Source organism: Alligator mississippiensis, chromosome 1 (genome assembly GCF_030867095.1).
Source record: "Alligator mississippiensis isolate rAllMis1 chromosome 1, rAllMis1, whole genome shotgun sequence".
Lineage (NCBI taxonomy): Eukaryota > Metazoa > Chordata > Crocodylia > Alligatoridae > Alligator > Alligator mississippiensis.
The window spans coordinates 336,269,349-336,330,296 of NC_081824.1; the positions used below are offsets into that span (position 1 = coordinate 336,269,349).

The 60,948-nt window shown below is 43.7% G+C and overlaps 1 protein-coding gene across 1 annotated transcript; it reads right to left on the bottom strand.

The window, feature by feature from the left end:
- Positions 1 to 42,099: 42,099 nt before the first annotated feature.
- ASMT (acetylserotonin O-methyltransferase) lies at positions 42,100 to 60,580 on the bottom strand. The gene is made up of 8 exons (XM_006269055.3): positions 60,509 to 60,580; positions 58,837 to 59,011; positions 54,788 to 54,917; positions 53,591 to 53,659; positions 51,314 to 51,432; positions 47,251 to 47,391; positions 43,412 to 43,534; positions 42,100 to 42,724 (listed from the first exon to the last, which is right to left on the bottom strand). Exons 1-8 carry the CDS (start codon positions 60,578 to 60,580, stop codon positions 42,513 to 42,515), a joined length of 1,041 nt encoding a protein of 346 aa, XP_006269117.1. The 3' UTR covers positions 42,100 to 42,512.
- Positions 60,581 to 60,948: the final 368 nt, after the last annotated feature.

The following is a 60,948-nucleotide window of genomic DNA, read 5'->3' on the forward strand; positions in this document are numbered from 1 at the left end:
AGTGCTCTTTCTTCCTTCCTTCCAGTTGATCTGGAGGATTTTCTGAAGACACCATTGATGTTAACATTCCAAGGCCTTCAGGTCTTTCCAATATGTTGTCCAAGTTTTACACCCATGCAACAGGGTAGGAATGACAACAGCCTGGTAGATTAGAAGTTTGATTTAGGTCCTGATGTCATGATCATTGAAGGTGAAATTTCATAGACATCCAAAGGCAGCAGTGGCAGGTTCTATCTGGTGTTGAATATCATTGTCCATGTATATTTTTTGGGAAAGGTGGCTACCCAGGTAGGGAAAATGCTCAACTTTCTCCAAGGATTGCCCTTTAATTGTAATATATGGGTGATCAGCTGATTGTTCTGGAGAGAGGTGACAAAGTATCTTGGTTTTTGTAAAGTTCACAGTGAGTCCAAGAATTTCATATGCTTCAGAGAAGTTTCATAGTTGGTAGGGTCGAAAGGGACCTGAGCAGATCATCAAGTCCGACCCCCTGCCATGGCAGGAAAGAGCACTGGGGTCAAACAACCCCAGCCAGATGTTCGTCCAGCCTTTTTTTAAAGACTCCCAGGGTAGGAGCCAGGACCACTTCTTTTGGAAGTTGGTTCCAGGTCCTAGCCGCCCTGACAGTGAAATAGCGTCTCCTAATGTCTAGCTTGAATCTACCCTCCACTAGCTTGTGCCCGTTATTTCTTGTAACTCCCAGGAGTGCTTGGGGGAACAGGGACTCTCCCAATGCCTGTTGGTCCCCCTTGACTAGTTTGTAGACTGACACTAGATCCCCTCTCAGCCTTCTCTTTTGGAGGCTGAATAGGTTCAGGTCCCTCAGCCTCTCCTCGTAGGGCCTGCCCTGCTGACCTCTGATCATGTGGGTGGTCCTCCTTTGGACTCTCTCCATATTGGCCACATCCCTCCTGAAGTGCGGCGCCCAGAACTGGACGCAGTACTCCAACTGCGGCCTGTCCAGTGTCTCATAGAGGGGGAGGATCACCTCCTTGGACCTGCTTGAGATGCATCTGTGGATGCACGACAAGGTATGGTTGGCCTTCCTGACCATGTCCCCACTTTGTCGGCCCATGTTCATTGTGGCATCAATGATGACTGCAAGATCCTTTTCTGTCTCAACACTGGCGAGAAGGGAGTTCCCCAGCCTGTAGGTATGCTGCTGGTTCTTCCTCCCTAGGTGCATTACTCTGCGCTTGTCAGTGTTGAACCCCATCCTGTTCTCATCAGCCCACCCCTATAACCCGTCTAGATCCGCTTGCAGCCTGTTCCTTCCTACTAGCGTACCCACTTCCCCCCACATCTTAGTGTCATCTGTGAACTTGAACAGGGTGCTTTCTACCCCCTCACCCAAGTCACTGATGAAGCTGTTGAATAGTGCAGGCCCAAGGACTGAGCCCTGGGCAACCCTACTGCCCATATGCCTCCAGGTTGAATAAGACCTGTCCACCACCACCGTCTGGGTGCGGCCCTCCAGCCAGTTAGTGACCCATCTGACCGTGTAGGCATCAACACTACTGTCTCCTAGTTTCTTGCTGAGCATGGGGTGAGAGACCATGTCGAAGGCCTTCCTGAAGTCCAGAAAGACTATATCCACTGCGACACCTGCATCCAAGGACTTGTGATCAAGAGTGACCTGGAACTCTTCCACTGAGTGAACACAAACAACACAATCATCAGCATATATAAGATCAGTAATAGAGGTACTAGTTTTCTTGGATTTGGAACATAGGTGGTTAATGTTAGAGATTCCTGTCCATGCAATACTGGGTGTTGACTCCAGATGGAAGACTTTCAGCAATAAGTGGTGGAATAGCAGTGATACAAATGGGAAAGAGTGTTGATACAAGCACACTTCCTAGCTTGATTCTAGTTCTACGAATGAAGGGGTCCATTTCCAAGACATTGCTTAGGACAGTTGCTGTCATGTCATCATAAAGGAGTCTGATAATGGTAACAAATTTGGGCAGGCATCCAAAACTCATTAGCATCTTCCCTATAGCCTCTCTCTTGATTGAATCAAAGGCCTTAGGTCAATGAATGCCATGTAAACATCTTGGTGTTACTTTCAGTACTTCCACCAAACCTGTCAGTGGGCTGCTTACAGACATGGAAAAATAAAACCAGTGCTTTACTTTCAGTTCAGTGTGCCCCTGCATGCCCAACGCATGCCCAAAAAAAGGAATCACATCGGTTTGACCCAGCTTGCCCAGCATCTGTATAGTCTTACACTTCAGTGGGGCTTTTTGGTGCTATAATCTAATAGCTGATTCAATCAACTATTAGATAAATGCACCAAAATCCCACTGAAGTGTGCAAGCTATACAGATGCTGAGGAGCCAGGTCACTGATGCAATGTCTCTTCTGGTAAAGCAATGTTTTGGTTTTTTTCCCATGACTGTCAGCACCCAAAGATCATATCCACTGTACCTCTGAGTGTTCTGTAAACATATTGTGATTTGGGTAGAATCTCAGTGAGGAAACTGAGTCTATCAAGAAGAACGTGGACAAAGACCTCCCTAACTATGGACAGAAGACCAATAGCACTATAATTCCTTCAATCTGATCCAACTCCCTCCTTGAATATGGTAATAATTCTAGCATTCTTCTACCATAAATCTTTCTACCATAAGCCACTTCCTGCAAATGGCTCTCTCAGGATTTTTTTTTCCTACTTCACTTCTGTTTCATTCCACACCCATGGAAATTAAAAGTCAACAAATAGTTGTGACACACTCCAGTATATTTTTCTCACTTTTACCAAAGCAATTTAAAAAAAACCCTCGTTTAATCTTTACCCATTTACTCAAAATACTCCCTTAAAAACCTGGTTACAGGAATCTCAAGAGAGGGAAAAAAACCACAAAAACACCTGTCAGAGAAGAATTAGAAGCTCAGAGATATAACTAGTAATTAAATCATTATCAAGATATACACTCAAATGGACATGATTTATGTTTTCTGTTAGCTGTTGAAATGTTCCTAGAGAATAGAGAAGAAAACCCAGGAGTATATAAACTTGGACTGATATGGGCTGCACCTCATTGTAAAAATGATTTACTCATGGCTTTATTCTGCTGCTTTCGCCTGCCAGGAGCCATTTAAAAAAAAATCTCAAAGCTGTTCTCACTGACATTGCTTCAAGTACACACTACATTTGTGGCAGTCCATGAAAATCCAGTACATGGTCTTCCATACTAAATATTGCAATGCCATTTTTAACAACTGGAGTGATACCTAGCTAGAGTCTTGCTAGCAAATAGAGTTATCTTCCAGTATAGCAATATAGTCAGTTTGGACCAGCTTCTCACTTTAAATAGCAGAGAGGAGTATGTGTTCATGAAATATTTCCAGCCTGCTGGCATCAAAAGAAATTGGAAGTCTTGTGGTGGAGCTTGTTCTTTTGAGATTCTCCATTTGATTATCTGAAATAATTTGGTTTGGTTAAAAAAAAATGCTGTTACACAAGAATCAAGACAGGCATGCGGGGGGATAGTTATCCATAACTAAACTGGACTGCTGAGACTGAGCGGTACACAGCTTCTGACTTAAAATCAAAACCTATAAATTGGGTATTTTTAATGAAGTCAGGGTACATGCTTAAGTCCTATCAAGTATTTTGCTGAACCCAGATGAATATAAATCAGGCACTAATATACTTTTCTAAGTTTGCAACCCTTGTGACTGAATAGGTGGCAAAATCAGTGAAAATATATTACAATTTCCCACTTTCCTCAGCTAAAAACTGTAGCTATTAAGGTGTGTCAGTATCTGATTAGGTTATTTAAGCAAAAAGAGACTGCCACTACAGAGAGACACAGTTTTAGCAAACTTCTCCTTAAGAAACCAGTCTTGCGGTACAAGAGACGCACAAAAAAAACCCACACACAAACTACGTAAGGGCAGTTTTACTGGCTCAAAAGTTACCAATTCTAAAATTAAAGTATCAACTAATGCAATTCCACATCCAATTGTTTGAAATGGTTGCAGTAATGAAGCCAGCCCATCACTCAAGTATACACATGCCACAGTCATAGTGATGCCAGTAACTCCCATGTTCTTACCTAAGAATGAGGAAAAGGGAATTTTAAAACATGACCAAAGCAGTTGAAAGGGTTTTTCTATTTTAAATCAAGCTTCTGGGTGGCATCAAATTGTGCAGAAAAGAGGCAATAATTTCAGAGTATTTCAGTACATCATATAAGATCATATATAGTCAGGGACAGATCCAGGTGCACTGGTGCACTTGCATCCACCTTTGATTCCTGCTCCATTCAAAGTTTAAAACCAACTGCCTGGCAGTGGCAGCAGCATTTCTAGTCAGGCAGTGCTGAGGGAGTCAATTGACTTCATGTCACATTGTAATCTACTAGATCCCTTCTAAAGTTTTTATTCCATGGGTGTTCATGACACTCTTCTTTTTAAAGGTCTTGATGTTCCACTAGTCAAGCTAGCATTTCTTCTGCAATTCAGCTGTCTACTAGCTGCTCCTGGTAATGAAGCTCCTATTTTGCAGACTGTTTTTAATTCATTCCAATTAAGTTACATTTAGTTTTTGCTTTTTAAACTAAATAATACAGTCCTAGGCCCTTAGGTGTATCAGTAAAGCATCCAGTTTATTTTTAACTAGAAAAAAAGTATTGTTGTATATGTGATGATGATGCACTTCATCATCTGCACCCCCCTTGTCAAAATTCTAGATTGCCCGTGTATCCAGTTGGGATTTTGTACATTCTCCAAGCTAGAAATTGCTTCAAACATTTCAGAGGTGTTTGACACCCTCAAATACTTTATTTTGCACTAGGATAAAACAGGCATCCTTACATTGCTATAATAGTAGAGGTTTCCCATTTACTTTCAGCCAAAGCAACATTTTATAATTGAGAAGTTAAAACAAAAGTGAGATATCTACTTGATTCTCCTTAGTGTTCCTTCATTCAACACTATTAAAGGACATAACCACAAAAGGATTAAAGTTCCAGTACAGTAGAAGGGAGTGCAGAGAGCAAACTGCTCAAGTCTGATGTTGATAGTTGGATCATTAAAACCAGTTTGCAAGAAGCTGTACATAGATTTCAACATTGGCAGCAGGTCAAATATCATAAAAAGTGAACTTTTACATTGATGCATGCACAGTCAAATTAACCTCATATGGCATGAAAGACTATGATTCTGAGGGATTCAAAAAGAAAGAAACTGAGCTGAGAACAGCAGTTGCCACTGACTTCAAATGTGCAAAGAACTCCTAAGGAGCCTTGTGATGATTGAACTCAGTGACAATTTGTCCAGCAAGTTCAATTAGAGAAAAAAAACCTGTATAGACACCACATGCAAAATAGAATGCCAGGGTGACAAAAAGCTGACCAGACAAGTTCTCCCACAGCAGAGCTTGGTAGCTCCAAACCCTGCATAATGTCATTTTAGTTAGGTATAAGTTAGGTAACAACATATTAGATTTGATTACTTCCTTTCTAAAAGGAGTTTCACAATAATATCCGTGTGCACATTCGTATCACATAATCAACAACAAAGATTTATTCTACAGTTTATCAGTATTAGTTCATAGAAAATAGCAATATCACAACTATTTTGACCTTGTGGGGAAAAAAACTAGCCAGTCCACAGCCTTCATTCAAATGTTCCCTGTTATATAATTTTTGTGCTTCACACATGAATCAATTATATATTTTTTGCATATCAATGATTCTCCCTTAAGGCTTAATCTTGCAGGGTCTCAGTGGAAGTTTTGCTAGAAAAAGGAATGTGTATTTCAACAAACTACCCATCCTAGCCTTTAAACAAGTACCAGACCTTGCTAACCTCATGACCAGAAGCAAACTCCCTATGACCCAAAACATACCGAATGGATCCAGACCATTTCAAGACAAGAAATGCAAAACCTGCCAACACATCTCCACCACCCCCACAATAACTACAGAACCAAAAACATTCCTGGATCTTACACCTGCACCCACAGAAATGTAATATATCTCATTCAGTGCACTAAATGCCCTGATTAAAAATATGCAGGAGAAACCAAAAAATAACTGTGCACCAGAATGAACACACACCAAAAATCTATCAAAGACAAGAATACCCAGCTACCTGTGGGGGCACATTTCTCACAGGACAATCACTCTCTCTCCAATCTCTCAGTTCTAATCCTCAAAGGGAACTTACAAAACACCTTCTGTAGACAAGCTTATGAACTGCACTTCATAAATCTACTGGATATAAAAATCATGGACTCAGTATAGACATTGGTTTTGTTACACCTCAGCTCTGTATTCTTGGGCAACCCTGGCACAGGATGCAGTCTGTCTGACTCACAAAGGACTCCCCCCCCCCCCCATAAACGAAATTGATTAAGATGCAGTGAGAGACGCACCTAAAACTCTCCAGATAAGGGTGATAAGAGTGAAACAACTGCCCTCGGTCTCATTTGCATCTGAGATGGAACCAGATGACCATTCATTTACATGAGAGATGGAAAACAGAAAGCCTCAAGCAGAGACTGCAGTGAATTCTGGGACCAGAGAAGGAGGAGAGCGCTGCATGATGGGGAATCTGTGCTTCCAATGTTAATTAACCCATGTTCACACACACCCAGCTCAGCATTTATCAGACCAGTTCTAATCTGGATTTGCTAAGGACTTTCCCCCCACCCCCTCCCCCAGACACACACACACAGCTCTAAGTTTAATAGGCATCTCGGGCCGTACATTCCCCGGTCCCACTATGGGAGGCCTATTTAAACTTGATTGACTAAAACTCGGTTGCCGGGTTAGGGAATGCTGAGGCAAGAGACCGAGTCTGAGGGGGTACGGGCAACATTTGAACAATGGTTAAGGGTTCATCACAGCATCCAGCCTGCTGGAGCCCTAATCCCAGGTGTTGTCGTATCTTTCCCGAGACGACTGGTGGGAGTCCTCTCCACAAAAGGTTATGAGCACCCCAATAATTGCTTTAAGTCTGTTAAAAGACTATAGTAAAATCTGGAAAAGTCATGCTAAGCTGAGGCTTGTGCACAACAAGTAAAAATCCAAAATCCTGATGCTGCAAGCTATCTATTGTTCCTGAAGAAACCATGAGATATCCCATCAGGATATCTGCCATCCATAGGAATCTCAAGCTGGCTCCCATGTATTTGGGTTACTCCCTAATCTTAAGTGTTTCCTGATTATCAATCAGTTTCCTGAGATGGTCCAAACCAGATAACCCCTTGTCAATAGAAAAGACAATGATTTACACTACTGAGGGTGCTTCAAAGCAGCTGAACTGAGGGTATAAAAATCTGTAAGTGTGTGTGCTGCAAAAGGAAAGAAGAAAGAAAGAAGAAGAAGAAAACTCCTGTGCTGACACCATCCCCTGTCGTTCTTGGGATGCTGGAAGAGCAGATCGTCTCTCTCTTCAAGGACTGTGCTACGGACTGTGCCTGTCAGCTTTGCAGCCTGGGTACCGTGGACTCGGTGAGATTCCCAGCGTTCTCTCTTCTTTCTAGGCATAAACTTCTGAACCTGAACTGTATCAGTTAAGCTTGAGCTAAGTTTCCCCAAATACTTAGTGAAACCAGAATATTATTGTCATTGTTTGTGTTTGTTTTTCTTTTGCATGTCTATTACTACTAGTACTATTATATATTTCATATGCTTAGCAATAAATAACTTTTATAGGCAAACTGGTAGTAATTGGGTATATTTTTCCTTCTCTGCTTCTTTTTCCTCCTGTGCTCTGCAGCAATGCTTCTTTTACCTATGCTAAAGATCCCTGTGAAGCCCAAATTATTGTGGGGTCTGCTCATCAAGAGGCCAAAGATTGGGACGTGCTGAGTTTGAAACACATAAGGGGATCAGCTTGTACAGGCTGATTGACCCAGTTTGACTCAGACGTGCCCTTATGAACTGAATGCTGGCCCATGAGGGTGTCAGCTGGACACCCAGCCGGATTCAGAGGGATTCTGTTTACCTGTGTGCTTGTGTCTGACTGCATTTTATTGTTGCTCTTATGAACTGATTCTTGGCATATGAGGGTGTCAGCCTGTCCATGCTGATCAGCCCGGCCAGGTCAGGCGTGTCACGTTAACTTGTGTGTGTTTGTGTGTATGACTGATTTGGTGACTGGAGCAACCCAGTCCCATTGAGATTGAGTCCTGCAAGATAGCTCCACTGGGGGTGAGGGCTTGCAGAAGGGAGAAATACAGCTCCGTATAGTAACACAAGCAGCACATTGACAGAATCACCAAGACCCTAGAAACTATCCCTAATAAATGAGCACACCCCAAAGTAATGGGCAAATTTGGTAACAGTTTTATGACACAATATAACCTGCCCGACATCTGATTCACCAGGTACCTACCTAACCTGACCCCTTACATTCTTCTGCCCTGCTCCCTTTTCTCCCCTCCCCTACTTTTTTGCCCTTTGTCTCCCTGATTTCCTACTATTTCCTTCTTAATTGAGAGCCTCTTTCTTACCTTGTACATTACCACCATAGTGTTTCCCTTTGGCCTTTTTCCCACGCTTTCTTCCCCCTCCCTCCCCTGCTTTACTTTTTACCTATTTATATTTTCACTACATCCTCTCACATTTTGAACTTGTCGCATTCCTGTTTTCCTGATTTCCAACTATTTCCTTTTTCACTAAATGCCTCTTTTCTACCTTGTATTCTATCACTGTAATGTCTCCCTTCAGCCTTTCCCCCTGCTTTTTACCCCTCCCCTCTCTACTTTACCTCTCTGCTTTACCTTTTGTATTTCTAATTTCTACCTATTTACATAATCATTGACATCTGCCACACTTTTAGCTTCTCTCATTTCTTGGAGTCTTGGAAGAATAGAGACTCCCTATGCCTGAAGAAGAGTGACTGTGCCTGAAAGCTTGCCAAGAACTTTTTTCCAACTATTCGATTGGTCTAATAAAACATATCACATCTACCCAAAGAACCTTGCCTGCCTATTTCAACAAAGTAGTTTTAATAACCCATCTTAAACAGCAACAGGATAATAGGTATCCATCAACTGAAATATGGAGTTTGCTAACAGTCCAGTTCTAAAGCAAGGGAAGTGTGTTAAAACATCTGTTGGAATGTATAAAAATGCTAGAACATGGCAAGACATTTGCAAGGCATGGTGGTGTAGGAATAATAATATAACTGAAGAAGGGAACAAGTTAAGATATCCAAATTCTGTATGCCACTGTCCATTTGATGACAGTGGACAATACATTAATTGGACAAGCTATGGAATGCACAGCTTATCTAGATTTTTGCTTTTTTTACTGTTTTTTCCATTCAGTATGGTTATGGATTTGAAATAAATTCTTGATAAAAGGATCTACTTATCCTTCCTTCAATTTTAGAGTTAGGGCAGGAACTATATGAAGTGATCCCACTACCCTAGTGATTTCTCAGTCTGACTCTGGCAGGATTTAACATTTTCTCTTCCTCTTTGCATCTCTTAGAATTCATATATTATTATCTGGTACTCCTGAGGCTATCTGCATGATCTGGTTGCTTGGAAACCACTTTGTAGTGGGTATCTAGGAGTTACAAAGGCCAGTTTTCTTAACCCCATTTTTATTCTCTCAGCTTCTTTTATACTATGTAACCAGGCTACAAAATAGGAGTAAATTATTTTACTTCCCCTTAATTTTTCTTTAACACTGTATTTAGTAAGCCTGTGCGAAGCAGCTAGTATTCACTTCGGATTCGGTTTTGGCCAGTTCGGGGGACAGAGATTCGATTTGGTGATTCAAATCCCTGTCCCAATTCAATGCAGCTGAATCTAATTAAAAGATTTGGCTGCTGCTGAATCTTTGAATTGGCCAGGCCAGGCCGATCCTCCACCCCTCTCCCAGCCTGGCAATGACTGCCCCAACTCCCAGCACTTGTTTAAAAAAAGCCCCAACTCAGCAGGTGCTGCCAGGCAGAGGATAATCCCTGCTGCCCCCCACTGCCCCATGCTGCATGGGGGCTCTGCACGAGCCCCCTGACACCTCCCTTGCTCTCTCAGCTCCCCCACAGGTGCCCCACCTGGGCCAGCTCCAGCCCTTTAAGAAAAAAGCCCTGAACCCTCCCCCCGACTCACCGTTCCTCCCGGCTGGGGGTGGGGATCCTTGCTGCCCCCCACTGCCCTGTACCACGTGGCAGGCTATGCACAAGCCTCCTCAGCCCTGAGGCCGCACCAGGAGTGGTGAGTGTTGGGGCTGTTCTTGGTTTTTTTTTCTCAAAAGGCCAGAGCTGGCCTGGGCAGGGCACCCATGGGGGGGGGAGGGCTGGGGAAGTGGGGGGGGATCATGCAGAGACCCCCATGCAGTGTTGGGCAGTGGGGGGAAGCAGGGAATCACCTCCCTGCCCAGCAGCACCCGGTGAGCACCGGGGCTTTTTTTAAAGTACTGGGAGCTGGGGTGGGTGGGGTAGCCATGGGGGGGCTGGGGGAGTGGGGGAGGGGCCTAGCAGAGGTACCTCTGTGGTCCCCTCCCCCAGCCCCACCTTCACCGGCCTTTAGTACTTACTTGCTGGGAGTTGGCTGCAGCTCCCTGCTGCAGCCACTGGGGACTGCCCAAATCATCAAAGCTCTCCAAATCTTTTCCAAAGATTCGGAGAGCTTTGAATTGATTCAGACACTTAAATTGGTCCCCTGATTTGATTCAGATTCAGAGACTTGGCCACCAAATCAGGTCAAATCTCCTCCGAATCGAATCACCACCTGAAGCTTTGCACAGCCCTAGTATTTAGCTAGCTAGTTCTCTTCTACTGGCAGAGGTATCATATCCACCATGTGACTTTTTTTTTCTTGCTTGTCACAATAATGGAGGTATTATTATATCCTGTAATGTTGGACTCCCAGTGTATTTTATACATATGACTAGATTGCGCTGTGAAGCCAAATCCTGGAGAAAGGTTGTACAAGGGGATAACCAGTGTGAAGCCATGAAGACATGGTACCTTACCCTGGCAAAAATGCCTTTGATAATAATAGGGGAAACATAGATTAGAATATTCTTTGCATTTTGATGAATGGCATAGTACATACACTTCCATACTCTTTAGCAGTTAAGGAGATAAACCACCATAGCTTGGCTTTAGGGAGGGCAAGGAATGAAACAGCAGCCACTTTGTGTGCAGATGCAAAATGAGGGAGAGAAGTAGACTTCTTGTGCTCTCTCAGAAGGACTAGTCATAAGCAGTAGTTTAGGTGTGCTTTGAACTAGTTGTTGTACTCAGCAGTTATTTCAGAGGATTGAGAGGCTCAAGATGCATCATACTACACCCTAGAAAATTCACCCTTCTAAGGAACTGCCATGTCTTTGGGATTATATCTTTGGAGTAAAAAACCAAACATTTCCTAGAATTTTCATAGAATAGAAGATTCCTAATGTCTGGGTTTGTTTTGTACCCCTCCTCACTCACAGAAAATGTTATAGAAATTCTATCAACCATATAAAGTCTTGGAAGAGCCACTTAAATGTATACAAGCTGATTGCACATTTGGTAGCATAGGGTAAACTTTGTTCTCAAGGGAAATTATTCTTGTAGTGTAGGAGGCATTTCCCATATTAAGAAAATCTGTTGGGGGCATTCAGTTGAAAACTAATGTAACCTGGGTGTCCCCAAAATGAGCCCCCAGCCCTCAGTAGAAGGGGAAGGCCAGCAGGGCACACATGCTGGGAAGTAAACTGCAATCACTCGCAGTTCCCTCCCACCTACCATGTCTCAATAGAGGAGGGAAAGAAAGCAATGTTTTAACCAGGTACAAAATCTAATATAGATATATATAGTGAACTAAAGTGAGTATTTACAGGTTATAAATACATATAACTATTACTATATACATACCCAAATACAAACAGTAAGCATAATCGTCCCAAATGATATAAACAGATAAATACAACAATAAATGACACTCTAAAATACAAGGCATACACTTAATAAACACTCCAAAATGCACAGCGTGTATCAAACAATCAATAACACTCCAAAATATAAGATGCAAGAGTTCTCTAGTGGTTCCCCTCTGGGAGCAGGTTGGGCAATTTCAGGTACATCTGCCCTTCTGTACTTGCCTGCCACAACTTGGATGAAAAAGAAAAGGAGGGAAATCAGTATTCTTTTTGATGTTCAAGATTAATAACTGCCACCCAGATGTTATATGATTAAAGAATTTGGTTTATTCTCTGTATTTTCTTAAGTATTACTGCACCTGTCACCTCACCAATTACTTCATTGGTGAGGAGCGCACAGGTTATGGATACAAAATTTTCCAACACTCCTTCAATTAGTTACTTTACCCGCTTGTTGCCACTAATTACCTCATTAGTGGTACGCGCTCACCATGCCTCTCTATTCTTTATAAGTGCCCTGAGCCGGGGGTGGCCTTGGCCACTCCCACAACTGTCGGTGCCAACACTTAGGGCACTGGAACAGTCCCAATTATCTCAGGGATTGCTGCTTGCTTCCCCCTGCCTGTGTCTCAGCCTGAGACACCTTTGCTCTGGGATTCCCCCTCCCACTGCCAAGCCATGTCGCGGAGCCTTGGCTCTTCTCCAGGCTCACCAGAATAGCTGCAATCTACCTGTAAGGGACCAGTCTTGTGTCTGACCTGCCGTTTTCCGGAGTCCTTCGGTCTCGGCATCCTCTTAGGTCACAGATCCAGCTGCTGGCATCTTCTCCGCCGTGATCCTGATTACTCCTTGTCCATTCTCTGGTGCCCGAAGGCAACAAGTCTTTCCTGCTGCCAGCTTTTAGGCCAGTTTTGGCAAGCTAATCACCCGCTCCCCTTTCAGGTATGTGAGTCCCTCCACCTGGCAGGGTTCATCCTCAGGTCAACCCTACCCGATTTTACCTAAGTAACAGGGCTCCTGCCTGCGCCCCTGCTACACCCTCCTTTAGGGGATCTCTTCCTCCTGCATCTTTATTGAAGCTACCTTCCCTGAGTGTCACTCCCCGGTGGGAGACCCATTTCCCCAGTGACGCATGTGTCCTTAGGAGCTGGGTGGGGCAGTGTTCATAAGCTCCCTGGCCTGACTAATGTTTCTTCAAGGGAGAGCTCAGTTCCAGGCCTCAGAGGGATGCTCACACATCCCAGTGGCTCAATCCTTCTCAGGGGAAATTGTGGGTCTGGGGCACCTTGTGCATACCCAGGGCCATGCCACTCTGAATGCTGCTCCCCACTCTCAGGAACCGCTCCATTCCTGGGGCCCTTGTGTACCCACTGCAGGGAATGGGTCGCACACTGCCAGCCCTGCCATCTCCTGGGCCTTACACCCTGCAATGACTCACCCTGCAGTTGCACTGACTCCTGAGGTTGGAGTCCTGAGTTGCCTCACTGTGGCTCCCAGGGTCCTGATCCCTCATGGACTCTCCATGTAGCATCACCTACACTGCAGCCCGGCCTCATGCCAGGGTTGAAGACCCGAGTCACCTTGCTGTGGCTCCTAGGGTTCCGATCCCTTGCAGACCCTCCGTGCAGCATTGCCTGCACCAGCTACCACTTCCATCCAGCGGCAGAATCTTTTGGGCTCTTCAGAGCAGCCAGATATGCCTGCTGGGCAGCTGTCCCAGCTCTTCTTGGCCCCAGGACCCCTTCCTTCTTCTTTGTCCCTTGCCAACTCAGACTCCCCCTGCATGCTCAGCACGCAGCTGCTTATATCCCCTTCTGGGCTCTACCTCCAGATTGAAAATGAACCAGTTATGGGGGCTGCAACTGCAGTTCCTAATTAAGTCCACTCCTCCCCCCCTTTGAAGTAAAGGGGAAGTGGATTCTCCTCCTGGCTCTTCCCCTGCCTATCTCTGATTGCTGGGTATTGTCCCACCAATCGCATTTGTGGCCTTCTAAGCCTGGAGAGTTGAACGAAGCCCTGCAAGCCTGCCACACTAACATGTATTGACAGTCCTGGGGGAAAGTGTAAAAACACTGGACACATATGCCTAGGTAGGGTCAATACTATAAACTTTCCTCCTTCCTTCCCCACATTTAAATGAGCACCATGAAATATGCCAAAATATTTTCCTGGTAGATATTTTGCACCTTTTTTAAAAAGACAGGATACAACCTGAGACTTCAAGAAGTTCACCTAACAATCCAAGTTTGGAGAATTAGGCTTCTGCACAGATTCTAAAAGCATGCCTGAGGTCTACAGTGCAGCTAAGGAGACACTGCCCCTGCCCAAAGGAATTAATAGCCTGAGGTTCAGACAAGAAGGAGCAAGCAAGAGAGACTGATGGTGAAAATGAAGGCAAGTGTTATACACCTAAATCATAAAATGGCCTTGAGTACATGCAGATGTTACACTTAGACCTAACTAGAGTTAGGTTGATCTAACTGCCAGTCCATATATTCAGGGAGTTTAGATTGAGCATAAAATGGCCAGCCCATTCTTACTTGGTTTACCTAAGAAGGTGCATTATGTGTATCGGGGTAACCTGTGCATGATATAATGTAATATCTGCATATTTGGAGTGCAGCCCCATGTTGAGAAAGCCCAGCTTCTAGCCCTAGCCCTAGCTCCAGGGCTATGATTTTTCTACCTCCTCCCAGTATTTTTAGCCCTCTGACCTCTTTTCACCTTTAGACAGACAAACTCCCTCTAGACCCACCAACCCGTTCCACCCCTCACCCACAGTCCCACCAACCCCCCTGATCCTGCCAAAATCCCTCCCAGACCCACCTCATCCTGCCTTCTCATCCCCACATCCAAACTTATTTATGTTTCCAGTGTGGCTCCTGGTGCATGTATGAACAGGTAGGAACCCAATCTATGATCACACAGTTTATAGTATGTTGCATGATTGTAGACTGGGTCCCACAAATATGTATATGTGTTCCTTATTTTTAATTTTTATTAAGGCTTCAGTGAGCTGGTAAATGAGCATGTATTTGGAATACATATTGGAATACATATTGTCAACTTTTGCTAATCTGAGTGCCTAAAACTTGCTCCCCTTATTTTGTCCCTTTCAATTTTAAAGGCATCCTAAATCCTGTACTCCAGGGTGCCCCATATTGGTGGTAAGATAAGAGCATCTCATTCTTTATCCCCTTCATTCACCTGTAAACACCTGACTGCACAAATGGAACTGCAAGTTGCATACACTGTGTGCACAGAGTCATCCAACACAATCTGTACACTCAGTTTCACAAGAAAAGAAGTACCATGCTAGGTCTGACAAATGGCCAGGCAAATCCAATATCCTTACTCCAACCGTGGCAAACAGGAGAGTATATGTACAGGGCATGTCTAATAATCATCAGTTTGGATTATTTTTCTATACCTGCAGAACACTGCAACTTCAAAAAAAAGTTTATTCCAGCAAGGCAATTAAAAACAGACAAACATTTCTTCACACATATCAACATTTGAGTTCAAAAGCCATACATATTTAGCAATATCTTTAAAATAAGTACCAAGTGATTAAAAGATACATTATTTAAAATCATACAGATACTGCTGTTTTTTTCAGAACATTACTAATGATTATTTTAGAATGTTTGTATGATTACCTATAAAAAAAACCAACTATAGCTACACCCAATGGCAACTGTGTTAACTGCTCCTTTTTGGAAGGAAGCTGCTAACATTTTCTTACCAACAGCAGAACAGCCAAGGTCAAACATACACTTAAGTGATTTCCACAGCTCCTTTTTAATTAAGATGAATTCATTTTTAAATGGTCCCATTGTGTGTTATTTTTCCCTTTAACCAATTGGCTCTTCATTGAAATTTAATCTTTTGATGCACAGGAGTGTTTTTCTGGATTGGTTTATTAATCCAATGGTGTAACAGGGCCAGCACAAAAGAATCTTGGCAAGCCAGAACACTTTCCTGTTTACTGCCAACTTGGACTTCAGGCTTTCATCTCATTATGAGTACTTTATGAACTGAATGCAAAAAGATGTAATTTATTCTCTTGAGCCCCAGAAATAAGAGCTTCAAATAAGGTGTCCCATCTTAGCCAAGTACAGTATTCACTAAGCTGTAGACTTAAAACAGTTCATTGTTTTCTAACAGGCGTTTAAAACAAAAAAATAAATAAATAAATAAAGCAAACAAAGTTTTCCTCTTTGGAAAATTATTCATTTTAATGACAACACTGTTGAGAGTTTCCCTGCTCAAACAAGGTGTGACAGAAAGGACAACACTATCCTTTTGCTGTTCTGCAAAATCTACTATAATTGACAGTAACTTATGGCATCGCAAGTGTATGGAGCCTGGGCAAGTAGGTCTTGTGTGGGCCGGGAGCAGTCCGAGGCCCTTTTTTTGCGCGGCGGGCTGTGGCCAGCAGCCCGGACACACCGGGTCGGGGAAGACAGGCGGCACGCTAGAATTAGGCATGGACGCTTAGTGGTTGATTTAAGATTATTTTACTTACACCAAAGATGGTCGCGGTGCAGGCAGGAAAATTTGCTTGAGTTGCTGTTACAAAACAAAACAAAAACTCGAACCTGCAGAACATAAGGGTACGTCGCAATGGGGTTTCGGCAATGGGAGATGAACAGAAACCTCAGGAGTACATAGCAATGGGGTTTCGGCAACGGGAAGAAAAAAAACTGCAGGACTCGAACCCCGGGTAGAGCTCTAGATTCACTCACACGAAGTTTGCTAGGCTCCGTGGAACTTTGCGCGCAGGGAAGGGTACGTCAAGAGAATCAGGCAGCGACAGGGAGAGGCGAGAGGTTGATCTTGTCTCGGACGGCCAGAGCCGACTCGAGGCGATCTAATAATTACTCGTTCGTTGGGCGGGCTGGTGAATAGAGAGGCCGACAAAGCTTAATGGTTGTAAAACTTTACTTACACCGCTTGTGGTTGCGACGAAAACGGTCCGGTCGTCTGAACAACTACATTAGTTGTTCCAGCTGATAAGGTTCAGGCTAGCTCATCCGTCCACAAATCAAGCTGGCGGGGAAAGGGTACGTCTGGGATTGCGCTCGGTGACGGGGAGAAGAATCGATAGGTGATCAGTCTATTGATCAGCTCAGCCGCAAGTCAGATCTCTTTTAGAAGCACTCTGCAGCGTGCTCAAAGTTCTCCGACTTCGGTGGAAGTCGCGCGAAATTTTAAATGGCTAGCAAGCCAATTACTAGCCGCCACGTAGGAATAATTTAGAACTGGCCAATAGCGGGACACAAATTTGCATTCGAATAGCGGGAACTCTCTTGCACCAGGGTTTTCTGCTGCAACAGAAAACCTTTACTTTGCAAGAGGCTCTCATGTGGCGGGAAAATTCCACCGTGCCGAGGCACCAAAATCACTGGGTTGTGACAGATCAGACCCCTATAGCCTTCTTGAAATACACACTGGGTCCGATAGGCTCCGCAGCACTTAGAGATCTTCACGAGACGTGAAGTTCTCCTCCTCCTGATGGTCGTGGAGTCCTCCAACTTGGGCAGAAACCACTCAAGCCTCTTATACAGCTAGCAAGCCAATCACTAGCCACCACGTAGGAATAATTTAGAACTGACCAATAGTGGGGCACGAATCTGAATACAAATGGCGGGAACTCCTTGCAACGTGCATTTCTGTGTTGCAATGAAGAAATGCACCCTGCAAAGAAAGCTTCAAGTGGCGGGAAATAATTCAGCAGTGCCAAAGCACGCACAAACAAAAATCACACCCTTGGGTTGTGACAGGTCTAACACCAGCTATCACTGAGCTTTGTATCCATAAATATCTGAAGTCTCTTGCAAAATACCCAATGTTATTTTCATTATTATGGATGGAGATACAGGGAAAGTGTATGACTTGTCCAAGGTCACCCAGCAACTGGTGACAGTCAGGAATCAAATGTACATCCCCAAAAGCATAGTGTATTTTCCACAAGGCTGCACTTCCACATCCTTTGAGTCTTATAAAAAGGATTTGTCCATGAAGGTTTTGCTACATTGTGTCCTCCTGGGGAGCACTTACAAGAATCTGTATACATTACCAGCAATAATTCCTAGTTGTCATAACTCTAGAACTGTTTGTTTTCTTGAGGTACACTACCTTGTACATATGCAGTGCATCAAAGGACAGAATAAACTTCCTCCCAGCTTCTGGAAACAGGAATCTGAATCTCTAGACAAGAACTGAGAAATAGGAAAGTAGAAAGGAAGTGGATCTACTACAGGTATCTTTGTGACAAAGTGAATATTTCACTCCATTTTTATGTTTGTTACACATATGATGGGTGGACTAACTTCTCACCTAAAGGAATGCAACAGAATTTCATTTTCCAGTTAGGAGCAGACCTCATTTTTTCAGTGAGCACAGATAAAACAAAGAGTGAAGGAGAGTTTTACAGAACTCTACTCCTTTACAGTATTGCCAACTTTGTTTTTGCTTCTTTATATCATCTGAAAAAAATGAAATGCTCAAATATCCCTTCTTTGGGGGTAATGAGCTTTGTCATAATGCTATCAAATGATATAAAGAAGCAAAAAGTTGACAGACCAGTGAAGGAGTAGAGATCTGCAAAACTCACCCTTGCTCTTGGGCTTAGCTGTGCTCCCTGAAAAACTGATATCTATTTCTAACTGGAAAATGAAGTTCTGTTGTATTCTTCAAGGTGAAAAGTTAATTCACCAATCATACAGACCATGAGCGTGAACACAAACATGATCCCAAAGCAACCACAATTATGGTGACCACTCATCCCTAACTGGGTGGGACAGTCCCAGAATGGGAACCTCAAGCCCTCGTCCAGGCTGTATGACTCTGGGACAGCATTTGTCCTGGATTCGCAGTTTCATGCAAGGATCTGCAGGAAGCAATGGGTTTCCCTTTGTAGGCTGGCAGCATTCCAGTAAGTCTATGGGGAGGAGGGGGCAGAGGGGGAGTGAGGGGGCAAATCAAGGCCCTCATGGTGAGGGAGAGAGTGGGGAAGAGGCTGGGGGTACTTCCCAGCAAGGGTGGTGCATGGGTCCAGGGCATGGACCAGGCTGGAACCATGGGCGGCTCATCTAGGAGGTAAGGAGCATGGGGGGCATGTGCCCCTTCCCCCCCCCCCCCAGATTTATATGCAGGTTGGGGCAGATGCAGGGGTCACTTGCTGGTCACACTGACATGGCAAGATGCCCCCTGCCTGCCTGGCAGCAGTGGGGACAGCGGCAGCATGGAGTTGTGTCAGGGAGGCAGGGGTTCACAGCTGCTGTTAGGCTTCCAGGGGAAAGGGAGCAGGGCAGGGAGCCCTGAACCCACAGAAGGCAGCCCACATCTGTCCCTACTCCATTTGGCTCTGGAGGCTGGTGGGGGGAGGTGGGCATGTGTCCCAACTTTCCCTTTTGAAAAGGTGGTCACCCCTAACCATGATATACAATGTCTGCTTTCTAAACTAGAAAAAAAAATAACTACATGGAAGTGAATTTCAAGGTTCAAAATGAATGTTCTACATGGAACACAGGACTTAAAAAAAAAACTTGCTTGAGCAGCTTGGACTGTAACTATCAGAGGCCACCATTTCATAATTTAATGCTTAGAAAGACCCCTGAACTATAGTGAGGTGTATATTGTGAGCAGAAAGACCAAAAATGAAGGCAAAAGAGGAAAAGGCCATAAAGAAAACAGTAAAATAGAGCAAATGCTTTGAAAAGTGAAGTTGAGTGAAATTAAGGTCTCTGTTTCCTTTTCAGAAGACTATCCACTAGGTAAAATGGAGAATACCCATGAAAAGATGATTGATAAGTGCTTTGAAGAGCAGAAGTGTAAGAGACAGCCAGTTACCATGACTGTATATAGATCTGTGTGAATATCCATTTTCCTCCCAACACAAATTTTATGTGAGTTGGACAAAGCATTTATTTCAAAACAAAACAAACAAATGAAAAAACAATGGTTAGGACATTCACTTGCGATGCAAATAGGTTCAAATTCCCTCCATCCAGTTTAGAGCATGGACTTGGATGTGGGTTTTGAACCTCTCAGGAGACTGCCAAATCACTAAAGTATAGGGTATCCATTGAGGGAGGGGAAGGACCCTTTCTCAATCTCTTCTGTTGAGGCTGTTGCAGTAAATATTTATTGGAATAGGGACTAGAACACAGATATACATCTTTATACTTTGTATAAATAATTAAAATTCATTAAGTCCAAAGATATCCACCCTATAGCCCTTGTTATGAAGCGCTAGTACTAGCAGAGCTGCCTGCCTGTTATTTCTATCTGGGGCTGGGGAAAATAGAATTAGAGGGGGTAGGCAGGAGATGAAGAAATTGCAGTGAATTACGTCAGTGGTGCCTGAACATTAAAAGCAGGTTATGCTAGAGTAAGTTCTCTTTGAATAGTCCAGAAACATCCCATGAGTGCCTGCCCTAGGCAAATGAAAGCCTCCTTGGCATATGGCCCAGACTAGGCCTGAGCAGCAAGAAAGAATCTGCACTGAATTGCCTGGGGAACCTTTCTAAGAGGGATGGGAAATTAAATCCTTAGATAAGCAGTATATACAGTCTAACAAGCAGATCTAGAAAAATGTACCCACAGAATGGATACAGACACCAGCAGAGAATGCACTGAGTTGACACCATACATCAAGTGTTAGTGTTCTGCATTGTGATGCTAATAGAAGACTTAGTAAATCAGCTATAACTTGGATCCTTTGTAAGTACCTAGGCTGGGATTTTCAAAATGGGTTTCGGGGTCGTGCCAATGTAACACTATAGGAACTTAGGGTTTGGGAATTTTTTCCCCTTTTGTGGGGGAGGGGTGGGAGAGGGCATGATCTGTATTAATGAATATGTTTAAGTGTATGGCATAACTCAAGGATAAAGCTGAAGAGTATTAGTATACCCATCAACTGAGATAGAATGGAAAGGAAATAAGGTATTTATCTGCAGCGCCTGGGCCATTCATCCTTTTACCTTCCCCCTTTGCAACAAACAGGCTTTTAATCAACACCTGGATTCCTGTTGCAGCCCTCCTCACCAATGCCAATACACTGGCTACATGCTCAAAAATGACCTCTCTTACAACAGAGTAATTAACCAATACCCATCAATGTGGAGATTTCATGGGGCATTTTTATTGGATCAGGGAAGGCTGCTTGAAATTATGGAAACAGCAGGGAAAGAAATTCCCTCCAATGGCAATAATTGTCTTTATTCCGAGGAGCCTTCTCATGTAAAAAAAAAATCATTTTCTTTATCCTGAATGAACCCAGCAGAATTACTCAGTACTACTCGTGAAGACTGGCATAAATAATTTTAGATAATCATAGAATCGTAGAAAATTAGGATTGGAAGGGACCTCAGGAGGTCATCCAGTCCAACCCTATGCTCAGAGCTGGACCATCCTCAACTAGATAATTCCAGCCAGGGCTTTGTCAAGTCAGGCCTTAAAAACCTCCAAGGATGGAGATTCCACAACCACTCTGGGTAACTTTTTCCCAGAGGCAGATTAAGATTTATTGGGGCCTTGGGCTCCAGCAGAGGGAGAGGCCCCTTCCCCTCTTGGTGCTGCTGCTGCCAAGGGCAGGGAAGGCCTCCATGCCCTATGGGCAGGGGCAGCACTAGGGGGATGATTGGGGGTGCTATAGCCACCCCAAAATTCACCACAGATCCCCCCATAGCCACCTTCTCTGCACTGCCTCTTGTTCACCCCATGCAGGTGAGCCCGCAAATGTACGGTGCTCCCAGCAGGGGTGGTACAAGCCTCTTTCCAGTGTGGGGGCTGGGCAGGTGCTGGGCTTGGAGTGGGGCAGGTTCAGGTTCACAAGGCAGGTGGGCGGTGGCAGTACTAGGAGGGTGGCTACAGGGAGGCTAAGGTGAATTTTTGGGTGGCTATAGTCCCTCCCAAATCCTCAGCCTGGCCAAGCCCAGCCCCAGCCCCAGCCTAGCCTCCACAACCAGGAAGAGGCTCACGCTGCCCCTGCCCATCACGGAGGCTGGGTGGAACGAGCTGGGCTGGGGGAGGGGTGGCTCATGCCTGCCTCTCCTCCCTGTTCCCCACTCCCCCCCCCCCAACATGGCCGGAGCAGAGCAGAGCCAAGCGGGGTGAGGATGCATGTGGGCTGCCCACTGTGGGCTCAAGGCTCTCCACCCTGCTGCCTTTGCCCTGGGGCCCCATATTCCCTGGCCACTCGGCAATGAGAGGAACAACTGCATAGCTCCCAAGGCAAAGGCAATTGGGCAGAGAGTCCTGAGCTCAGTGAGCAGCCCACATCCTCCCTGTGCACAAATGGGGGGCACATACACCCCCATGCCTCCCCTAGGGGGTGTGCACAGAAATGGGGAGCTGCCCCCCACCTCCTCCATGCTCCCTGCACAAGCTGCCTGTAACTCCAACCTGCTCCCCACCTTGGCCTCAGGTCCCACACACTGCCCTGACTGGGCAGGACCCCCAGCCTCAGCCTCTGCCCCTATCCACTCCCTCCCTCACTGTGGTAGCCTTGATCTGCAAAATGTCTCTTTCCTCATACACTTACCTGCTCTGAATCAGTATTCTGCGTTCCTTTCATTGTTAATGTGCATTCCAACTTGCCAAGCCTGTTTTTAAAATCCCAACACCTCTGAACCTTGTCATGTCTAAAGGGCATGCCAGTGAGTCAGTTATATATCTTGCCTATCCAAGTTATCTCTGAGCCACTAAGTAATAAGTCTATGACATATACAGCAAGGCAAATTTCCAACATAAATTAATTCAGAGTAGTTCAGCATTTAGGGGCTGATTTTTATCTACTGAAGTGTCCTAATGGTGCTCTCATTCAAAGGCACATAATCATTGATGTCAATAGAAACAGGATTCTGACCCTCTACATTAGAATGTGAGATAAGGTGCAAGATGCATAGTCAGAAATGCTGTATAGATGCTGCAGCTGCACCTGGCACCATACTACTTCAGGGAAAAGAGCACCTACACATATGAACTACATGTACCAGCACTCCATGGACATGCCCCTGTCAGGGGTTAAAAACCCTGCCCATCTCTGGCTTCTGGTGCTTGTAAATTGGTTCTTTTTTGATATAAAAAGCTCGCTAGGACAGGGATTGTGTGGCACCTGTACTTTTTGGTAGTTGTGATGCTGCGGTCCATTCTAGACTAGATTTTTACTGTTGGTCTTTTAAATAAACTGTTTTTTTTATTAAGGGTACATACAAGCATTACATTTAGATCAATCTAACTGAGGCTGATCCTAACCAAGGTTAGGTTAATCTAAATGACTAGTCATCAGGTGTTCACAGGATTTAAATCACCCCCAAAATGGTGTACTCAATCTAAGTTAGTTCACCTCAGGAGGTAAACTAGAAGGAGGTTAGTTCAATCTAACTTTAGATCAATAAAGTCTTAATCCAATCTACAAAGGCTTAACTAGACCTAGCATATACCTGCACATGTTAACAGCACAGTCTCAGGGCTGGGAAAACCCAGCTGCTCATCCCAGCCCCAGGGCTGTGTTGTTCCTACAGCTACTCCCAACCCTGGCTGGGGTATTTTTAGCCCTCTGATTATGTCTCCCTCCACCAGGGAACCCCTTCCCCTGTGGACCCACTAACGCTTGCTCCTCCAAGACCTGCCAGCCCCCCAACCCCCATACCCACCAGCCTCCCTGCCCCCTCAAGTTACTTAACTTGGGCTGCCCATACCAATTCTAGCAGCAGTAAACCTGCACACACTGCTCCCTGTTTAAATATAGGCAGCTTAAAGTAAGCCACCTAAGCCTAAACCAGGTGTGGCAAATGCTTGTTTTGCATCATAGTTGACCCAACCATACTGGCTAGTCAAAATTCTTTGCAAAAGACTGAATGCTTTCTCTTTATTCATAGAACTCTTTGAGACTTCACAGACATATGAAATGACAGCTCCTTGTCCTGCAGATCTGACAATTAAGTTAGTCTTTACATAGCAAGAATGCCAACAGACAGTTGTAGAGCTGGGAAAGATATGAAAGGACAAGGGTTACAGAAAGATAACAAGATGTGCCTGATGTTCTACACCAATTTTTTATGCTGTTGTTCTAAGATAGTAACGGGAAAGTTTGTTTCAACACGTGCTTAAGGGCACCTTGGTGCAGGGAACGAGGAGACATTATACTTTCCCCCAGAACTCATATCTGGGGTGTTGGTTGTAGCCATGTTAGTCTAAGGACATAGGCAGGCAAGATTCTTTGGGTAGATGTGATATCTTTTATTAGACCAGCTAAATAGTTGGAAAAAAGGTCTTTGCAAGCTTTTGGGTGCAAAATGCCTGAGGAAGGGTGTTTGTGCCTGAGAGCTTGCAAAGGATACAAAATATCATGTCTACCCAAAGAACCTTGCCTGCATAAAGTATTTGGAGCATTCTTCTGATATACTTCCATTTCTTCCAAACTACTTATGAAGTCAACATGATCATTATAGTTTGTGAGAGGGGAGGCAAAAGCCCACCCAACACGTCCCAAACCCCTGCCCGACATGTCCTGATAGTCACCACAGGGATGAAGATAAGCGGTAGCTGGGGAGAGATGCTGACACAGGCTCGGCAGTTCCGGAGCTGGCTGAGCCTGTTAATCAGTGAGCCCTGGGGGCATGGCTTTGGAGAGGTGTGGGCTCATCCCACACCTCTCCAAAGCAGCCGGAGATGCAGCTGGGGAGTGCTGGGTAGACAGGTCAGCTGGCCCCAGGAAGGTCACACTGGGAGAGCTGATGGAGGCTGGGCATAGGGCGGCTGCCTGTCCCCATACCTGCTAGGCAGGAAGGGACAGATGAGTTCCCCCCACAACTGACCAAGTGGGTCCAGGGAGACAGAATCCCAGGAGCCCATCGGCAGATGCTGGACACATTTCAATTAAGTTTTCTCATTTACAGTTAGCCCCAGCCAGGGCAGATTTAGTTGCCTGAGAGCCAGCCTGAAGATGAGGGACTGACACGGGAAAGATTGATGGCCAGGAAGACCCGACCCATGTTGAGGCAGGCAGCATGGATGAGGTGAGATCATCCAGGGGAAGACCTGCAGTGAGCAGCATTTTCCCAGGCCATGGATGTGGTAAGGCTGGGGTAAAGGGGAGGTTGGAGCCCCACGAAGAAAGACCAGGGTTGAGACCCCTTTGGGCCACCTATAGGGAACTGCTTCCCCAACAACAAACATCAAAGATGTCGCAGGTGAATAGGAGCAATGCCCAAACCTTCTAGGTGGCACCAAAGCCCAATCTTACCCTGACATCGCTAGGGGGCAAGGCCCTATAACACCTACCAGCGACATAGTTGAATAAACAAAATTGGCATTTTCCCTGCCTTAAATTCAAATAGACTGAGTCAGACAGGCAACAATGATCGTGGCTTTCAGTCAGCTGCATTTTATTATTTTGTTTTCGAGCAGAGTTGCTGCAGGATAAAACACCTCTCATTGTTTAGATAGCAAGCAAGCATCCAGAACAAATTACACAGATGCAGCAGCTACAGGCAAAGTCACCTTCATGCCTCATAACTTACAGGTAAAGAACACTCATAGTCACAGCAGTTTGGGAAGGGAATATCTGAAATCTCCAGCTACTGCATTTCTTTATTGGGCCAGCTTCCCAGCTGGCAAAAAAAAAGGCTAGCTCCACAGTGGAACAATGAATCATCATTACCCACAGAATTTAAAGATAGAGAGCCATCTAATCTGACCTCATGCATAAGTTAGGCTACAGAAATTCATCCAATAATACTTACACCAAACTCAATAGCCTATGGTTGGACTGGAACATTTGTTTTTAGAAAGATATCAAGCCCTGATTTAAATATATCAAGCACACATCTATCCCTCTCTGTGTTAAACTTGTGAGCACTGGTGAGAAACATGCCAGATACTAGAAACAAGGCAGCAGTTCTGGAGTGAGGCTGTCTCAGGTGTCTTGATTCACATGCTCCTCATGTGCTCACCAGAAGCAATTTGCCTCATTGCTGAGATTTGGCACACACATATAGCAGGAGTGAGTGGGCAGGGCACATGGGCAGAACTAGGTTTTCAAAAAGGGGGGCACAGATATGTATTGTGTTACATGTGATGTGCTACACTACATTTCTCCAGTTAAAAAGAAATTAGAAGCTTTACTAATATGGTAGGTAGCTAGCACTATATTACTCAGGTGAAGATCAAAACATAAATAAATATTACTATTGGAATATTCACTCATTTCCTAGATTATATATTAATTTTAAAAAAAACCACAACCCAGTAGGCAAAATAGTACAAAGATTTTGTGCCATTAGTCATGTAGTCATTATAGTTAAATGTGTGTCTCTTATTCAGATTCATAAAACAAAATCTTGAATGTCTTGACAATGCCTCCAACACTTCACTGGCAGTTAACATTACCACAACTGAGTTAAGGTTTTTAGTTAAACCTAAAAAACACTCTTCAGGCTGTGAAATAGTAATGGCTAACTGACAGAAAAATTGAATATGAAATGATAGTTTCAGTAGTGGAACATCAAGATCATTAAGAAAGATAGAGGGTCATTGACACCTATGGAGTAGAAAGAGATTATCAGGAAGCAGGAGGATGATAATGCATCATAGATACATAGATGTTAGGGTCGGAAGGGACATCAATAGATCATCAAGTCAGACCCCCTGCATGGCAGGAAAGAGTGCTGGGTTTAGATGACCCCAGCTAGATGCCTATCTAACCTCCTCTTACATAGACATTACATAGACATTAGGGCTGGAAGGGACCTCGGAAGATCATCGAGTCCAGCCCCCCGCCCAAAGGGCAGGACGTCAGCTGGGGTCATAGGATCCCAGCAAGATAAGCATCCAGTTTCATCTTGAAGGTGTTCAATGAAGGCGCTTGAACAACCTCCGGTGGCAGGCTGTTCCAGACCTTGGGGGCTCGGACAGTAAAGAAATTCTTCCTTATGTCCAGCCTGAAACGATCTTGTAGTAGTTTGTGACCATTCGTCCTCGTCATCCCTTGGGGCGCTCTGGTGAACAAACGTTCCCCTAGATACTGGTGGTCACCCCTGATAAACTTGTAGGTGGCCATCAGATCACTCCTGAGCCTGCGCTTTTCCAGGCTAAAGAGCCCCAGGGCTCTCAGCCTGTCATCATAGGGTCTGCTTCCCTGACCTCTGATCATGCGCGTGGCTCTTCTCTGGACTCTCTCAAGCTTCTCCACATCCTTTTTGAATTGTGGAGGCCAAAACTGGACGCAATACTCCAGCTGCGGCCTCACTAAGGCCGAGTACAGGGGGAGAATGACGTCCCGGGATTTGCTTGAGAAGCATCTATGGATGCAAGCCAGCGGTTTGGTCGCTTTACTAGCCGCAGCATCGCATTGCAGGCTCATGTTCATCTTGTGGTCAATGATGACCCCCAAGTCTCTTTCTTCCATAGTGCTAACCAACATAGCACTGCCGAGCCTATAAGGATGCTGCGGGTTTTTCTTCCCAAGGTGGAGAACCTTGCATTTATCGGCGTTGAACACCATCAGATTCTCGTCTGCCCACTTGCTGAGCCTGTCCAGGTCAGTCTGGATCACCCGCCTGTCTTCTGGTGTGGATGCTTTGCCCCAAAGTTTGGTGTCATCGGCGAACTTGGCCAGTCCGCTTCTGACTCCAGTGTCCACATCGTTAATGAAGATGTTGAACAGTATGGGTCCAAGGACAGAGCCCTGGGGGACCCCACTGGTCACAGGACACCACGATGAGTGACTTCCATCAATTACTACCCTCTGGGTCTGACCCCAGAGCCAATTTTCCAGCCAGTGGATCGTGGGGGACCCAAGGCAACAATTGGCCAGTTTCTCCAAGAGACGATCATGGGACACCAGATCGAAGGCTTTTTTGAAGTCAAAATATATGACATCAATCTCATCTCCCTTGTCCAGGTGATAGGTCACCTGGTCGTAGAAGGAAATGAGGTTGGTCAAGCAAGACCTACCCGCAACAAACCCGTGCTGGCTATCTCTTAAGATGTTGGCGTCGGCCAGTCCACTAAGGATAGCCTCTTTAATAAACTTTTCTAAGATCTTCCCCAGGATAGAAGTCAGGCTAATGGGCCTATAGTTAGCCGGATCCACTTTCCTCCCTTTCTTGAAGATAGGCACCACATTGGCCTTCTTCCAGTCTTCAGGCACTACACCAGAGCGCCAAGAGTTTTCAAAGATCCGCGCTAGAGGCTGGGCTATGATGCTCGCCAGCTCCTTGAGTACCCTGGGGTGAAGATTGTCAGGGCCGGCTGACTTGAAGGTATCCAGCTTCTCAAGATGTTCCTTCACAAAGTCAGCATTAATGGAGGGCAGGGGATCACCCACACCCGGACTTCCCGGCCCTGTAGCGGGCACAGGCGTCCCATGGGGCTGATGAAAGACCGACGCAAAGTACCTATTTAATAGGTTGGCTTTTTCCTGGGCGTCAGTTGTCAGTTGCCCCATCTGGTTCAGCAGGGGTCCAACGTTGCCCCTGCTTTTCCTCCGGCTCCCCACATATCTGAAAAAGGACTTTTTATTGTCCTTGATGCTCAAAGCTAGCTGGAGTTCAGTTGCAGCCTTGGCTTTCCTGGTCTGCTCCCTACAGGACCGGACCAGTGCAGAATAATCCTCCTTGGAGGTGACTCCCATCCTCCATCCTTTGTAGGCCTTTCTTTTTAGCCTCAGGAGGTCTGCTAGGTCCCTGGAGAGCCAGGGGGGCTGCTGTGCCCTCTTGCTGCCTTTCCTCCGAGATGGAATAGACTTAGTTTGTGCATTGAGGATCGCTCCCTTGAGGAGCAACCACTCTTCTTGAACTCCCCTCTCCCTGCGGTCACAGTCCCTTAGGGCCTCACTGACAAGCCTCCTGAGCTTGTCAAAGTCGGCTTTCCTGAAATCAAGGACTTGCGTGTTGCTGACTGACTTGCCAGCTTTTCGGCGGATGGTGAAAGTGATCAGCTCGTGGTCGCTGTCACCCAGCTTCCCATCGATCACTAGGTCGCCGACTAGGTCCTCCCCAGTAGCCAGCACCAGGTCAAGCAGCGCTTTGCCTCTCATTGGCCCATAGACTTCTTGAGTCAGGTAGACGTCATCCGCGCACGAGAGGAAGCTCTGCGACTGCTCAGATTTTGCTGAGCGATCCTCCCACGAGATGTCTGGGTAATTGAAGTCACCCATGACAACCATGGTCCTGGAGCAAGCTGCCTCAGCCAGTTCCTGGGCAAACTCCTGGTCTAGCTCAGGACTTTGGGTGGGAGGTCTGCAATAGACTCCCACCATTGTGTCCCCTGTGCCGTGTTCCCCACGGATTTTAACCCAGAGGGTCTCCAGCCGTCCACCCTGGTCGCCAATATCAGCTTGCAGGGACGCGTAGCTTTCCTTAACATAGAGAGCTACACCCCCGCCCCTTTTCTCTACACGATCCCTCCTGTACAGGGTATAGCCATCTATCCCTGTGGTCCAGTCATGGGTGGAGTCCCACCAGGTCTCCGTGATCCCTATGACATCGTAATTGTTTGCACTGAGCAGGAGGATGAGCTCCTCCTGCTTATTCCCCAAGCTCCTGGCATTTGTGTACAGGCAGGCAAGTGCCCCCTGGGGGGCTCCTTCCTTGCCCACAGATTTTACCAGGGCTGGGGCTGGGGCGGGCTCCCTTGAGTGCCATGATCCGCTGGGAGACCCCCAGGTTAGGGGAGAGCACCACCTCCCTTGGGAGCCCGTTCCAGACCCTGGCCACTCGAACTGTGAAGAAGTTCTTCCTACTGTCCAATCTAAATCTGCTCTCTGCTAGCTTGTGGCCATTATTTCTTGTAACCCCCAGGGGCGCCTTGGTGAGTAAAGCCTCACCAATTCCCTTCTGTGCCCCCATGATGAACTTATAGGCAGCCACAAGGTCGCCTCTCAACCTTCTCTTGCAGAGGCTGAAGAGGTCCAGGTGCCCTAGTGTCTCCTCATAGGGCTTGGTCTGCAAGCCCTTAACCATACGTGTGGTCCTTCTCTGGACCCTCTCCTGGTTATCCACATCCCTCTTGAAGTGTGGCGCCCAAAATTGCACACAGTATTCCAACTGCGGTCTGACCAGAGCCCGATAGAGGGGAAGTATCACCTCCTTGATTGTGTTCATCATGCATCTGCTGATGCACGATAAAGTGCCATTAGCTTTTCTGTTGGCTTCGTCACACTGCCGGCTCATGTTCATCTTGGAGTCCGCTAGGACTCCAAGATCCCTTTCCGCTTCCGTACCTCCAAGCAGGTCATTTCCTAGGCAGTAGGTATGCTGGACATTTCTCCTCCCTAGGTGCAGCACTTTGCATTTCTCCTTGTTGAATTGCATTCTGTTGTTTTCCACCCATATGTCCAGCCTGTCCAGGTCTGCTTACAGTTGTTCCCTGCCCTCCGGTGTGTCCACTTCCCCCCACAGTTTTGTGTCATCCACAAACTTGGACAGAGTAGACTTCACTCCCTCGTCCAAGTCGCTGATGAAGACATTGAAGAGTATCAGTCCAAGGACCGAGCCCTGTGGGACCCCACTGCCCACACCCTTCCAGGTCGATACCAAAGCATCTACCACGACTCTCTGGGTATGACCCTCCAGCCAATTCGCCACCCACCGGACTGTGTAGTCATCCAAGTCACAGCCTCTTAACTTGTTCACCAGTATGAGGTGGGATTCCGTATCGAAGGCCTTCCTAAAGTCCAAGTAAACGACGTCAACCCCTACTCCTGCATCCAGGTGTTTTGTAACCTGGTCATAAAAAGAGACCATGAAGTCATGATCATGAAGTCAACTGACTCTTTCAGCACTGCCTGAATAGAAATACAGCTGCCTCTCCCAGACAGTTGGTTTTAAAATTTGGGTGGAGCAGGAATCAAAGGGGGATGCAATTGCACCACTGCATTCCCCATCTACCTGCCCCTAGCAGGGCATGTTTCTCAGTGGTACTCCCCAGGCTTCATACAAGCAGTGTAGCCATGCCCCAAGTGACAAAGAATATAGCTCCCTCCCAGGGAGTTTGTTTTCAGTACGGCATCAACCCAACTTTCCAGTTTACATCTGTAGGGCTTTTGAAGGATGCAGTTTATACAGACCATGTTTTGCCTATTTCAGTTAATCTTTGTGGTTTCTAGCTAGAGCTATAAAAAGAGTATGGATGAAATCTTTTTGAGTCCACAGAACAAAAAACTCTCATCCCCCTCTATCCCCACTTCTTCTTATAGCAGGGAAGGTAAAGGAGAAATGTTTCTGACCACAAACATCTAGAGCCAGATCCCCAGAAATGAAGTTTACACACCCTAGTTATTTGCCTTCCAATTTTTTCATCTGTAGCATACACTCCGGTCCCATTTTCAGTTTGTTCACCATAACCATGAAAACTAAAAAGATGCTTTATAGAAAAATCTCTTGCTTTAAAAAAGTGAATTTAAAACACAAATGTGTTTCTTTCCAGGAGCCAGGGCTTTAAGACAGATACCAAATACCAACAGACTTGCAATTAGGTCACAAGATGGGAGCACTTGATCTACATATCAATGGCCCCAGCAGTAAGTGTCAGTATTTGAAGAAACACCACAGTATAGCTGAGAAAACATTTCCATTTAATAACTCCCACCCCAATTCATTTGTTCTCTCAAGAGTACTCCTTTTGGCCTCAGACCAAAGGGGAATTTTTCTTTTAAAATGTCAACCTTTTTTTAAGTTGGCAGGTTATGAAAAAAAAGATCCTGAAGAAATTATCTGAAGAAAAATGTATCACGTTTGGAAGCTTGTTTAAATCTATCCCAACCATGCAGTTGATACAATAAGAGTTATGATCAACAAAAATCCTTGCCTCTTGCATATTTCTTGGACCATCATAGCTATAACATCACTCCAACACTACCAAACAAATATCCTGTAGTTCAAGAGAACTGATGCTTTTGGCCCTCAAAACAACTTAATGTGCTTCTTGATAAAGGAATATTATTCCAACTAGCTGTTGCAAGGAAAAAGGTTTTATATACTAAAAAACTATTATAAATTAACTATTATGAATTTGGGCATGCGCAGCACGTTACTCTAAACCTACTACTGGATATCACTGGCTGTGTCTACATGAGCCGCGGAGTGCACAATTGTTATTGTGCAGTCATTAAATACTTGCTTAACCAAGTACTGACTGCACAGTAACCAGCATTAATATGCAGTACCATCCCTGCACAGTTTTTTTTATCACTACTGCACAGTAGCAACTAGCAACTGTTCAGTAGCTCGTTGCTTCTGCGCCATAGCGCCTCATGTAGATGTGCCCACTGTAAGGCATTTATTGCCCGCATGTAAATACTGACCTAGGCAGCTAAAGAGTTGCTTCAAACAGTCACTGTCAACATAGCTAAAATAGAGGATCATAGGATTATACAGAAATAAGGCAACATTAATGCAGGACAAAATTCCATCCCAGCCAAATGTCAGTATAAAACAGTCTACATTTAACTAGCAAAACAGAAAGGTGGCTAGCAAAGGCTAGCAGCAAAGCTAGTTTTACAAACCAAATTAACTTAAAACTTTGTTAAGCCAATCAAGGCAAAATCTGCAGCGATCTGCAGTGTGTGCAGGGTGGGTACTTACTGTACTCAGTAAAGCAAGCCAGTTCAGTTTGTAATTACAGTGTAGCTCAGAGGCAGAACAACAGGACTGGGACTTGGAAAGCCTATGTTCTGTCCCAATTGTCTCTCTGGCTTGTGGTGAACCTCAGATAGATCATTTTACCTCTGTGCCTTGGGCACCCCATCTGTCAACTGTTGGCAGTGAGAGCAACTTTCTTCTTAAAGTACTTTGAAATTGACTGGTGAAATGCCCTATACAAGTGTAAGGGCAAGTATTAAATCATGTAATACAGCTACAGTATTCAGCTTCAACAGCTAAAACCTCCTACCACACAGCCAAGGATCACCATGGTTTCCACCTGAGGCAAAAGTTACATAATCAAAGGTGGGCGCATCTATACATGTGTATACGCTGCTGTTGTTATTGCGCCAAAAGGTAGTCCTAAACGACAGTGCAGTAATAGCCCATACCGTGTTGTGCTGGCGGCACACGGTTACTTTTAGCTGCTACATTCCCTTAGCAAGGGAACATGTTTCTACTGCGACGTAGCTGCAGAATCATGGTTTGTGCCCACTAATGCTACGTTGCTGTTGCGCATTGCTATGACAACGTAGCACCTTGTGTAGATGTGCCTAGTCAGTGGCAAGGCTCACTCAAAATGCCGTAAGCTGCAACAAGAGAAGCAGCCCATCTAACCCCATGAAAATAACCTTCTTCCACCGAGCAGGACTTAGGGAGCACAAGTACTGCCTTCAACAAGGAAGAAACTAATCAGCTCGAATACCTTCTGCAGGTGCAGGCCAACCTAGTGCCTGCAACAAGAAGTTCCCTTCTGCAAGTCTTATTCTGGTACTCTGGAGACAGATGAGCTAAACATGGGAGGCAAGGGAGAGCTAATGAACATTGTGCACATGGCAACTTAATTGGGTCAGCATCTGTTAAAACAGTTGTGTTTATTGATATATTTTGTAAAATACTGAGAGCAAGTGAAAAATAAAAATGTACACAAATAAATAATGAATCAACCTGGGTCTCTGCACTGCCAATGATAACTTATTATAATAGGAAGAAATTCCCAGTTCACCATACCTTACAGTGCATGAACCAAAAGCTGAAACAACCAGGGCACAGGCAATGTGGACCAGCAGTTAAAGCCAAAGCTCAAGAATAAGCAACCCAGGAAGAATCAGAAACTAAAGTGTAAGAGCCAGAAGGCAAGCCAAAATTAGGCTCAATATTAGACAAGTAGGAAATCAAGCACATTTTCAGGCATAAAAAGCAGGAAGTATTAGGTGCTGCTTTGTATATTGGTCTGCAGGCTTTGGCAATGAATCATATTGCTAAGGGGAATAAATCACCCTCCAGCAGTGCCTCACACCAGACTCAGCTGTGACTGGTGGTGAGGCTCCTTGCAATAAAGTCTGCAATTCCAGCTACAGATATTAATTACGAATCACATGTACACCTAGTCTATTCTAAGGGATTCCTGTGTTTTTGTTGGCATCACTATACACCTTTTTTGTTTTATTCACCTTGTAGAACTTAATCTTTAGGCCCCCCCCCCCACGCCCTCCAGTCCTACCAGCATCCCTGTATGTGTTTTAACTAGACTTCTTGTTGTATGAGAAGTTAAACATTATCTTAAAGTCCTGACTACATTAGGGCCTTAGATTGTAAGCTGTCTTGAGAACTGTTAAAACAATGTGCAGGGATTATATTTGTGAATGCTTAAAAAAAGTGGAGTCCCAGCCTGGCTGTTATCACATGAAAAATGATAAAGAAATACAGACTTCAGAGGTGCTGTTTCACATATGCCAGTTGGCAACAATCACCACCGACAGGATTATGAAATGTTGGTCCACCATGTTCCTTCAATACTTCATGGCCAAAGTTTGCACACAAAATGCCTGTTTGTTCCTGTTGAGCATAGAGAAAAGTGCTATGCCCTTGGTTCTCAAGACTAGTTTTTTATTTCTCCTTAGTACCTGACATGCGTGTGCTTTCCAATATTTTTAGCTGTAATCACCTACAGTTGTTTAGTTCTCAGAAGTTTTATATGCATAACAAAACGAGTAGTACTAAATTATAACAAGAATATACCAATAGCTACACCTAATGGCAAAAGACATAACTACATCTAGGTAAAAGATAATTAACATTTCTTTAACAGGGCAAGAACAATAATGAGTGCATAAAAATCAAAAGCAGAAGCAAAATTTGATTGAGATGAAATAACTTTTTAAGTTCAAGAGTTTCATGCATAATTTAAAGAATAAAATGTTCTATTTTACATTGTAATGTACTAAAATTTATCATTTGGTGCACAGGAATTTTATTCCTTTTTACTGGCTCATCATTTTAACACTAATTGATTTGATTATAATAAAGAGCTATTATAGCAGTCCCTTTAGTGCAATATTTGCCCATATTTCTAATTCCCAATATGCAAGGTTTTACATATGCATGAGGAGAGTAACTCATTTCCCAATAATGTTAGATACCTGCTTATACTTTTCTTAGGTGCTTAGAGGACAAATAATATGCTCATTGGATCATAGGAAAGGAGGGCTGGAAGGGACCTCACAAGGTCATCTAGTCCAACAGGTAGGATCATCCTTGACTAAATCATCCCAGACAAGTGTCTTCCTAATCTGCTTTTGAAAGTTTCCAAGTATGGAGATTCCAGAACTTCCATAGGCAGCCTGTTCTAATGCCTGACCACCCTCATAGTCATGGTTTCCTAATTTGCAACCTAATTTCCCCTGATGTATCTTGAGGCTATTGCTTCTACTCCTGCCCCTATAGCCACACAGAAAAAAACATCTCCATTCTTTGTATAATCACCCTCTTGGCATTATAAGACTGTTATCTAATCCTACCCCCCTCCTCCGCACCTTCCCTTCTCCAGGCTAAATAATCCTAGCTCTTTCAGCCTTTTTTCATAATAATGTTCTATTCCAAATATAAATAAATACATGGTAAGCTATATCGGGAGTGAGTCTTGGTTTCTCAACATGAGAATTAGGCAATAGGGTTATAGTGATCTTTGAATTCTAAAGTGTGGACACATATTCAGACCAACAACAAAACCAGAAAACTATTTTTTCAATTTTTGGTAATGATGTCTATTCATTTGCTTAGGAGTTTGAAATCCCTAGATTCCTAGAGGATATTCTAGAAAACAATAAAATGAGCATGCAACCATCAACAGTTTTTCAAAATGTGGTTTTTATTCTTATGTGGGTGTGTGTGTATAACAAAATTTACCTCTGTATTTGTAGTGTTTAGCAGATTTGCAGTATTTAGCAGCCAAGGGCATTTGTAGATGACACGGGAGTTTAATTCTTCCTAAATTGAAGTGGCAGTTTTTTAAAAACACCGCTTCAATATAGGGCAAAGTAGACCCCCGTACCCTGTACACTCATGTCCTTACCTGCCTCTCCAGTGGTGGGAAGGGGAGGAGGTGAGCTGCTGGTGGGCCAAGCGGTCCCTGAGCTGTGGGGGGGTCCTCTGTAGCAACAGTGAGTCCCCCCCAAACAGTACCCGCCCACAGGCACCCAGCTCAGGAGGTCTCAGGGGACACCACAGCTACAGAGGGAAGCACTGGGTCCCCATGCAGCTCAGGCAGGCAGGCTCCAGGGAAGGAAGAAAAAAGATCAAGCTCACCATATTTTTTTTTTCCTTTAGTGCCTTCCTGGGCTACTGTTGGGCTGCATGCAGAGCCCCTGAGCCGCATGGGACCTGGTGATTCCCTCTGCGGCTGAAAGGTAGCGAACTCCTCAAAGGTGTTTTAGTTTGCTGCTCCCCAAAGTCATTTGAGGTGCAATATGCCGCCAAATTTGCAAACTTGTGCAAACAGCAACGCCATTAAAGCAGTGCAAAAGGGCATTTAATTCACTTTAATGTGTTGTCTACAAATGCCCCAAGACTCTAATTTACGGTCTCTGGTTCCTATGTTATGTATACATTTAAAATGAGGTAATGTTTATATCTTATTATTAGATGTGTATATTTAGAAATATAATTGTGGATATTTCTATCCTATAGCTCTGTCCAGGTAACTGTACTGATATCTATTTTTCATCAAAGGACAAAATAATATATGCTGTCTTCATAGCAAAACTGGATGCATCTTACTGCAGACTCTAGCCTATCCCAGAGTTTCCCTGTTTTCCCTATAAAAACTTTACCAAACACATAGTACTAGCTCTTGTACTTATTTTCACCTGCTTAATAGCATGGAGACACTTACAATAAGCACCTACCCAGGTAAGCAAATACTGCAGTAGCCAAGTCACAAACATGACAGCAGAATGGACTGTGTGATTGTCTTGTAGATGTCTCCTTTTTCATGCACAGTTTCCAAGTGAAAATGTGCCCATAGCATGATAATGTTTGGAAACTCTGTGCAGAAGAACTTTTTTTCTCTTCTTCTTCTTTTGGTCAGTTTAATAGGACCTGATATCGGTGACTTAAGACCTCAATTCTCCAAGCAGGATTTTACTCAAAGAAAAAAAACAAAAAACAAAAGACTCCATCACCATGATCCCTGATCAGAATTTAAGTCTCAGTTCCAGTGCACTGATATGTAGCCTCCTTTAAATGAAATGTCAAGTCACAGTGAGACTACATATAAAAAAGCTACATAAAGATTGCAAAGTCAAATACTTAAAAGTTAAGAAGTGTCCACATTGAGTTTGCCTGTGTTTCAGGTAGGAATTGCAATGTAGCAAGAAGCTACCCAGCATGGAGTGGGCCACTTCTGTCATCTGAGTGTGGTACCACAGATTCCCTTCTAGGCTGTCCCTCACAGGCCCGTACATTGCTGTGGTCTTCTTATGTATGTGTGTCACAGTGCGGGGTCTCCAGGGATGACCATGATGCCCCTAGGGCTCCATGGCAGTGCCAGCTTCACCCTGCAGGTGCCTTTTAATCTTGCCTACCATGTCTTGTTGGTTTCAATAATAAATAGGGAGGCTGCCCTTAAGTTGCTGTGCAGTCACAGTCCTGATGGACACCACTAAACCCTGTGGGTTCTTAGACCCCTTGCTGGGTCCTGCTCTAAGTAGGTGCCTTGCAGGACATCCCAAGTCTTATGGGCTAGATGCATGGCTCCAAAGCCTCCCCTTTACCATGCCCCATGGCCTCGCAGGTGCTATTGAAATATTGTTCCCTGTCATGAGGCCTTGGTCTAGCTTGGCCTCCTGTTGTCACCAGGCCCTGGGCCCTTGTAGCAGTGCCCTCGGGTGCTGGGGTCTCTACACCCCTTGTAGCAGCATCTTCTCCAGTGCTGGGGTCTCTACATGTCCTGTATCTGTTGTGCCCTCTCCAGTGCTGGGCCTGTACATGGTAGTGTGCCCCAATGAGACCTCCTCTTCCCCAGTTAGCCTCATCCCAGTCCACTGGTGTACAAACAACAACAAAAATTTGAGCCCCTGGCTATACCATAATACAAACAGTCCAGGGTGCACTCCGTCTCTTTAAAAGAGACAAATTTCTCCCCAGGCATTGAGTGCTTTGCAGCCCAGGATACCCGATGAGTTCCTGGAGCCCCATTGGTCCTGTAAGCAGTATATCAGGCAGCCACAGCATCTTTGAGCAGTTCTTCTCTGCAGGAGCTCCTTCCCCTGGCAGCAGCCTGGGAACTAACCCCTGCTGGCCTCAGCCCTGGGGCTTATATGCACCCAGGGCCCTGCCGCCTTCTGGTTAGCTGGTGCAGGTGCCGGCTAATTCCTTCATTAGCCCACTGCCATGGCAACCTGCAGCTGTGGAGTGCTCTAGCTAAGCTGCCACTGCCCTTACAGGAGCAGGCACATCTCAGTGTCCTGCAACAAGGAGCATCACTATACTGACTTAAATCCTCTAGGATTATGGGTAAAACATATTTAGCATAAATAAACATTTGTTATAAGGAAAATGGAATCAAGGGGGAAACCTAGCAGCAGCAGCTGTAAAAATTAAAATTTACCTGATAAAATGCTAAGTAGGTAGCCTTGTTAAATAAAAATAGAGTTGCTAGGTAGAAGCAGTGTGGAATACTTAGGCCTGTGGAAAACCTGGAAGATGTGAACATCCTGTATAAAGAGAATTCAGTCAGTCAGAAACAACCACAAGAGTGGCCTTGTTTAGTTTAAGACAAACAAGGTGAGAGATTTGTCTGAAAACTGTGCATAAAAAGGAAATAGCCTGAACTCAGAGGTCAGCAATCAACAGATCTCAGCAAAGGCAGCTGACAGGAGCGTGTTGATCTGCTGCTGACCTCGTTGTGACTGTGTTTGGCTGCCTCTTGTAGTCATTTGTGCAAAAGTTTTAAAATATTTGGAATGCTGTATTCAGAGCACATTTTGCTTTTGCAGTCAGTGGACTGTCTGAAAAATAGCAAAACATTGTCAGTCAGTGGTGTCCTGACTCATTCCTAGTACCTCAGAGAAACTAAGTCATGAGCATGAGATGTTTTTGGACAGAACATTTTGATGAGCCAATTAGGAGTGGGGTAGGAGACTTTAGGGACTAAGCCCACTGAAATCAGATATGTGCAGGGCTTCAAACCTTTCCTTCCAGAGTTATTGACACAGCTGGAGGTCTTCAGTAACATGGTATATAAAAGCTTATAGAGGTAACATAGGGAAAGTAGGTAGCTACATACGTAGCTGGGCATAGGGGATCCCTTCCATGCAGCTGAAATCCTAACAGATACAGATCCATAAGAAACTGCAGACAAAATCCTAGAGGAAGGATCTCAATTTCATTTCAGCAGCTGTGAATTCAGTGTTTTACTGGGTTTAGATCTGGCAACAATTATCTTGCAGGGAAAGTTAACCTTACATAAGTCAGACTGTAACGCAGTTAAAGTCCAACTGAAAGAGGTACAGGGAGAATACAGGGAGAAATTAACAGTCCTAAGGAATAAAAGAGGTGATCTGAGAGAATTAAACACTCTCATGGCAGAGTGAATCAATGGGTTTATTTATACCAATAACCATATTAATCCATACCATGGAAGGTACCAAAAGTCTGACATCCTACTTAAAGTGTTGCCCACAGAAGTGTTAGACCTCACACATTGCAGAAGTTTGGAAAGGATTTTGGTCACCCAGCTGAAATCAAAGAAAGGAGCTGGGAAAACCCTACACGGTTTTTATTGAACCCACAACAGGAAAGCCTAGGTATAACATCTTGCAAACCAAGTTACCAGCATGTAGCTTCAATCTTGGAGAAAGTCACGTCACTTAACAGTACAGCTGAAGTTTCAGACAGCAGGGACCAAACATTGTGAGAACTGCACATGCTGACAATGGCATAGTACTTTTTGGGGATGAGTTTCAATGGATATGAGTATACCATCATGGAAATGTCCTGTGGGTCTGCCTTGCCTAATCTTTGCATGTCAGATCCAGGACACCACCAGTGATACTGCTTGGGGCACTCTCCATGATGGGAGAAATGGAAACTTACCACATAATATCTTTACAGACAGGCTCATTAACCTAGTGAAAGGGCTTTAAATTAGCTTCATTGGGGGATGGAGACCAACGCCCTCAGGTAAATGAAGAAGTGAGTGACCTGGAGGAAATGCAAGCAGGACAGGGCAATGGGGGAGGCCTTCTAATGTTTCCTGATAAAGTGGGTCAATCAGTTACTTACCTCTGGTATCTGTACACCAATGCACAAAGCCTGGGAAACAAGCAGGAAGAATGGGAAGTCCTCACACAGTCACAGAACTATGATGTGACTGGAGTAACAGAAACTTGGTGGGATAGCTCGCCTGACTGGAGCACTGTCATCGATGGATACAAACTGATCAGGAAGGACAAGCAGGGAAGAAGAGGAGGAGTTGCTCTTTATGTAAAGGAGCCATATCATTGCTCAGAGCTCCAACATGAAACTGGCGATAGGCCTGTTGAATGTCTCTGGGTTAGAGTAAAGAGGGAGAGCACCAAGGGTGATGAAATGGTGAGTCTTCTATTGACCACCAGACCAAGAGGATGAGGTAGATGATGCTTTTTTCAAATAGCTAGCAGAAATTTCCTGATCACAGGCCCTGGTTCCCATGGAGGACTCCAATTACTGTGACATCTGCTGGGAGAATAGTACAGCAGTGTGCAGGCAATTCAGGAAGTTTTTTGGAGAGTGTTGGGGACAACTTCCTAGTGTATGTGTTGGAGATGCCAACTAGGGGCCATGCTCTTCTTGACATGCTTCTCATAAACAGGGAAGAAATGGTGAGGAATTTAGGGTGGATGGCAACTTGGGCAGCAACGGCCACAAGATGATTGAGTTCAGGATCTTGAAAATAAGAAGGAAGGAGAGCAACACAGTACAGACCCTGGGCTTCCAGAAAGCAGTCTTTGACTGACTCAGGGAACTGATGGGTAGGTTCCCCTGGGAAGCCAATAATGTGCCTTTGTTGTGAAGCAGGCTAACAGCATACTGGGCTGCATTAGTTGGAGCTTTGCCAGCCAATCATGGGAAGTAATCATTTCCCTCTATTCAGTGGTGAGGCCATATCTAGAGTACTGTGTTCAGTTTTGGGTCCCCCCACTACAGAAAGGATGTAGACAAATTGGAGAGCAACAAAAATGGTTAGGGCATTGAGGCACATGACTTCTAAGCTATGGACAGGCATTCAAAAAGCCTGAGCCTAAATTGATTCAATCTTTGCATGTTAGTCTAACCTGGCCAGGCTACATCAGTTTTGTAACCAGACAGACATCCCAGAAATGCAGGCCCATGCCTGCAGTGACTCAGGCTAGAAGCCAGGGCCACTAGAGCAGCCCTCCCTTCCCTTGCACAGATCTAAGCTGAGGGGGACGTGGCCAGGCCCCAGCAGGATGCTGCAATTAGGAAGTGTCCCCCCCCTTCCTAAACAGCCCAGCAGGGAATGTTTATCCTATCACCTCTAACTCAGTGTTTATCACCCCATTAAGAAAACAGAGGGATGTTACCTGCCATCTGTTGATTCTACCCTTGTCCCATGCGCCACAGCTTGGAGGTAGCCAGCACGTGGTCTGCTGGCTAATGCTGAGAGGTGTCTGTGAGGGAAGGGGGAATGTCTGCTTAACAGAGAGTGTGGGGGGAGTAGAAGCCAGACAGATGCCTGCAGTCTCTGCTGGAGCTGCAGCCAGGGAGCAGAGGGGAGAGGCCAGCCCTGCTGTAGACCAGAGAGCCCCACTCAGTGCAGAGAGTATGCTGGGATGCTGGGGGAGTCTGATTTAATTTAAAGCAGCAAGGGGTAGGGGACCCTGTAAATGCTATCTTTCTGGGGACTATCAGAGCATTCAGTGGTACCCTGTACTAATGAGTGCCAGAGATTAAATGTGTACTATAGTGAAAAAATAATGTTATTAGTTTTTAATTTGCTACCTTTCATCATCATTGGCTACCCCTTGCTCCTATGGCTTGAAACAGTATTCAGGGATATTCAATCAAACTGGAAGGTCACAAATTGGGTGTTAAGTCTGTGTTGTGTCAGGGTTGATTGCAGTTTTACATAGAGTTTAAATTATAATTTGTTTGGGTAGGGATGATCCTGCCTCAGGCAGGGGGGTGGGACTAGATGACCTCTGGAGGTCCCTTCCAGCCTTACTTCTCTATAACTTTATGAAATCTTGACATGAGAGAATTTGCTTTTTTAACATTTTAGGGACTCCCACAGAATCTAAATGGATCTGATTTTAGTACAGAGGTAAGTTATATTTTTTTTCAGGAAAGAAACAATATAAACTGAACTTCAAAATAACAAGCTAAACTTGGGCAGAGTAGAAAAAGTATAAAATTGGACACAGTATAAACTGTATAAAAAGCAAGGAGTATAAATGTTCTATAATACATTGCTTTCAAATGATGCTTTTTGTTAAATGTGTATTAATGTCTCTTTTCCTAACCATTTAGGGTTCACAGTGAAAGGAAAGTTGTATTCAAGCTGCCAGACTGTCAATCCATATATGCTCAACATATGTAATTAGTGACTGTGCTAACATTGTATTGTTGCACAAAGAAATTGACTAGAGCTGGGATGACTATTGCTGCCTAATAAAAGCTTATCTCTTTATGCCATTTCTGTACCTAACAATAGTGAAGAAGAAACAGACAATTATTTTTTTCCTAAAATTGCATCATAGAGCTTTCCAGTTTTCTTGACTTGAACTTCTTTGAAGCCTGCCGCCCTAAGAAGGTTGCTGTACTCGGTTGATGTTTTTTCTTTCCCTTCAGCCTGTACGAGCATGTTCAAAGAATAGACCTGGGTATCCAAAGGTCCACTTTTGTCTTCATTCAGAAGTGTTTCGACCACCAGTACTCCACCCCCTGGTTGAATAAAGAGATTTAAAACATATGTTGATTTATAAATGGACAGAACCAAAGCTTATTTTCCAACTTCATGTTAAGGAACTAATCACTTAGAGACCAAACTTTACTAGAAGTACAATCATGTGTCATTGCTATAAAAGCTAATAAGATATCATTAGGAGCTGCATGCATCATTCTATTACGATGTGCCCTACAAAACAGACAGTGAAGGGAATCAAATAACTGTGATTCAAAAGTAATTTATTTTGGAGTTGTGATTACTCAGCACCTCTAAAGACCAGGTCCTAAAAGCCATAATTTCAAAGATATTTACAAACACATAAATATTCAGACAGGTACCTAATGATAACCCAGTATCTAACTTGCATTGGGAGAAAAGGGCCTGATTCAAAAAAGTATTACAGTTGTTGAATTCAAACCACTAATTTTGTATCAAAATGTCACCTATCTTCATCTTTAAGTTCATGTGAAAATCTACCTCCATATGTGGATAGTGAAGTGGCCAAAATTAGAAACCACCTGTGATTATTGTTTCTATCATCATCATCATCATTTTTCTTGTTGTTTAACTTGGTCATCACAAATTCATCATGCACTAAAAGCCCTTCATCCAAATGGCTGTTTAAAATAATACCTCAAACAAATGATGTGTTAAGTCCCTGTTTTTCAAAGAGGAAAACATACCAGGCTTGCAAACTTTGTGTATTTTTTCAAGGAGATGCATGCATTTGTCATCCGGCCAGTCATGCAGGATTCTAGCCAAAATGTAGAGGTCAGCTTCTGGAACTGGATCTTTAAAAAAATCTCCTGTACCAAAAAAACCCCAAAACAACCCCCCCCCCCCCCCCAAAAAAAAAGGAAAAAAAAAAATCTAATTAGGCAAGCATTTTAAATTCATGCATTGCAAGCAGTACAATTCCAAAGCTGTTCAAGGGACTTGGTGGGAAGCCATGTTTTTTTCCTGATTTTTCATGTTCCTAGTCAATGTTAAGTAGTCACTAACACTGAATAACAAAGATCGCAATGCAGTCTGGCAGTGTGGGGGATGTTTGTTCCTTTTTGAAAGTATGGCGTTCGATATTAGAGCATCAAAACATTTAAAAGAGATACCAAATACTTTGGAAAATATTTTAGTGTTTTAAAATTTCTCTGAAGAAATTAAAATTAATGTGCATAATGCAATTAAAAAAGGTGTAGGCCTCTTCATAAAGAAAAGGTTAGTTTTCACTTAGTTGAATATCAAATTAGTTCAACTTAAAATAGCCTCCAATCTAAGGAGGCATTCATGACCTAAAGGGCTAAGGACAGACATTCAAAAAGCCTGAGCCTGAATTGACTCAATCTTTGCAGGTTAGTCTAACCTGGCTGGGCTGAACCAGTTTGTAACCATACAGACATCCCCTCTGGACTGAAGAAATGCAGGTATACGCGTACAGTGGCTCAGGCTAGAAGCCGGGGGACTAGAGCAGCCCTCCTTTCCCTTCCACAGGGCTAAGCGGAGGAGGGGTATGGCCAGGCCACAGCAGGACACTGATTAGAGAGGGGTTCCCCCTCCCCCCTCACTGCTGCTGACCAGTGAGGGAGCTGGCAGGGAGTTACACGGCATTTACTTACACAGCAGGGAGTTACACAGGGAGTTCATAGCATTTATTAGCCCATCAAAATGAAACAAAAGCTTCTGTCATTGGTTCAATCTCTTCTTAAACACCTTTTTCCAAGGATGGAATGGAAGAACACTACCAGCTACCTGTTAGCTCCAAAAAGCCCTAAGCCAACATTGTCCTGTCTACCTTACACACACACCACTCAACATTAACTAGCATACCACATGCTGGCTATGGTCCATGCTCTGGGAGAGTGGGATACCTGCTTGAACAGGGAGTGGTGAAGGGGGATGGGGGCAGGAGGAAGCCAGGCAGAGGATGCTGTGCCTGCCATCTCTGCTGGAGCTCCAGTGAGGGAGGTGAGGGGCCAGTCTAGCTCTCTGGAGCAGAGAGCCCTGCCCAGGGCTGCAGGACAGACATTGCATAAACCAGTTTGACTGAAATCAGTTAAGTCTGATACCACATTCAACCAGGTTTATCTCAAGCTGGTTTCAGACACTTTCAAACTCGTTTATGTGCATAGAATGTCTGTTCTGTTACAGATTTAAACCAGTTTCTGATCAACCGGTTTATGTGTAATGTCTGTCCCTACCCCTGATGATTTACTGCCAGCATACTGAGCAAATCTACCAGTACTGGATAGTTGGTAATGACCTTTGCATATCTACTTGGGTACCGAACCCATATTGGCATTCTCTCTTTTTATTTCTGTCTCTGTGCTGCTGGACACCTGTCTCTGTCACTATTTCCTTGTATGCTTCACCTTCTCTCATCACAGTCCGTGGATATATATCACCTGTCACATTTCTCTTTGTTTCTAAGTCTTCCCTCCTTATCAACTTCTTTACCACTGGATCACTTGTCTCAGTTATGTGCTTTCTCATTGCAGAAAAAAAAAAATTGTTTCTATTTAAATAGTGAAAAATGAGCTACCTCGAACAAGGTTTCCCAATGCTCAGTTAACATTACAGTTCATAGAATCATAGAAGTCGGGTTGGAAGGGACCTTGTAGATCTTCAAGTCCGATCCCCTGCCTGCGCAGGAGGAAAACTGGGCTCAAATGACCCCAGCCAAGTAGGCATCGAGCCGCTTCTTAAAGACTCCCAGGGTAGGAGCCAGCACCACTTCCCTTGGAAGTTGGTTCCAGATCCTAGCCGCCCTAACTGTGAAGTAGTTCTTACGGGTGTCGAATCTAAACCTACTCTCCAACAACTTGTGGCCATTATTCCTTGTTATCCTGGGGCGCTAGGAGAAACAAGGTCTCCCCCAAACCCTTCTGGTCCCCCCTAGTGAGTTTATAGACAGTAAACCAGGTCCACCCTCAGTCTTCTCTTGTGACGGCTGAACAGGTTCAGGTCCCGTATCCTCTCACTGTAGGGTCTGCCCTGCTGTCCCCGGATCATGCGGGTGGCCCTCCTCTGGACCCTCTCAATGTTGTCCACATCCCTCTTGAAGTGGGGTGACTAGAACTGGACACAGTACTCCAGCTGTGGCCTGACCAGTTTCATGTAGAGAGGGAGGATCACCTCCTTGGCCCTATTTGAGATGCATCTGTGGATACACAATAGGGTCCGGTTAGCCCTGCCGACCGTGACCTCGCACGGTCGGCCCATGTTCATCTTGGAGTCAATGACGACTCCCAGATCCCTTTCTGCCTCCGTGCTTTCAATAAAGGAGTTTCCCATCTTATAAGTGTGCTGCTGGTTACTACTGCCCAAGTGCAGCACCCTGCACGTGTCAGTATTGAAACACATCCTGTTTTTGTTAGCCCACCCTTGCAACCTATCCAGGTCTTTCTGCAGTCTTTCCCTCTCTACTAGCGTGCCCACCTCACCCCAAATTTTGGTATCATCAGCAAATTTGAACAGGTTGCTTTTTACCCCATCGTCCAAATCTCTGATAAAGAAATTGAACATCACGGGCCCAAGGACCGAGCCCTGGGGGACTCCGCTGCCCACTTCCTCCAGGTCGAATATAACCCGTCCACCACCACCCCTCTGAGTATGACAATTGTCTCATATATTTTGGGATTTTGAAAAATTTGAAACCTATTACCTGTTAATTTTTATAAAAATCTGTATCTATACTAGGTCAAGACTCTCATTTATATCTATAAATTAAAATGGAAGTCTTGACCTAATGGAAGTGGACACAACTGACAGGCCCCTGAGCATGACCAACAGGAACTGGTCATGCAAGGGATTTTGAAGGACTAAACACCTGCCAGGGTCTCCAGATGGAGGATGAGTGACAACCTGTGAAGCTAGGCAGCATGTAAACTGTTAATTGTTTTAATACTTATTTTCTTTGAAATGCTTTTGCTTCTGAATGAATAGTATTTTGCTTTATGCACTGAAAAACTTTTTTGCTGTCTCTAACAGGTCAGGATTGCAGAGACTGAACTATGTCATCAGAACTGCTAAGGCAATCCCAGTGAATTTCAGGGGTTTGCAGCCAAAGACCCCAGTCTGGAGGGAGAGAATTAGGAGATTGCACACCAAGGAAAGTGGTATCTGAAAAACCAAGACCTAAATGAGGTGCCCTCAGGGTGACAATAAAAAATAGGTTCTGTGATATTAGCCTATATCTCTTCAGATGTAACATGGGCATTCTTCTGCACCTCTACAGTCCTACTACTACTCTCAGCTGTATTTCACTCTAGACCTACCACAACTTGGGGAAGCCATATGTGTACCATGTCTACCATATGATATCAGAAAAATGTTTTCTCCCTTTCTTTTTACATTGTTGCTTAATAGGGCATTTGTGTGTGCATTCTTGCCAATGTATAACTCAGCGTCACCCCAGTGAGTAATCAAGCAAAAATGCTTATATTGCTAGTTAAAATCCATCATAAACATGATCCCTCAACCATTTTTTTCTCTGCACGTGAACACACACAAAATGAACCAACTTTACCTTCATGGAACATTATCCGATGTTCCTCTGGGGGTATAAAACGCTCCTTTGCCACTTGTGCCACTTTAGGTAGGTCATAAATTGTGACTGTAGAATTTGGGTACAAAGAAATACATTCTTGGGCCAAGCCACCTGCACATCCTCATAGGGAAAGTAAAATAAGAGGTGTTTAAAGTTCAAATACATACATGGACAGAATTTTATATCACATCATCCTAAGAAATATGGACTGCAGTGAATTCAGCCTCAGAGCACCTTGTAAGTTAGGTTTTATTATCCATATCTTACAAAACAGGAAACTGAGATGATTTAGGGATAGTGAATCTTGCAGCTATGCACGGGGCTGGAAAAGATTACCCTTGACGTCCCTTCCAACACTATAATTTTATAAAGTACAAAAAAGATAAGTGACCTGCCCAATATTTCTCAGGAAACCTCTTGTCTACTCTGAAATACAATCCAGATCTCCCAACATCCAGTTCTGTGTTTTTGATAGTAGACTCTAAACAGTTGTATTTAAAAAGCAATGAAATTTGATGCAACTAAAACTGGTTAAATACTTGCATACAAAGAGATTTATTTTTCTCTTTGAAAACCAGTTTTCATTAACTACTCATTTTTTGTTTCGTGTTTTAAAAAGCAGTCCACAAACAGTTATTGATTTTCTTTGGGTTTTGCTTTTTATTACTGAAAACATAGGCTTCTCTAAACAAAAACTGTAGAAAACTGTTGGATAGCTAGTCATAACAATAAATATTTAATTCTTTTTCATAAAATCTTGACTTTTAAAAAAAAAAAAGAGAGAGAGAGAGATGGATCTGTTCAAAACTCCACAAAACAAGGATGTCTTTAATTATGATCCCTACCACCCCCCTACATCTTGAAATTTTTTTCCACTAGAAGTAGATATGACTAAAAGCCAAGGAATAAGTGGCCTACCATGTTAAAAGTCACTGTTAGCTATAATAAGACTAATAATTCTTTCTCCAGCAGTTAGGAAATCTTTTAACTTAATAATAATATGCAGAATTTATGTAGCCCTTTTCATACATAAATATCTAAACAGATAATGAAGTCATTATTGATATCCCCATTTTACAGATGGAAAAACTAAGGTACAGAGTGATGAAATGATCTGTCCAGCCGCAGTTCCAGAAACAGACCCAAGATCACTGCTCTCTTCTCAAGGCATAGAGTATCATAATTATCATGCTGGCTGTAGCAAGAATCTTATGAACATTTTTCTCCAAGCTGTCTTAATAAAACCTCTATATACCTCCCATTGCATTTCTAACAAAGAATAATGTTATATAAGAGAAATGCCATATTCATCCATGGCCAAAATAACCAGATTATCTAAAGATGAAAGATACAAGGGCTGTCAGTGCATTGCCTAACCTACTGTTCACTATTCAAAATAGTATTCATGGGGCAATATTGTTCAGTATTAGATTTTGTTTGGATTGTAGAACAAAACACAGAAAGGAAAGAAAGAGAAAGGGACTGTGCATTGATATTCACCTTAAGTGGCTTTCATTTGATATGGTTTTCTCAAGGTTTTATGTTAATGTTTTGCTCCCTTTAATAACAGACCCTTGAAAAACTTAACGCTAAACTGGCTGCTCTGCTGTGTGTTCTCTGTCCGTCATCCTACAAGCATGGGAGTTAAGTACTATGTAATTAGTCATAAGCATGAATCTCTGTGCAGTGATTATTTAACAGCAGCTTGATGCAAAAAGCACTGTAATCATTGGAATGATTCCTACTAACTCCTATAGATTTTGAATCAGATCCAAAAAGAGCATGGAAAGATTTTTCCTACATGGACAATGAAAAGAGAGAGAAGGATGGATGGGGACAAATTAGAACTCATGGCAAGTCTGACAACTTCTACAGCTTCCTTTAAATAAAGACTTGATACATACAGCAACCAACAACACTTTTGAATTCCCTTTTAATAAAAATACTGAGTATCTTCTGAGAAGTAGAGAACTGAAATCCCAAAGCAACAGCACAATTGTGCAATCTTCTAGGCTGATGGGAAATGGCAGGAGGAAGTAAAAACTTGTAATTAAAGTTGCAATGCAACAGTTTTGGAAAACTGCACTGTTCTGACCACATAGAGTTTCAGAATACGCTTGCTTAAAATTAGAATTAGATTGAATTTTCTGACAACATTTATTTTCTATGAAAAATTACTGGGTACGTCTACATGAGACGCTCAAAGCGCAGTTGACTAATCCTACTGCACATCAGCTCATTGTGGCAAAAACCAGGCTAATGTGCTACTGCACAGGAGAATTAGTCTATTGCGCATTAGGATCACATAAAAGATGTGCACCAGTACTACTGCACAATAATGCTGATCGTGGCGCATGAAGTTAATACCAATTATTATAATAACAATAATAATAATAATATGAGTAATTAATAATGGTAATTATAATATTAGTAATAACACGTACTAACTTTATGCACCATAATTATGGTGCATTAATGCACGTATAGACATTCCCACTGAGTATCAAAAAGGAAATGTTCTGCGATGCTAGTGTTAGAGTGGTGTTATAGCCATGATAGTCCAGGAATTATATTGGACAAACTTTCAAATACCAAACGACCTGAAGAATACTTCTTTGTATTCAAAGGCTCACCTAACTTTATTCCAACTATGCAGTTGGTCCACTAAAAGATACCACCCACACAAATCCTTGACTTTTGCATATTTATGTCCTATTTGGTTCTGACAAAAACCTTTTGACCACTATCTGGCAAATGTAAATGCCTGGTTTCCTGCCAGCTTGCTCATCAACATCCTACCTCTACAGTAGCCTGTACAACAGATTTGTGGGATTGCCTGGGTTCCTTGACAGCCCTGTGCAGTGGAGAGCTTGGATCTTCCAGGGCTACCATTGACCCAGGATTCCCAGGGAAAGCAGGAAGATTCAGAAACACTAAAGCATTCCCACTGAAGGAATGACTGTCTGTTTCCAAAACAAGATTTTGTCTTTTAGTTCTTAATAGTGATGAAATTATTTTTTGCAAAAGCTCAATATTTTTTAAGGATTTTCAAGGGAAGAAGAAAGTATGTTCATGGAACATGATTCAGGTAGGTACTTCTGTCCTGAAGTCTGTGAGTTTTCTCACTATGACTGATTTAGAACTGAGAACATGGAAGTTATGAAAGAAATTCACTCAAGAAAACTTTATCATCTAAGGGAGCTTCATAAACCAGACAGGGAGGATGAAGCAACTGAAAATATCTGCTGAATTCTGACAGTCATGTTTCTGGGCTGAACTTGCTGTATATTGGCAGAGGTTAGTTTCATATTACTCAAGGCTCCAGTAAAAAGTTATCCATATGAGTCAGAAAATCCTTGCAAGGAAAAATACTGTCTGTCTGGGGACTAATGAAAGCCTCTAAAGTTTGAGAGATGAGTGTGTCCAGGACACATTCACCTGATTTTGTTTCTGTTTTCTACATTTTTGAAAAATGGAAAAGCAAAAATAACCCACTCCCCTCAAAAAAAAAAAACTCACCCTGCAAAAATCCAAAGCAACCAACAAAAATCCAAAGCAACCAACTAACCAAGCTTCCCACTTAAGGAAGTAGAGCTGAAGACTGCCTGGTACTACAAATAATGACAGGAGTAAAATAGAGCTATAACAGTAACGCTGTTGGGGGTCAGAAGTGAATAGGCAATTTATCAACCTAAAAACACTGATGAAAGTGAAGGAGAAGAATAGCCTGGAAGCTGCTCTGGCAGTATTTATTAAGCAATGGAAGAAGAAAAATATGAAAACCTGACAAATCAACAAGGAGGAAAATAAGCTGCTATTTAGATATATGATGCTCTTCAGACAAAAAAATCATTTAGCTTTAAAGTGGTTTTACCATTCCCATATCTTTTTTTCTAATCTCCAGCAAAATATAAAAGTCTCCTCTTTTGATTTACTCGGGCAATCAGATCTGTCCTGCTTTTCCACTACTCCAGTACTTCATGCATGCAGTATTTTTTCATAGCTTAAAAAGGAGAAATGTCAATGTTGTAATGACACTTACCTCCTAGATCATAAATGTGGGTGAAAGGTGAAAGGTCAAATGCAGCAATTACATCTCTACCACATATACTCCATATTTCATTCAAACCATACATGAATTTGATCATCTCCTCTTCTGATCTAGTCATATGACAGAATATTATTTGTAGAACAAATACAGTACGACATGCTGTCTATAGTTTAATATGGGGCGGGCAAAATATGGCCCACAGGCCAAATCAGGCACGCCAGGCACTTTCAACCAGCCCACAGTGCCCATCAACAAATTGTGCCCTGCCCAGCACTTCCATCCACAAAGGTGGGAGCGAGGTGCCCACGCATATGCACACCCCCCAACATACCCTATTGCACCTTCCTCCCAGCCTCGTGGGTGGAAGGGCCCGGCCCCGCCAGCATGCAGCTTCTGGGCGGGGGTCCAGCCACCCCTATCAGAACCTGCTTGGCTTCCCCAGCATCCAGCTTGCTCTGGGCAGCAGGCAGGGAAGCGGCAGGGCAGGGCAGGGGTGGTAAAGCTGCAGCTGAGCAGTGCAGTGCAGAGACCACGCCCAGGGAGGTGGTGGGAGTGCAGACCTCGGCTGGGCAGGCTGTGGTTGTGGGGGAAAGTGTGGGGTGTGGGGACCCCTCATATACTCCCCCACATGGAGCGTAGCCTCCAATGTTGGCAGCAGCCGCAGGTGGGGTACTCAGGGTGCTCATGCCCAGCGCAGGTGCTGGCATCTGGCAGGTCACAGTTCCAGCCAGCGCTGTGGGCAGGAGTGAGGAGCACAGCTTGCTCAGCCATCTCTATTTGCAAGGGCTCCATGCAGCACGCCTGCACTCACACCGGGGAAGTCCTGTGCTGGAGCCGGCTGCCTTCCTCGCCCCTGCCGTGCACCGGAAGTGGAGGGAACTCCACCCCTTGCTTCCCCCTGGAGTCTAGCATGGGACTTCTCCCAGTGCGAGTGCGGGAGCTATAGGCATGCCACGCAGAGCCCCGACAATAGAGGTGGGCTGGGCAAACTGTGCTCCTCGCCCTCCATCTGCAGCGCTGACCAGAACCATGCCCTGCTGGGTGCCAGTGCTTGCACCAGGCCCAAGTGCCATAAGCCCCTCCACCTGCAGCTGCTGCCAGCAGCAGGGGCTGTGCACCATGTGGGGGAGTGTGGGAGGATCCCACACCTCCATCCCTCTCACATCTCCCACCCTACTCCCACAATCTCCACTGACACATACACACCCGAATATACCCTATGCCCCCTCCACACATAGTCACGCCCCCTCACAGCCCCCCCACACTCCCCACACCTCACCATATACCCACACCTCATTATACACATCCCCACACCCTACTATGTAAACACCCCCAACCACCCCCCTACCCCACACACACAATATACAAGAGTAAGATTTTATTTTTGAGTTATTATGCAATCACCTCTATATACACTATGCAAAATGAAGCATGACAAAAATATTTTTTGTAATAAAATTAAAATATGTTATAGTAGGTGTTTGGCTTTTAGTGTATTATTTGTTTTTTTTCCGGTTTTAAGATGCAACCCACACTCCCCACAAAAGGAGTATTGGGGAGGACCCAAGGGCAGGGACTTCCAGTGGCAAAGGTCAGGGGTTAGGGGAGGGACTTTTGGTCCCAATATGGCAACTGGGAGCAGGGCAACTGTAAATGCAGGGCTACCCATGTGGCCCTTGACAGCTCACCAAAACTCATTAAGTGGCCCTCCAGCCAAAATAATTGCCTGCCCCTGGTCTAGTATTACATAATTCTTTTATAACTCTTGACTTGAATACTAAGCTCTAACTATTATCCTGTTTGCACAGTAAGGTATTTTTGACACTGCAGAATGTCATTTATATTTCTATAGCTTAAAAAAAACAACAAGAAATTTATTACCGTAGGTAAGGTAAGAACCTTTTAATGAGGAAGTAAAGTAAAATAGTTAATGCACTTATCAGTTACCAATTTTTTGTTGCTAAACCTAATGGCTCCCAGATGTTTTTAAGTCAGACTTTTCCATTGTAATGAATGGTGTCCATGACAATTTTTTCACAATGGATTGCACATACAAATGTTGTGCTTACATAAGATGATGAGAAGCATGCTGCAAATCCCAGAGAGCTTCAAAACAGGACACCACTGAAATGGAGGGTACTACAGGATTTTTCATATGAATGGAACTAATTATCATAGCATTATCATATTTCATAATTGAAATTAATAGAAAACCATCATCCACATTAAAGATAAGCATACAACTCCCAGCATTCTATTAATTATTACCTGTAGACAGCCCCAAAGAGATCTTTCGATGAAATGCCAAATGCTCTCTCATACTGATTTTTCCCTTCTCTTTAGGACAAAAAAAAAGGTAAAATCTTATATTTTATATTTTAAATTTATACTGATTTTTTTTTTTTTGGTCTTAACTGTCTATAGCTGTTGCAACATAAGCTTATTAATATACATATTTCATCATGATACAAAGGAAGTACTTGTATCAGTGCATATATGATTCTTTTTCTAATCACCCTAACCACCCTGAAAGCCATACTTGGGAGTCAGGAAATAATTTTACCCCATGGTTAGATTGGTATGCACTGTCCGGATGTTTGCCTTACTTTGTAGCTGGTACCTCTTGAGTGTATATTGACAATATTTTATAGAAGCAGGACATTGCCTGCTGTGGTTCCCCTGGTTTACCTGTGGAAGGTCAGGGTGTTACATCAATTTGGTGTCAGGGTTGAGGATAGTCTTATGGAGAGTTTAGATTATGGATTTGTATGGGATGGTTTGGATGGGGCTGATCCTGCTTCAGGCTGGGGGCTGGACTAGATGACCTCTAGAGGTCCCTTCCAGCCCTACTTATCTATGAACCTGAGAGCCTTACAAAAGATTCTGAAAGGAAAAATATGTTTCAGTTATTGTTATTGCATATTCATACTGGGGCATCACTTAAAGTGAAGGAATGCAACTGATATTTTTTATACCAAAGATTGTGGGCGAAATCCCCACCTGGTGTATATTGACATAACTGCATTAGCATCCACAGTGAAGCGGATCCAATAGAGGCTGCCATCCCTCTTCATTTTCTTCTGCTTTTGCAACAGAATCCATTAGGGATTGTGCAGCCATCCATCACTATCACTATTCATTATCATACTTCACTGAGGGCCTCCTTCAGCAAAAGCTGTTATGATTAACTGCCCCTCCTTGGGGCACAGAATATAAGCATGGTAAAATAGTCTGTTTCTGGACTCTTTAGTGAATTCATCTGCTGGCAAAAATGAGCACATGCAGTAATAATAATAATAATACTTAGTGCTACAAAGTACTTTCCAAACAATTAGCACTCAGTATCTTCATTTTCTCTTGTTTCCCCAGACACTTTTTCAGAAGCAGCTTCACAATGCAGCAAAGTGGTTTCTTGCAACACTGGAGCATAATTTTGCACCGTGACATAAGCATGCCTTTTCTTACCTCACAGCATCTGTCAAGTAGTGCCAGCATAGGTAGACAGTCTTGGAGTAGTACATCATATTATGATACAGAGACTTGGGACTTGCTTTTGCAAGGTAGAGGTTGGAAAGTTCTGTGTTTCTGTAAAAGACTAAAAGAACAAGAGAAGACACATTGGCTAAGTACAGACAGTCAAAAAGCCCAAGGTGGAATACATCCTATCTTCACAGGTTTCTCTAAAGTGCATAGCTGGAACTGATAATGAATTGAACTCATGTTCAATTTTCCTCCCACCTGTGGCAGTGGTGGCGCCAAGCCTCTTGGCAGCGTGGGGAAGGGGGGTTTCCCCTTGGCTCTCCACAATAGGACAGACAACCTGGCAAGGGCCTGGCAACCAGGGTTGGGGCAGGGGTGCTCTGTTGCTTCGCTCCTCCCCTCCCCCTCTCCCCCACTGTTGCCCCACAGGGCAGACAGGTGCAGGCAGGACACAGGCTAGGGAGCAGAGGCAGAGGCTTTGCTGCCTCAGGTCGGTGACAGCTCTGGGAGTGGGTCTGGAGTGACAGAGCATGAGCCATGTTCCAGCAGGCTGCCCTATAAGAGAGGTTTGCAGGGGGCCACAAAGCATCTTGGGATGCTGTGAGACTGTGGGGTAACTTGAGTAAGGAAGGGATGTGAGACAGAAGTTCAATAGACTGGTTCAACCGGAATCAGTTAAGTCTGATACTACATCCATCTAGGTCTATTTTAAACCATGTTCTGCCATTTTGAAACTGGTCTGCATGCCCTGAACTTCTGGTCTGTTACCAGTTTAAAATGGTTTCCAACCACTTCTACCGGTTTATGTGCAATGTCTGTCCCTAGCCATTGTGATCATTTACAAGCTGTCTCTGTGCCCTGGCTGCTTGAAAAGTTTTTATTTATTTTTTTTATATATATTATGTATTTATGTATAGTTTTGTTCTGAAACTGTTTGCTAAATCTAATCTCATTCATAAGCTACACAATTTTGGTGAGCAAAAAAATTCCCCTAGCTCTCCTTGTGAAGCCATCTGTTGACCTTGAATTTCAGTACCTTATTGAGGTAGTTATCTCATACATGCAAAGCAATGAGAGCTAGAGCTCCTTGTCTGTATTGGTTGGGTATGAGGTTACTAAACATTTTAAAATCCTTGTTAAAGGGGACTATAGGAAATTCACATTCAAATCAATTAAAGGACCTCTAGGCTTCAAGGGCCAGATTTAAACTAGTCACTTAGCCCTCCAATCAATCAAAAACTAAACAGGTGTCTGACCCCAGGAGAAGAATCCACAGGCAAATATCTAGCATTCCTGTACAGTGAGTAGAAGAGGATAAGCACCTGGATTCTGTATGCAGAGCACAAGGACAAGGGTTTTTCTGTTTTGTTTTGTTTTGTTTTCAAGACTAAGAGGTTTCAAGCTTACATCTCCTCTCCCACAAGGCTACGGACAGAAGTTACACGTAAACCGGTGTAAGTGATCAGAAACCAGTTCAAATCTATAACACAACAAGAGACTGCTTTAAATACCAGGATACAACTGCCCAGTAACTCAAATCCAGTAGCAAGGATGAAGGAGTCAATTAAATTATTCCATAGCTGAGTTAAGACATACTTCGGAGATGTGGGAGATGTGGGTTGGAGTCCCCATAAGGTAAGAAGGTGTCCAACTTCCTGGGCACCTATTTTAATCACTATTATAATCAAGGTTATTGTGCAAAATATAGGAGCTCTGCAGCAGCACACATGTAGATGCTGCCCTGCTGGCTGGGGCACAAGGGTGTTTCAGTATGAGGGCCACCTGCTGGCAAGCCCCCCACTGAAGCTCCCTTGTGCCCCAGCCAGACCTTCCACAACACACTGAGCCAGGGAGAGCAGCCCCCAGGGCTCCCTACCAGCCAAGGATGCTTTGCCCATGTGCTGCGCCTGAATAAAGTGCAACACTTATTACTCTAGAGTTAATTGCTCCCAGGCTCTGGTTCAAACAGCGCACCCAGGAACAATTAACTTTGGAGCAATAAGTTCTGCAGTTTATTCAGGCACTGTAATTGCATGTGTAGACATGCCCTGTACAGAATGCAATACTGTCACTGTGACGTAGGCATACTGGAGCATGCCTAATGGACTGAGCTTTTCTGGAAACTTAATTGACTCTCCAGCACCAAGCTGTATCTCGAGAGCTTAGGTGGGAGTTACGCACCCAGGTGATCAAACTGGATTATTTCTAAGCACAGTCTGAAGCCCAAAAGTAGGTACCTAGAGAAATCCATAGTTCAAAATGAAGGCACGGACAAAACTTAGATGCTCAGTGTGTTTTGTAGCCATTGAAGCTGGGTCAATTTGGATCACTCATTGGAATTTAGGCACCTAAATTATACCCAACTTCTGGTTCAACACCTAGAAAACGATATTCATCTAAATCTATTCCTGGACTCTATAGAAATCTGAATCCTGGCCCCGAGGATGGTTTCCATAGATATTTCTTAGGTGACCTTCTGCCACAGAAAGAAAAAGGCTGAGCTGGGGAGTTTCCTAGCAGAATGGTTGCTGCTTCAGCTAAGTCCCTGAAGCCAGGCTCCACATTTTAACAGACTTGTACGTGTAGAAAAAACAGCCAGAATATCTATACTACAACAACTCCCTGCATAAATACCCCTAATCCAGAACAAGATATTTTTCAATTTAACTTAATCCACTTTGAAGCTATAACAAACACTTTTTCTGAAACAAGAACATCCATATGAGAAAGTGTTGGAAAGTATTGAATTAATACATTCATACCCTATTTCATCTTGGAGTAACAAGCCCTGAAAGAGGATGTTATAATACAAGTTAAAATGCTTAGATATTTATATTGTGCTAGTGGTCTCTCTATTACGTGGACACGTAGCAGTAAGCACCAATACAAATACCGTATTTACTTAAATAAATGACCTTAATTATAAAATGACCCCCCAAATGATTAGATTCTATATATAGAATATTTATAAATTTGTTATAATTTTCCAGGTATAGAATCTAGTAACTGAAGGTTTGCCTTGACTTGGTCTACCTCCCACTGCTACAGCAGGGAAAATTAACCTGGGGTGTCAGGTAGGCCTTTGTACTCTGCTTCCTCCCAACTTTTTCCCCTAGCAGCCCTTTCCCCATCTCCTTACTCTCAGACTCACCCACTTCTCTCTCTGCTCTGGCCATTCAGCAGCTGGGAGCAGGGGAACAGCCAGCACGAAGCTTCTGGATGCTGAATGAACAGAACTTGGGAGGGCAGGTTGGTACAGAGCCCCCTCACCTCATGGACCTGATCCAGCTCTCCCCATGGTAGCTGGGGGAGACCGAGAGGCAAGGTGGGGGACCTTCTCCCTCAGCTCTGGCCATTCAGCAACCAGAAGCTCTGTCCCCTCCCACATCCTCCTCCCTCACTGACAGCCCCAGAGTTGCCTCAGGTAGGGCAGGGCTGGGGAGAGGGATGGTTCGCCAAAGCACCCCTCCCTGTTGGTCTGGGCTGCTGTAGGCTGGCTCCAACCCCACCTCTCCCTCTCCCACCTCCTCGATCCAACAGTTGAATGGGGAGAATAACTCTAACTCATGGCACTTTACATAAAATGCCATGAGTTAGAGTGGTGCCCTAACATCTGTCTGTGTCCACGGTGTTCATTAACCATCTTGCACTCTCTCATTCCTTTATACCTTCTTATCCAGTGGTGCCCTAACATCTGTCTGTGTCATTGGTGTTCATTGAACATCTTGCACTCTTTCATTCCTTTACACCTTCTTATCCACAGGGTAATTTAAATAACCTCTGAATTTTGTCTCATAAATTAAACTGTTGCTTAGGAGAGGGGAGAAAGTACTATGTACAGGTACTTGTTTTATTCTCTTAGCTGGCCACCATCCCAGTTCAGTTTTTAGAACTCTATTGCAGCAGAAGTCATGTTGCTACTCATGTCTCATTCTAACATTTTTGTTTTTAATCCTACAACTCAGCTTCCCACCTGGTGTTAAATAAAATCTTTAAAACCAATCTTTAGTCACATCCCTTTGAGACAGTGTTACCTCCTTCACTGTTCAGTTCGACTCTTAATAGCTTTAACCCCACACAGGTATCAAGTAATCTTTCCATTCCAGTGGTACTGGTGCCCAAACGCCCAGCAATGACATCTGAAGATAGGGGCTCTTCTGATTCTAGCAGTAGATCAAATACTCCCAATTCACAGGCAGTAAACATAGTCTGGAAGCAAATAAAGGAGCATGAGGCTGAAATAAGAGGAAGTATTATCAGCAGCTATATTGCTGATAAGCAGCTATTGATCACCTATCACCTATTGATCAGCAGTTTGATATGCAAGAGTAATTTACAAAAACAATGATAAAACCCCATTAAAATGTTTTCTAGATAAGAAAATGCTGTGATTGACCTGCAGTTGCTTTGAGCACTGATACCAGTGCTTGATTTGTACTGCTTTTTTTCATTTCTGTTCCTTGTTGACTGCTATCAAGTAAATACTTGTATGTGAAGCCCAGGTATTGTGTATACATTTTCTTGACTTTATAGGATTAGAGCAAACCCCAAATCCCTGTTCTATAATGAAAGGGTCAAAGAGGTGATATATTAGAAAAAAAGAGGAAAAAGCCTTGTATACAAAAGCCAGAACAATCCTGGAACCTTTTGACATACGTACATTGCCTAAGCTCAAGTTAAACCACATCACTTATGGCTAACAAAGTCATAATTCTTAGATGTTATACACTATTTAAGACAAATCCTTTTAAAGTGCTGTAAAAAGGGTGGCAATACTAACCTCATTATTGTCATAGTACGTTATGAATACCCCCAGAATTCTCCCAGCCCCTTTCAGAGATAATTCTATGCAGCCTGAAACTAAACTATTTTGAGATGCTTTTAAATTGTGTTTTGATCACAAATTTGAATGGTGTTGGCCACACACCACTTCCCTGAGTGCTTACAAAACTCTGCTGGAGCTGGCTCATATTTTTTCCCTTTCAATGACAGTTGAGAGGAAAGTCTTTGAGCATTTCTTCCTATGACACCTGTTCTTTATTTTGCCACTGTCCTTTGACAAAGCAGGATATATTACCGACTTATTCAAATAATACCCTGAAGAATTCTTACAAAAAATATAGATGCAATCACTAAGTTTCTACCTTTGCTTTCTTCCCATAATGGTTCTGGAAAGAAAAGTAATAAACTAGATGAGTTCCCCCCCACCTATCAATTAATGTAATTTGCCAAAGTATATAATTAAGCCATTATGTATTGTCTGCTACTTAGCAACTATAGATAAAGAAAAGTCACTAAAGAATGCTTTTCTAAAACCTCATTGCTTGATGCTGGGTATTGCAAAATCTAACCCAGAGATTTGCATCCAAAGCAAACGTCTAAAACAATGTCTCAGAGAAATTCTGTTGTGAGCAATTTTATGTAACAAAACCTTATTTGTAGGGTTTTATATTCAGACAGCTCAAGTAAATACTCAATTTGCCCAAACCTCCTAAAATCAGGGGATTACAAACAATTGTTCATAATGGTCTGTGACATCTCTCTGAAATTTTTCTAAAAACTTCCTTTATACCTATTTAAAACTGGGATCACTTTTATTCAGTCTACTTCTTTCTCATGGTTTTAATTAAGCCTGTAAAGGATATTTGAAACCGTCTACCATCCTTGTTTTAGTATCTTATCCAAGTGTTATTTTGTAATTCTTACCTTTGAGAAAAAAAATCCATGGTTGTATTGAAATAAGATCTGAGGATAATTAAGGTCTTCTGCAGAGTCCATTTTCCTTCAATACTCTGTGACAGATCCTCTAGGCTTCTTTATTTAAATAAGCCTCTTTTCCACTAGGCACAGATCACTCTGGGTAGTTGACTTAATCTTATTAGTTGTGAGAAAGCAAAGCTATGTTACAAAACACATTACTCAAAGAATTTTCTTCATACAGTTACTTATCTTAGGTTTATCATTGTTCTTTGAGTCTCTGTTTTAAAGGAGCAGAGTAGAGAAGCGCTGGCAATTATACTTGAAATAGTACTTGAAAATGAAAAATTACAGAAAGTGAAATAGAAATAATTGGAGAAAAGCATTTACAATATCAGAACTTGAATTCTGCATACAATGTTATGGTTTACCAAGTGTTAGGAGAATAG

Coding starts and splice junctions, on each gene's coding strand:
- ASMT (XM_006269055.3), bottom strand. CDS start 60,580: ATGGACTCTGCAGAAGACCTTAATTATCCTCAGATCTTATTTCAATAC. Junction 54,918..58,836: donor CGAACTGAACAGTGAAGGAG/GTAACACTGTCT, acceptor TTGTTCTTTTAG/TCTTTTACAGAAACACAGAA. Junction 47,392..51,313: donor CCACATTTATGATCTAGGAG/GTAAGTGTCATT, acceptor TTTCCCTATGAG/GATGTGCAGGTGGCTTGGCC.